The sequence below is a fragment of the Phoenix dactylifera genome, unplaced genomic scaffold (assembly GCF_009389715.1).
Source record: "Phoenix dactylifera cultivar Barhee BC4 unplaced genomic scaffold, palm_55x_up_171113_PBpolish2nd_filt_p 000076F, whole genome shotgun sequence".
NCBI classification, from domain to species: domain Eukaryota; kingdom Viridiplantae; phylum Streptophyta; class Magnoliopsida; order Arecales; family Arecaceae; genus Phoenix; species Phoenix dactylifera.
Genome location: NW_024067675.1, coordinates 373,650 through 426,006, shown reverse-complemented (window position 1 = coordinate 426,006; position 52,357 = coordinate 373,650). Strand labels below are relative to the sequence as shown.

General features: G+C 38.8%; 2 protein-coding genes across 2 annotated transcripts; both read right to left on the bottom strand.

The window, feature by feature from the left end:
* Window positions 1–20,768: 20,768 nt before the first annotated feature.
* LOC103716478 (cytochrome b-c1 complex subunit 7-2, mitochondrial-like) lies at window positions 20,769–26,797 on the bottom strand. Its single transcript, XM_008804485.4, has 4 exons — window positions 26,558–26,797; window positions 26,297–26,454; window positions 22,890–22,937; window positions 20,769–21,096 (listed from the first exon to the last, which is right to left on the bottom strand). The coding sequence occupies exons 1-4, from the start codon at window positions 26,661–26,663 to the stop codon at window positions 21,028–21,030; spliced, it is 381 nt and encodes a 126-aa protein (XP_008802707.4). The 5' UTR covers window positions 26,664–26,797; the 3' UTR covers window positions 20,769–21,027.
* Window positions 26,798–28,470: 1,673 nt separating this feature from the next.
* On the bottom strand, window positions 28,471–37,798 carry LOC103716471 (adenylyl-sulfate kinase 3). The gene is made up of 7 exons (XM_008804481.4): window positions 37,641–37,798; window positions 37,386–37,527; window positions 35,703–35,852; window positions 35,381–35,499; window positions 35,209–35,293; window positions 32,904–32,950; window positions 28,471–28,908 (listed from the first exon to the last, which is right to left on the bottom strand). Exons 2-7 carry the CDS (start codon window positions 37,507–37,509, stop codon window positions 28,810–28,812), a joined length of 624 nt encoding a protein of 207 aa, XP_008802703.1. The 5' UTR covers window positions 37,510–37,527; window positions 37,641–37,798; the 3' UTR covers window positions 28,471–28,809.
* Window positions 37,799–52,357: the final 14,559 nt, after the last annotated feature.

The following is a 52,357-nucleotide window of genomic DNA, read 5'->3' as shown; positions in this document are numbered from 1 at the left end:
CACCTATCAGAGACTGGTCAGCCAAATTTTCAAAGACCAGATCGGCCGAAATATGGAAGTCTACGTGGACGACATGCTGGTGAAAAGCCGAGCGGCGGAACACCACATAGCCGATCTCGACAAGACATTCGCCAAGCTCAGAAGATACAAAATGAAGCTCAACCCGGCGAAATGTGCGTTCGGGGTCACCTCGGGCAAGTTCCTGGGTTTCATAGTGACCCAGCGCGGAATTGAAGCCAACCCGGAGAAAATCCGGGCACTGCAAGAGATGTCGCCTCCGAAGACAGTTAAGGAGGTGCAGCGGCTCGCAGGGCGAGTTGCCGCCTTGGGAAGGTTCGTCTCTCGATTAGCCGAGCGCTGCCTTCCTTTCTTCAAGAGCCTCAAACGGCCGCAAGACTTCCGGTGGTCAGAAGAATGCCAGCGAGCCTTTGAAGAGCTCCGGAGCCTTCTGGCCTCTCCCCCGCTGCTCACCAAGCCCCAGAAGGGCGAGGTCCTTTATTTATACTTGTCCGTCTCCCCAGCTGCAGTGAGCTCAGTCCTCGTCCGGGAAGAGGACAAGCTCCAAAAGCCGGTCTATTACACCAGCCGGGTTCTCAGGGATGCTGAGACCCGATATTATAAACTTGAGAAGACCATCTTCGCTCTCATCATCTCGGCTCGGAGACTCAGGCCTTACTTCCAAGCCCACACAATAGCTATATTGACCGACCAGCCTATGAAGCAAATATTGCAAAGGTCGGATCGTGCGGGGAGGATCGCCAAATGGGCGGTTGAGCTCGGGGAATTTGACCTCGAGTATCGGCCCAGGCCGGCTATCAAGGCCCAAATACTCGCCGACTTCATCGTGGAGTGTACTCTACCGGACGACCCCGAGTTGCCACCCGTATCCGCGGAGGAAGCCCCGAGGCAGCCATGGGTCCTGCACTCGGACGGGTCTTCAACCTCGGGGGGTAGCGGAGCTGGACTCATCCTCACCAGTCCAGACGGAGTAGTGGCCGAGCAAGCCTTGCGCCTCGAATTCCCGGCCTCGAACAATGAGGCCAAGTATGAGGCTCTCATCGCCGGGCTCAAGCTGGCGAAAGAACTGAAAGTGGAAGACCTGACGGCCTTCAGCGACTCCCAGCTGGTAGTGAACCAGATCCAAGGAGACTTTGAAGCTAAAGAGCCATCCATGCAAAAGTATCTCCAAAAGGTGCGGGAACTTACGTCTGCCCTGAATTCTTTCAATATTCAGTACATTCTCAGGGCGGAAGACTTCAGGGCAGACCAGCTGTCCAAATTGGCAACCTCCCGCATGAGCGAGCTTCCCAAGGGAACAACGCTCGAGTATCTTCAGATCCCCAGCACGGAGGAACCCGAGCCCACCATGTGCATCGACTCCGAGCCAAGCTGGATCGATAGGCTCGTCTGCTACCTCCAAGACGGGACCCTACCTCATGACGAGACGGAGGCTCGCCGAATCAAGCGCCAAGCCCCCCGGTATGTCCTGTACGAGAATAGACTTTATCGTCGATCATTCACTTCTCCCCTTCTCAGATGCCTCCGCCCCTCCGAGGCGGACTATGCCCTCCGAGAGGTCCATGAAGGGATCTGCGGAAATCACATGGGGAGTCGGGCACTGGTCCACAAGATCCTGCGGCAAGGATATTACTGGCCCACACTCCAGAAGGATGCGACGGATTTCGTCCGGAAATGCGATCGGTGCCAGCGAAACGCCAATATCCAGCGCCGACCTTCGGCCCTGCTGACTTCTATCATCGCCCCCTGGCCATTTGCCCAATGGGGGATCGACATCCTGGGGCCCTTTCCCCAAGCCTCCGGACAAAGAAAGTTCCTGGTCGTCTCCATCGACTACTTCACCAAATGGGTCGAGGCCGAACCCGTCGCCCGGATCACCGAGCAAAAGATGCGGGACTTCGTGTGGAAGTCCATAATCTGCAGATTCGGACTACCCCGTATCCTTATATCCGACAATGGTCGACAATTTGACAATGTTCATTTCAGGAAATTTTGCTCCGAGCTCGGCATTGATCACCACTTCACCTCGGTTGCTCACCCCCAGACAAACGGAGAAACTGAGGTAACTAACCGCACTATTTTGCAGGGACTCAAGGCTAGGCTTGATCGGTCCAAAGGACAGTGGGTCGAGGACTTGTACAATGTCCTTTGGGCGTACCGGACCACGTTCCGACTGCCCACGGGAGAGACTCCCTTCAACCTAGCATACGGCACTGAGGCCGTCATCCCGTTGGAGATCGGCCTGCCTTCTCCAAGGGTGGAGCATTATGACCCCGACACCAATTCCTCCCAGCTTAGGAGCAACTTGGACCTCGTCGAAGAGACACGAGAGGTCGCCCGGGTCCGCATGGCAAGATACCAACAGCGAACGGCCCAATACTACAACTCCAGAGTCAAGCCCAAGCTCTTCAAAGTAGGGGACCTCGTCCTCAGGAGAGCCGAGGCTTCTCAACCGACCGAGCAAGGAAAGCTCGCCCCGAATTGGGAAGGGCCGTATAGAATCGCCCGGGTACAACGACCAGGGGCGTACAAATTGAAGTCCCTGGAGGGGACTCTGATCCCGCGAAGCTGGAACTCCGAGAATCTACGAATGTACCACCAATGAAACCCCTAGGGGTTCAAGACAATTAGGACAATGGATTCAGCTTCCTTTTTGCAAATAATTCTCTCATTTTGATGACTGTAATTATCTTCTAATGTTGGGTCGTCTGTGATCCTCAGATTCTCCGGCCAAAATCGGGATGCCCCGAGACTCGACCGTAGAGTCCCAAACTCCCTCGACCTCGAGAAGTATCGCAGGACGACGAAACGTCGACCGGCGCAAGATTCCCTCGACTAAGGTCGGGATGCCCCGAGGGTCGACCGTAGAGTCCCAAACTCCCTCGACCTCGGGATGAAGCCATGAGGGGTGGAAAGGGTGGTTCCACCCGGGGCGCCACAAAGTGGACCCCCGGGAGCGGTCGACGATCCCCGATCCCCTGACAAACGATTCCTCGACTAAGGTCGGGATGCCCCGAGTGTCGACCGTAGAGAACCAGACTCCCTCGACCTCGGAAAGCGTCGCAGGTTGGTAGAGCGTGCCCAGACCCACCGACCTGACGAACGATCCCTCGACTAAGGTCGGGATGCCCCGAGGGTCGACCGTAGAGTCTCAAACTCCCTCGACCTCGGGACGAAGCCGTGAGGGGTGGAAAGGGTGGTTCCACCCGGGGCGCCACAAAGTGGACCCCCGGGAGCGGTCGACGATCCCCGATCCCCTGACAAACGATTCCTCGACTAAGGTCGGGATGCCCCGAGTGTCGACCGTAGAGAACCAGACTCCCTCGACCTCGGGAAGCGTCGCAGGTCGGTAGAGCGTGCCCAGACCCACCGACCTGACGAACGATCCCTCGACTAAGGTCGGGATGCCCCGAGGGTCGACCGCTGAGTTCCAAACTCCCTCTACCTCGGGACGAAGCCGTGAGGGGTGGAAAGGGTGGTTCCACCCGGGGCGCCACAAAGTGGACCCCCGGGAGCGGTCGACGATCCCCGATTCCCTGACAAACGATTCCTCGACTAAGGTCGGGATGCCCCGAGTGTCGACCATAGAGAACCAGACTCCCTCGACCTCGGAAAGCGTCGCAGGTCGGTAGAGCGTGCCCAGACCCACCGACCTGACGAACGATCCCTCGACTAAGGTCGGGATGCCCCGAGGGTTGACCGCTGAGTTCCAAACTCCCTCGACCTCGGAACGAAGCCGTGAGGGGTAGAAAGGGTGGTTCCACCCGGGGCGCCACAAAGTGGACCCCCGGGAGCGGTCGACGATCCCCGATCCCCGAAGCGGACAATACTTTCTGAAGCAGAGCTCTGCCATTGAACTAGCGCGCACCCTACTTCGGTAGAGCGCCCACAGGCCCGCCGACCTGACACAAGACTCCTCGACTAAGGTTGGGGCGCCCCGGGGTCCGACCAGAGGGTCTCAAGCTCCCTTGACCTCGAAAAGAACTGTAGATCAATAAAGCCTCCCCAGATCCTCTCAACTTCGGTGGGTGTCGTCGGGTCCGTGAGAAGCCCGAGCCCCCTTACAAGTCAAAAATGACTCCGGAGGACGACGAGGAAGGGAAGCAACCTACTCCGCCATGTGAAACACAACTCCGAGAATGCAAGAGGTACATCTAACTCGATGCCCTCCTTGTCAAATTTTATCTACATACCGCTAATCATCTAACGTTGGAGTCCTATCTCGCTCCAAAGTCGGGCTACTCCAATGGGTCGGCTTAAGACCGATCTCCTAACTACATTATGCATGCTCCGTTCGACAAGTCTCCACTCGTCAAGTCTCAACTTGAACAAAGTCTTCGTAAGTTAGGGCCCAACTCGGCCCCCATACGTAGACTCCGATGTCTAGCTGAGAAAGCGGTCCCGGCCGCGAGTGCACCAGCCGAACACAGATACTAAGGCGATCTTCAGAGATTCCAGCCTTACTCACTGAAATCTCGGCAGAGTCCGAGAACAATAACTATGAAAACCTTCGGCGATAATTCGACTATTAGCCCGCGCTCCCTACAAAGGACCCGGAAGTCAAGTTCGGAAACCCGACTAGACTCCCCCGAATAGCGGCACGAACAGACCTAGCCCGGTCCTACTCGAAGGGCTAAGGCCCGACCTCAATGCCTTGGGATTTTCCTAAAGGCCGAACGTGACGACTTTCGCGATTCTAAGATCCGAGTTATAGGACTTAGGAAAATTTTCTGGAAACCTAAGCTCGGAGCTCCCTTTGCTCGGAATGACTAAGATCCGAGAAGGCTAAGATATAACTCAGGAAAATGGCAACTTCGTTAAGTAGCCCGAGAACTAAAATACAGAGTTAGAGGTCGTCGAGGCGGTTAGCTAAAACTCTAGCCTCATTCACGACAAGAAAGAGAAAGACGAGCACAAAATGACAAAAGTATTTTTCATTGACAAAGGGCCGGAAGGCCAATTACAAAATTGGAGGTCGGCCATTCAAGAGCCGACCTCGGATACAATGAAAAAGAAAAAATGCGCCAAGCCTTAAGCGGCGGCAGCAACATCCGGGGGGTCGTCTGGCACTGTGATGACCTCGGGATCTTCAGCCGGCACAGGCTCGGGGTCGGGGGCAGGGGCCTCAGGTGCCGCCTCCAGGACGCCGTCCGTCTCGGCCGCCGGTGCCGCCTCCGGGACGCCGTCCGCCTCGGCCCCCCTCGTCGAAGGCTCGGTGGGGTCTTGTTCGTACAATCCCACCTCGGATGTCAAAATGGCAGGAATGTCTTCCGTGTCGGACCCGTAGCCCAGGTTCATCTTCGGACGGATCGTCGAAAAGTCGTACTGGGGGCAGTACCGGATCACCTGCAGCCGGAAGTTCTCGAAACCCCGGAGAAACCCGTCGACCGTCTCCTCCTCTAACATGTCGCGGAACTCCTGCGACCCCTTAAAGAGCTCCACGGCATGATCAGCTCGCTCGAGTGCCCTCCTCTCTCGGGCCTCGAGCTGCTCGATTCGGAGGCGGGAAACCCCGTCCTCATACTTGAGGCCCGCAACCTCGGATTGGACCTCCCCCAAGCGCGCCTCCGAGGCGCGCAAGGCCGACCTGGTTAGGGCATGAGCAGCCTTCTCCTCCTTGAGCCCCTCCGCCATAGCGAGGCGCTCGGCCTCGGTGGCCGCCCTCCGAGCCTCGGCCTCGGCCAACGCCGCCTCCAGCTCGGCGATCCTTTTCTTAGCCGGCTCCAATTGCCGGCTGACCCGCCGGGTCTCTTCCTGACATCCCCGGGCGATGAACACCAGAGAATCGAGCTCGTGAATATGCTGTAAAGAAAGAGACAAAATGATCGTGAGTTAAAAACATCTGGACTCGCTAATAACTTTAAGGAAATCAAGAAAAGGACTTACCCGGGCAGTGTTGCAGTAGGCACTGTCAACAATATCCTCCAACGGAATGTTCCGGAACTCGGCCCGGTCCGCCGGAAGCATCGCACGCCGAAACATGACGCGTGCGACCTCAGCATCATGAATAGCCGAACTCCCCACAGGGATAGGGGAGTCCGGCTCATCCGACTCCTCTTCAAAGTACCTTGAGGAGCTCGGCGCGTCCGGCCTCGGGACCCTGGGGCCGCTTGCCTCAGGGCCCCTGGTCGGCTCGGGCCCCGGGCGCTGTGAGGAACCCGAAGCCGGGCCCTCCCGCTGGGAAACGGGGGCAGGGCAAGGAGGGGCCGACGGGCCCGCGTCGTCGACGACCCGCGCCCGCCTCGGGTCGGCTGAGGAGGCCCCCGCCTCGGGGCCGCTCGTCTCGGCCGACGTAGAAACGCCGGCCAGCCTCGCCTTCTTCCGAGGCTGGGGCATAGCTCCCCCGGCCTCGGCCTCCCGCCTCCTCAGGCGAGAAAAAAGCGACGTGTTGCTGGTCGGCATATGGGAAATATCTGAAATCAAAAATATCATCAAGTGTTAGACCATTAGCAGTAAAAACAAAGGACAAGAAAAAAAAAAGTAATGTAACTACCCTTACCCTCGGGGCGCGCCGAGCTCAGACCCACGCTCGCCAGGGCGTCCTCCCGTAGGAGCTCGATCAGGTCGTAGCCCTTCCCGAGGGCTCGGAGAGAATCCAGGGTCCTCTGCTCCCTCCCCGAGGGCTCGGAGAGCTTGTTAAGGGCCTTCAACCGAGGGTGTCCCCACCTCGGATTAAACCCCCACGGCGCCTCAGACGCCAGAAAGAAAAATTTTCCCTTCCACTCGTGTATAGAGGAAGGAGCCCCGCAGAAGAGCGACATACCGCCTCGGAAGGCAAAGTATAGCCACTCCGCGTCCGCCGGGTTCTTCTTCAACAGAAAACACCGGCGGAAAATACTCACTGAAATCGGGACCCCATGCCCAAGGCACAGAGACAGGAACCCGATGATGGTTCTCCACGAGTTCGGAGCGAGCTGTGCTGGGACAAGTTGGTACTCGACCAGCAAGTCGTTCACAAACCTGTGGACAGGGAACCGCAGGCCGGCCCAGAGGGTCTCGCGGTGAATCGCGATCCGACCTGGGGGCGGCCGCGTCACCCTGTCTTCCGGCCCCGCAGTTTCGAGACGAAACCCGGGCTGGAAGAAAAATCGGGAGCGGATTAACTCCAACTCCTCCCCTGACAGGCTGGACCCTACCTCCTCCGGACCAAGACCCATTTTACAGGAGCGAAGTGAAATCGAAAGCAGAGAATGAAAACTGGGGAAGGAAAAGGAAGGGGAACCCTAGCAGTTGCAGGGTAGGAACCTACTAGACATCGCCGGAAATCGCTCCGGGCACCGACGGCGAGGTTCGGTTGAGGAAGGAAGCGAGGGAGAAAGACAACAAAAATAAGAAGCAGCCAAGTAAAACCTTTAGGGCAAACTCGAGGGGTTTATATAGACCCCCTCGGCGGTCCAGATCGGCAGGGTCGGTTCCCATCCCCCGATCGGATTGCGCCACGTGTTGACCTCGGAGACCGAGGCACCGTATTCACTCCGGATCAATAAATCGGGTACGAAATCGAAGCCCTGTCCCATCGGATCTCGGGGCCTCATTATGGGTCCGCAGAATCGAATCGCCTTGAAGAACGAACGGACGGCACCTCCGCTCCCCTCATTTAATAAGGCCCTAGGGCACGTGGAGCCCCGACGTAGCCTTCACCTCGCCGGATCCATGATCCAGTAATACAAGATCGGAAGCGTCCGATCCTAGGTCATGCCGCGTGTCCGTTTTGAACCCCGTAACGGCACGCTCATTGATGAGCGGGGAATTCCGATTACGGGATCGAGGCGTCGCCTCGTTGAGCCCGAGGACCCTCATCATGGGTCCGCCGCACGAAGCGGTCTTGGCGATCCAAGAGACGCCACCCCCGTTACATCCGCTCCGAGAAACGTAAGGATACGGGCTCCACCATAAGTTCGCTGAATAAAGCAACCTCGAAACGCCCAAGGGCGCGGGTCTCGCCATAAACACTCCGAGAAACACGAGGGCGCGGACGAGATTCGCCCCCTAACTCTAATGACAGACTTTACTTCCCACGTCCGAGCCCGCAAGCCGCTCGAACTCGGAAGTCGGGGGGTAGTGTTGGGGGAATAAGATTTTTCCCCCAAGTGACACGAATGCCCCCAAGAAGCCGCACAATCGCCGACCCTGAACAGCCGAAGTCGGCGTCCGACCTCGGAACGCCCGACCTCAAGACATCCGACCTAGGAAAATCTTGATGCTCAAGGTCTACCCTTGTCAGCCACCTACTACGGCCGTACTCCTCCGAGGTCCAACTGAAGACCATACCCTGCCACTGCTTCAGCATTTATTGCGCATGGCCGCTGTAACCCTCCGGTTCACTCTACAATTAATGTGGATCTCCGGCTTACTCCACCATTAATGCGGATCTCTGGCTTACTCGACAATTAATGCGGATCTCCGGCTTACTCCACAATTAATGCGCATGGCTCCTGACATCTACGGATCCTCGGCTCTCCACGGCAAGTTAGCCCAGCAGAGTCTAGTCAACCATGATAAGTCCCCGATCTCGGCCATACCTCCGACATCGATGCAATAATTCGCCTGGCAGCGCCCCAATTCAGGTCGTACGACGACCTCACCGCCGACATCGATGTAATAATTCGCCTGACCGTGCGCCGACCTGGACAACATGCCAAGCCGTACTACGGCCTCGCCCCGTTACATCACAGGTACACCGACCCCCGACCCCGCCTATAAAAGGGAACCTTGGCTTCTCAGACGGGGGGGGGGGGAATTACACGCTCTACAAACACTTTATCTCCTCTTCAACACTATTTGCCCCCTCCCTGACTTGAGCGTCGGAGGGCCGGCGCCGGAAGACCCGGCCACCGGCTTGTTTGCAGGCACATCAAACGGAGGACGCCGCTCCCCGACGGATCGCCGCCCCGCCGTGAGGACCCCCAGCTCCCTCTCTCCGGCCACCCCAAGCGGAGGACGCCGCCCGCCGACTGGTCGCCGCCCCGCCGTGGTGACCCGCTGCTCCCTCTCACTCGACCGAAGATTGCCCCCGGGTCCAATTTCCAGCAACAGAAAAGAATCGCAATTCTTCCATTCTGAAGTTGGAGTATAGAACTTAAGGGGGGGCATATGTTTGTGTAACATTCTAATAATTAAAAATTAGAAAATGGTCGAGCATCCAAGTGGCAGAGAATGGTCATAAGCTAATGAAGCATAATAAGACAGCATACTCAAGGGTGAAGACTGGGAGAAGATAGAACTTCCCCATTCAGTTTATTGGGGTGAATCAAATTGGGATCTAAACAAGGCGAATTGCAGCTACTGCAATTTCACCAAAATGCATTAATTTGTGTCCCACTTTCTTGCAAATATTTTCAGCATGCAAATAAAAGGTATAGGAAGATTTGACAGGAATAGATACATGCTCCTGCAGGACAATGATAACAAAAACCGAAGGATTAATATCAGTCCTTAGATTAACCATCAAAACCTTGCTCATTTATCTCGGAGTTGGTTTTGTGGAATAAAGGAGTAAGCTCAAAGAGATTTTTCATTCATAGCATTTTCCTCATCAGATATGATATAAAAGATGACAGTTCGAAAATTCCACCCATGGGTTCGCTTGCTTACCGTCGAGCTAGTAGGTAGAAGGATGCGAAAGATCCCCAACCTATCGCAACCAGATAACAAGCTCAAAACATTCTGAACGATATCCGTGCCGAGGACAAAACTTTGTAATTAAACGTCAGATCTCAAGCTTTGAACGAAAACAGAGTTTGCCAACTTACCATGACAAATAATTGCAACTTATAAACGCCTTTGCACAAACAGAGCACAGAGAAACAAGAAGCGACAAAAATATAAAAAAATTGAGGGCATCTTTGGTCAGTGGTTCAGGCTCTAGTTTTATCAACTTGGTAAATTAATTTATTAAAAACCAAGGCAAAAGATTCTGCTACAATGGCTTCAATTGTTTCCTGAATGCATCAATCAAAAAATTGTTTTAAAATAAATATATAATGTTAAAAACCTATATATCTACGAGTTTTGAATTTTCAGGTTGCCAAACCTATTGCCAATTTTTTCCCATCTAAATCTCTTTTCAACTTGGCGCTGCAATGCTTTCAAACCTTTTGAAATATTGTAAAATCTATGTTTAATTTCAATTAGATGTTTCCTACCTTAGTATCAGAATTCCATAAAAAATGAAACTTTCACGATTCAGTTTCGGAGCTTAGCTTCTAACTTCAGACAATGTATTACATACACACATAGCTATTTGAGATTGGCCTCTAGCTCTTTCACCAAGCATTGACATTATAGGCATAGCACATACAAAAGTATGTCTATGTATAATGTATAGGTGTATGCATCCATGCATATATATATGAATGTATATAGGCACAAAAAGAGAAAAATAGGACCACAAGGTGGAAAAGAGAGCATAAGGCGCCAAATAGACAGAAGAAACAAGACAACATTTGAAAAACAAAAAAGCTCATTCCATTACTTAATATTACTTAATAAAGAGATTCAGAACCCCAGGAATGTAATGGAAGACGCAAAAGGAGGTAACTAGGCCTAAGAGTAATGTTATCCAAAAATTCAAAGCAAGTAGATAAATTGTATAAAAGAAGGAAAATGAACGAGAAAAAGATAATAGATTCGAGATATAAGAGAAACTCCACGAAAAGAGTGGAAAGCTTAACAGGAAGCAACTAGAGACAAGGCAGAGAAAGGGAGGAAGCACAACCTGCTCAGGTTGCTCGAAGCAAAAATTAGAGAAATCAGAACTTAGAGGCCAACTTGTACTCGAACAGGACAGCAGATATTGGTTCAAGTAAATGAAAATACGCACTACTAGTAGTGTGTTCCAGCAAGAAAACGTGGTCGAATGTTGGAACCCTTCAACAAACAATCCAGTGGGCATTGTTCCTAGCTGTAAGGATCAAGGCACAACAACAACAGCAAATGGTAGCCAAATCAGGTTTAGACAGCACTGCTGCAGCACTTATACATGCCTACAGCCTTAAAAAAAGGGCCCCAAGTAAGTTCATTCCTCACCAACCTTTTCGTCATAAGCCAATATGAGGGTTACCATATTAAAACAATAAATAGGATGAAATCAAGAGAACACCACAATGATCAGGTTGATGTCGATTTAGACTAACATCAGATATATCCTACCCATAGCGAAGTATTTGAAGATTCATGATGATATTGAAATCCAAACTCTAATACCACTTTAACTTGAGGGATAATATTGAGTGCCAAAGCCTGATCTCATCAGGGCATTAACCCAAGCATATATTCATTAGATCAATGGGTGCAATCACCAATACAGTGAGAACATCATACAGGTATAAGGCAAATTCAGTACAATATTTTGTACAATATGCAGTACCTTATTCAAACCTACTCACCTCCTTCATAAGCACAAAATCTGGTAAAATCACATGAGTATCTTGTTGACCAATTCAGATTAATAAAGATAATTATTACAAATTGAACGTATCATACAAATTGGTTGCAAACCAGTTTACCTATTATTCAATTTGCCAGTGGTAAGATTTCAGTTATCTTTACTGATCACCTCACTTTTTTCTATGCATGAAGTTGCTTAAGATGATATCTCTCCTTTTATAAGCTTATCAAAAGCTTTGCTTACACATAATCCTTTCTAAATTTATTTTATAGAAGAAAATTACTACAAAGGTTGGCAAATGTATGCTTTCATAAACTTCTGCTGAACAAGGATGAGACCGTAATTTGAACATAGAGTAAGCTAATAGAATATAAGAAGTCATAATCTCATTCATCTTGCTCATAAGTTGACTGAGACAAATACAGGTACCACTTCCTTATCTAGAAGTTATTAGTACTTACCACCTAAGGAACCTATAAATCAACTCATACTCAGAATTCAACCAAACTGTAGAGACAAAACTATTAACAAGAATACTAGCATGCTAAAATAGGTTTGTGCACATAGAGGTATGCCTTCAGAATATAGCTACTTACCACATTTAAAACATCGATTCCTAAATCATATAAAAACTAGAACCAACAAATGAAAAGAACAAAAAAAAAAGTCCTACCTTTAGACTTTTTTGGGGGGGGGGGGCTGAGACTACCTTTGACTTTAATAACATCATTGCTTCAATAAGCCATCTGGTCTTGCTTCTAGATCAATGCATACAAGCTTGGAAGATTTGAGAGGTGAAATCTTCAATGTTGGCGATACATATATCCATATGACGAGGGTGAATAGTGAACAGGTATATGGTTGAGACTGGAAGGAAAGAAGCTAGGCTGAAAGACCATAGCTGAAACATAATTCTTTTGTTGCAATCACATAGCACATATTGTTGAAACATTGAAGGACCATAGCATTAGAATGCGATGGTGCCAAAGGGAGGCTTAGGCAAACAGCCACCTGAGCTGTATGAGATTTTATGCATGTGAAGGACAAATAGATCAAGACCAAAATCAACTCCTTCAACAAGCTACACTTGTATGGACAATATGGCTGGCCAAGACATGTGATGTCTGGTGAGGATCAAAAACCACAGGCATCATTAACTTTCTAGATTATCCTTTATAAATCTATAATATCATCAAAGCTTAGGGAAAACCGAAACCAAAAGTTTTAGTTTTTACCCAAATATCAAACTAGGGTTGGTTTTGAAGTTTCGTCAAAACTAAATTATAGGATCAATCTTAAAGTACATATAGGTTGCTTATTTTTTGTAACTTGGATTGAATCTTAATGTCTCATAATCCGAATTTATTAGAGCGTAGGAGTGGAATTTCATGTCTAGATCAAGGAAAGTCAAAATTATGCATGTCCAATGAAATGGTTGTTGCTATTTGCTACAATAATGAATCATCGGTATAAAAATACTCTATAAAATAAAAATAAAAAACTATAATAACAAAAATCATTTAAAAATATAATTAAAATAGAAATATAATATTAAAAATTCAAAACTAAAAAATATCAATAATCATATGGGGTAAAATGTCTAGGGATTTCTACCATATTCTTTTCGTATGGATAGAGAAAAAATCCTATTCTTAATAAGAACCCAGTATACAGAAAACTCTTATAAGAATTCCCAACATATCATAAGATTCTTGTTCTTGAAAATCAGCACTTTTCTAAATCCAGAAAACATGCAAGAAATGACAAGCTCAGCATTAAATTATTAATTTTTTAATATTAAATATTGATTTTTTGAACATTCCTTTCATGCGGACACAATTCGAAGTTAAAAGAAATATTCAAGAATATTTTGCAAGTGTTATCAAAGAACAATCCTTGTTTCGACTCTAACTCTTCCACTTCAGTCATTCCTTTTCTTTATACTACTTTGAAAGTAGCGGCTTCCGCTTTTTTAGGAAAAGAATGGGCCAAGATTAATTGCAATCAATTAGAAGAACAAGCAGGAATTACTGAATTATGCATGCTTGCTTTGTCTTTTCATCCAGCTTATCTATTGAGTTTGAAATCTAATTTAATCTCCTTCCATACTTCACAAGTGGCAGCTAGTTCAAGGCTCCATTTGCTAGCTCCACAGATGATTTCATTACCTCCACAAGCAAGATCACACCCCTCATTACGAGCTTATACACACACTTTTAAAGGCACCCAATTAGCTAGTGCACTGGAGCATTTCCCTAAAGGTGTCCTACAGTTTCTCCACCAAATTGTAGTACGGAATCATCCCCAAAGATTTTGGTCTAGTTATAAAGCAAAAAAATGAAGGAACTTAAAAAAAGTAAACCCCATTTTCTTATTCGCATTATGTCTCAATATAATTTCTTTCAAATCTAGCAAAAAAATTTCATGTACTGATTCTTCAATACCTACTATCGTCGAATATTCATATGCTACTTTCTCAAAAAGGTGTATGAAGTCTCATATTCGATCTTGCAATATAGCAACAGAGACTCCATCTAACTTAGGTTGATCTACTATAATTATACACATAATACATACCCTATTTTGACCATATTGCACCATGTATCATTTGATAACCCATGCGAATTTATCTTGGGAATCAAGAAATTGCATTAGAAAAAGAGGAAAAAGGAGGTTTGTGATGATTTTTAAATCTTTTCTACTAAGTAATCTATTATCTTTACCCATGATGAAAAGGGCTGGGGAAAGCTTAAACCAATCCCTACAGTGATAGATATAAGCACAATTATAATTCCTAGAGTTTATCTGTTTCATTATTTAAAAATATTTAAAAAGTTAAATAAGAGGTGCTAAGCTTTTTATCATTCTTGTGTCGAGCTATACGGTCAAACTACCAATTGGTCTAGAAATCCAAGTCTATCTTAAGTAAAGTAATTTGTTGATTGAAAAACTAGAACTTTCTAGTTCTTATGAACATAACTCATTGAAATTCCATCCAATAATGATACAAGTCTTGGATAAGAATCTACAAAATACTAGAATGCCCTATTAATTGAAAGGTCCAAAATCAACTCTGCAATTAGTTGTTAGAATCAATATATGTTCAAATGGTTCATTTGAATAAATTGAAGCCCATATCCACATATGTTCATTAAAAAGAATAATCTTCTCTTTTGATCATAAATGGAAAGTGTTCAATGTGATTGAATTGGTCTATTTACCTTATCAAGTATCAAATCAATGCCAGGTGCTATTTGATTTGGCACTTGAATCAGACCCGAACCCAATATATCATATACTCAAATGGTGGATGCAAAGCAGATGATTTCCAAATAGACTCCTCACTCATTAAATAGAGAAGATTGCCAAGATTTCATGATCTGCTGAAAGGAAAAAGAATTTCATGTTCTTCTTTTTAAGAAGGGAGGATTAGGGAAATCCTATTGGTTGTTGCTTTCTCCAAACCTCCGAAAAAATATTAAAAAATATATTAGTCAAAATAAAAGCATCAACATAAATCAAAAATAAAAAAATCTTCAGATATCATTTAATCAAAAAGAATGTCTTAAATTAGAAAATTCATTTTCTAGCTTCAACTTTGTTCGTGTTCCTCAATGACTAATTGAAAACAATCTATCTATTCTCATGCAAATTGGGTACAAAATATCACGAGTTCAAATTGTGTCAATCCTACCTATTACTTCTCCTATGCCAGTAACAAGGGATTAATTAAGATCGATTGAAATTGGAGATAATCTTTCACTTTTGTATATAGAAAAATGCAAAAATGTTAGAAAGCATTTTTCATATAGATTAAATTTGAATTTTGCAAGTTGTAAGGATATTCAGTATCAGAAGCATTGTGATGTTAGATTCCACAAATATTCCAAGGAAAAGTGAAATTTTTTATGTGATTTTGGCTATCCTAGAGCTCAAAATTCATTAAAATTTCTATTATCTCATGTCAAAAGCCAATGATTTGGTATGTTTAAACATGTCTCTTCAAATATCTATTTCAAAAGAACATCTTTTTTTTATTGTTTCAGTAAAAAAAATTACCAAATCAGTGCATCTAAAGGTCCTAAAACAAAATTTGAAGTATCATTTTATTATAATTTATTTTCTCATTCTTTTTTTTTGTTTCTTTTAATTTTAATCAATTTATTGGTATTTCTTTATAACATTTACTTGAAGGTGCCAAAGTTAGAGCAAAACCAAACAAAACTCAAAACCAACTTTCAAACATCAAAGCCTTGTTAAGATCTATGTAATGCTTCTTCCCATACAATAAACAAGATTTCTGGAATATGCACATGGAGACTCATTTTCTGGCTTTAGATATTATATTATCTTTATCGATGACTATCTTCGTGTCACTTAAGCATATTTTATTAGAATGAGAAAGCAAAACTTTCTTGCTTTTAGGACCTATTTCTAGCAAGTTTGTTGTCAAAACATGTAAAGAATAGTTAGATACACATTATTGCATTTCAAAAAAAAAGAAAAGAAAGAAGACCCAATAATGAAACTGAGTTTGAACAAAAGCTCCACTACTTGTGTGAAAAAGGTAATTTACATCAAACCACTAAACCAACTTGGCTACAACCAAGGTTCGCCGTATCGGCACCATCCTATTACAGTGTCAATACGTCCAATATATCACCCGGTTCGGCGTACCGAGTGTCGTTACACCCTTCGTACCTTGTACCACTTCGGTATTGGTGCGGTATGGTATGGTCAGTACACACCAGTACCAACCGATACGGCAAACCTTGACTACAACAAAGTGGAATCATTAAAACCTAACAACAATACCATTTCAATAAAGTATAGTCAATGCCCCTTCAATTAAATGAACTAGATATTTTTTTATTTTTGTTGTGATTTACCGATTTAGCTTAAACTCTAGATCATAAAAAGGATGCTAATATTTGTTTTCCTAGATTTTCCCAAAAGCGTTTAGTTTAATTTTCAGCAACACCCTCAACCAGCTTTTCTTCCAACTATAATTTTGAGTGACACTACATCTTTTTGATGGTATCAATATATAAAAGCTTATTGACAATGTTAATGAGACACTTCTCTATTTTGAAAGAATTTCTAACTCTCTAATCGCAAAAGTTTCATGAACTCAATGGAAGAGCTCGTGAAAACTTTTTGCTCGAACAGTATCTACACTTGAACATGCCCCTTCTTCTTCTTTGCAAATGCATACAATCAATCTTCATGATTCTTGAACTTACACATGTTCTTTCTCTTCTAGGTTAAAGGACCCTTCCATGTGTTGGCCAAGCTACAAAACTTGAAAAAGTATCCAATCTAGAACACAACGTTCAGCTTTCCAAATTTTCAATCATTTTGGCGTTATGCAACAATTGGTATTCCCCTTTATTCTGAAATTCCCAAAACATCCTTTTTCCTTCTATCTTCAACTAATTTTTCACTTTTTATTTTATCACTTCTCCCCTCTTTGACTTATCCATTTTGCCAGTTTCGATTGTCTAACTTTTCAATCTTCTTCGTCAACCCTTCAAAATTCTTCCCTCATTTTTACGAGGTGGAGGAAAGGATAGTTGGAGAGAAATATAAGTCCAGTATCACTTCATTCCACCTTTTCTGTAACAAAATATTTCTTTAATAAATATTTCTAGCATCACGTTGGGCCTCAACAAGATTGCTAATTCTCAATACCCTCAATCATTTAAGGCATTGGTTCAAACTTATGATCGTATACCCTGATTGTTGGACTATCTTAAGATCTAATCCCTATCATGGCTCACGATTGCTCGAACCGCCACAGTAAAAGGACTACCATATTCTCTTTGTTTTGTAGTGTAGTATCTAAGCCAGGTCACATCCATGAACACATGGACAAGCAAACATGGCTTTGGTACTAGATAGTGGGAACCACAGTCTGGGAGAAGAGACAGAACTTAGAAGCAAAACTCTCATACCAAATGGCACAAGCAAAAAGTGCAAGTATAGGGGATCATACTAAGGGTTTCATGCAATCCACCATGAGAAGACAATTTTGTTCAAAGATCATAAAAAAGACATACCATTAATTGCTACATATGATTTCCTTTGCATACAAGACCATCAAAACAACCGTCAAACAATTAGAGTACATGTCAAACTAGTTGCCAACGATGCAATTTCACCCAGTACACTTAATTCCTTTCGACAATCACTTAAAACCTTTCATAGAACAACCCTAGCTCCATTCTGATCACATTCTGAAACTGTAGAACAAAACTGGACCATCATAAAAACCAATCATATTGACCGAGTTGAATCCAAGGAATAAAGTTTGTGGCATATGAAGTTGGTACTTAAATGAGTACGTGCATCAAATTAACTAGTATATCTCAAGACTTGCCTCTGGAAGGCAGCTAACTAGTAACTCATGTGATGACAAAAACCTGATTGCAATAGGAGTCTCAATTTTTACATACAGAAAAATGCAATGCCCCTTTGAAGCATAAAAGGTGAGATAGAGCAACTTAAAGCATTACTCTAAAGCATGGATTCTGCTGGGCATCATCCTATCAAGATGAGATATGACAAACCAAGATACGCATGTAGTTCTTCAAACCACATGTTAATTGGAAGACCACAAATACAAAGATATAATAAAAGTTTGTATATAAAAGGTGCAAACCAAGATGTCACAGCTACCATTTCAATTGCCATGAAGTACCTATCTGAGGATGAACTCTACTAGACCAATGAAAAGAAAGGACACATCAACTATAACCATCATAAAGAATATAAATTTTCTATTCAATCCAAAAGCCTTGTATAAGGATCCAAAAAGGCAACACAAACATTGTCAAGCAGTTAAGTTGGTTATGACAATTTGTGTAAATCTAATGATAATTTGATAGATTTCAAAAGTGGAAGCAAGCATATCCACAGAACACATTGAAATCAACCTACTACGCGTGTCACATCCCAAGCATTACCTTGAAAAAAAAATCTCACTAAAACCATCATTCTAAGATAATAATAAAACAAGAAAGAGAAAAAAAAATCATGCAGTAACTATTTAATCTAACATCAAAGACAAGGCTAATTGCGTGAAAAGGGCAATCCAGAATCCAACAATTACAGAGCTAGCTACAATATTCAGAACCAGCAGGCAGAACAACTATGAATACAATAATGATGCTCGTCATCCAAACCCCATCCAAATAATAATGCGTCGAAGAAAAACAAGAACAAGTTGCCCCCGTGCCGAATGAAGAAAACTAATTAGAAGGGCAGGAGGAAAAGAAGAAGACGAAGAAGAAGAAGATACTATCTGTACAGCGGGAGGGGAGGAGAGGGTCGTTTTCAGTCGGAATGGGAGTCGTAGCCGGCGGATTCGTAGGCGTCGGAGGAGGAGGATGAAGAGGAGGAGGAGGAGGAGGAGGAGGAGCGGCGATAGGCGTAGAAGGTGCGGCGTGGCGGGGGCTCGGCGATGGGGAAGCAGAAGAAGGAGAAGAGGCAGAAGGCGAGGCGGCGGAGTTGGTGAAGGGGGAGGCAGCAGAGGAGTTCCAGCACCTGCTCGCTGCTCAACCGCTCTGGGTTGCACGCTACGTATTGACACGCATCCGCCGACACCGTCGCCACCGCCGAAACCCACCGGCTGTTGAACACCATCCTCCTCCTCTCCTCTCTCTCTCTCGCTCGCTCTCGCTCTCGCTATCCCTCTTTCGTGTCTTGGCTTCTTCTCTCCTATTTTTCGCCTTTTCTATCAAGTTTCCCAATTTCACGCGGAAACCCAGAAGGGAAGAAGACAGATGAAAACAGAGGGGGAAGGAACCCCCGGGGTGCCCTTTCTAATTTAACGGTGGATTTAGGAATGCCTGGTTTCGAGGGCATGCCGGCGAACGCCGAAGGCAGACCCTTGACACCGTGGATCCCATATCGTACTATATTTTTATAGTGGCGTCATAGGTGCTCTTATTTTTATTCTTTTTTAAGGTAGCCGTATCAACTCGTCTAAATGATGAGCTGCATAAACCTTTCTACAAGCATAAATACCTGATTCAACGAGATTAAAATATATTAGTAATTTAAAATAATTTATTTATGGAAAAAATCCACTGTATTATATTAAAGCTACGTGTTTAGATAAAATGATCCACCTAACACGAACAATAATTAATTCTGGCGACCTCGAGAACATCACAATAACTTGAAGCTAGATTGGACCAGCTTTTAAAATGAAAAAAATGTAAAATTAGACGTATGAAAAGACGTTCTTAACTGCTTCAACAAGGTACCCTAACATTTTTTGGAAACTGGGAAACGAAAACTCACGAGCTTCACAGTAACCACCACACCATGATGGCAACCGAGACCAAAGCATATGAGTTTCCTGAGCGCATCATATTCCGAACACCATGATTAAAATAGAATCTTTTTTTTGCTGCAATGCTAAAATAGAAGCTTGAACAGCCATTCGACAGTATGAAAACGGGTAGTGGCAAGGTCTACCATCCATTCCGTTAATCTAATTCTATTATTTTTCTCCCTATAGTTGGGATTCACAGTTACAAACCAATCCAACAAAATCTTTAAAGAAAAAAAATACATAAATACACTTCTAAATATCAAATTTTATATTAATACTCTTCCAAAATTAATATTTACATATATATATTCTCGTAAAATACTTATTTTACTATTCTATCCTATTTTTATTTTAAATTAAAATAATAAAAATATTTTTAATAGATAAACATGCAAATAGATCGCAATCCTGGTAGTAAAAAAAAAGACAGAAACAATAACAGAATTTTAAAATTTTATTTTATTTTTAATTAATATAAATATAGTTTTTCTTAACATCATTAGAACAACCATTATATTAGGAACATTTATACAATAATAAAAGTTTACAAAGGTATATATGCAAATATCAATTTTGAAAAAATATTCATACAAAATCTGATATTTAAAAATGTATCTATAAAAAAAACTCAAAAAAAAAAAAAAACCCAGGCACAGATTTTTTACATATGCATATCAAGCTTATCCAGGACAACCCATCATGTGTGAAGCAATCAAGGCCATCAAATCTTGGCCACTTCATTGCCATAAACCGCCAACACATCACAAATCAAATAAGAGCATTGAACAAGCTAAACGGACAAAGTTGTGAATAGCGCGAAGATGATGATGATGATGATGATAAGATCTACTAAGCTCTTTAAAAATCCCCACCCATTCCTTTCAAGTCGATGGTCCAAAGAGTGGCTGCAACAAAGAATACAGAGAACTCCCTGGGATGTCAGTCATGAGATGCGCCATATGATCAAAAGATCTATCTTAAATAGGTATTAACACTACCACCAGTTGTGATTCAAGAAGATATTCATAACTAATAACCATTACTTATTCTCTATTAACCTCCAATAATCAGATAGTCTGTCCATGACGGCCAGGTTTGCCTCCTAATATCTGAAAAATACTTGCGAACGCATATTTCAGTGATGATTACCAAAACAAACACATAAAAGACAGCATCGTACAAAGAGGTTTACATAGACCAAAATCAGCATCCAACGACAGTTTTTTTATTTTATTTGTCGCAATTAATATCAGACAAACTAGCATCCTTGAAAGATATCTCATGGAATGGTGCGCTGATAGAGGGGTAGAGCTCCCAATGCCTCTCGTTCTGCCCTCTCCTTCTTCACCTGCAATGAATACAAAATTGCCAGTTACATAAAATGAACTTACATAATAAGCCAGCCGGTTCCATAGCATGAACTTACATAAGCTGGAAAAGAAAATTTATAGAATCAGCGGCTCAACTTGTCATTCATCAGATACTCTGTTTATCAGTCAAGTGCATTGCATGTGCTGATTGCTAGAAGTACCATAATCAGAAGGCGAATTACAGTTGTCCAGTCTGTTACGATCACATTATGGCAACAATTTCAGATATAATGCTAGGTTGATCAGCGGTTGGGTCTTCCTGATGTCAGAGAGACAAAAAAAGAGAGGCAAAGTTTTAAGTTCTGGCAGGAGAGGGGGCATCCTGGCCATCCCCCCATTAATGTGAGAAAATAGGGCCGGGACAGGGTGGGGGGGTAGAGTAGGGACTCCAAAACTTATACTCACGAAAAGAGTGAAAAAAAGAGGAAAGAAAGTAAGGAAAGTAGGATGAAGAAAAGGAAAAAAAATGAAAAGAAAGAATGAAAGAAAGAGAGAAGAAAAAGAACGAAAGAAAGGAAGGAAAAAAAAGAAAGAAAGGAAAGAAAAAGAAGGAAAAGAAAAAAATAAATAAAGAAAGAGGAGAACCAAAGAAAAAAGATAAGGAAAGAAAGAAATGTGGAAGAAAAAGAAAGGAAGGAAAGCAAGAAGAAAAAGAGAGAAAAAAAAAGAGAGAGGAAAGAAGAAGAGGAGAGAGATGGAGGATATCTACGGAGATGCATAATCGGGACCGTTGCCGGGACACAGCTCGACAGAAAGGCATTCCGTTCCATGGAGAAACAAGAACATCTCCATCCCATGGGATTTAAAACCATGGAGAGATGTAGTAGTGATTGCAACTGTTGAAGATAATAAGACTTAAGGGAAGAAAGAGATAGAGGACTAGAGATAGGGATGAAAGAGGCAGACACCATTTAATTGGTAGTTGGAGGACAGAGGCTTTTGTTCACCATGAATCCAGTATGCGCAAGCAAATGTGGACTATCTAATGGTTGCCCGAGATTCCATCAATTAGTGAGATGAATGAAATTTAATTATTCAAATGGCTACATTTCTTATTTCTTCCTTAAAAAGAATGAGCATAACGAGTGCAAATCACCAAATGAAGCATGCATTAAACTCATTTTCCTTTTATCAGACTGAACGGAAAGGTGTGGCAGGCACACCCTCAACCTGTGTATTGGCTTTTAATAGCAGAGCCACCAAAGCATTTTGCTTACATGAAACAGAAAGTAATACCAGTTTCAAGTGAATATATGAAAAACAGAAAGGCTTGCAACATAGGTGTACTTAAATGTAGCATATTATAGTACATGCAATATCTTCAGAAAAGGACAAGTAAATTAAAAATACAATCTGTTTGTTAAACCATATCAATTAGTATAATTATCAATTAGTATATTATACATTATATATTAATATAATCACATATACAGAACATTAAGCACACTGAGTTTTCAAATTGACTAGCCATATGTTCATCTAAAAGCTTCAGCAGATTAAAAGGCAATGCTGATAAGCAAATGTTAGCAGACTTCAAACAGCTAATCATTAAAAATAGAATTTATTATTAAAAAGGCATATAAAATATTGCCTTAGATTGCATTATGATGCAACTCCAATCAATCAGCAGAGAAGAGAAAAAGGTTGTCCACCTAAAAGGTTTGAAGAGGCAAATTGCAGAAGGACATCACCATATAAACATAAATTCTAAGTAATCATAGAAGCTGACTGACAAAAACTCAAGGCAGAATTTGCTCATAGAAACACTTACAAGAGCCAACATATCTTTAAGATAGCTTCTAAATGGCGTCTGTAATGCCTGCAAAGAAGAAGAAAATAAAAAATGGTTGGTATTGGTGATTCATATAAATGTGAAAAGCAAAACTATATGATTGAGTTGACACTATATACATGATTACACGGATTTTTTTTTAGCAATTGATGCAGGGAAAAAAAGAGAAGGATTCTAATCTATTAGTGGGAGGACCATTTTAAAGTATGGTTGTTACTTATCTGGAGAACAAAGGAGGAACCATAAAAAAACATGCAGCTACATTGTCAAAATACCTATGGATATTATTACACGAGTTGGATTATTCATAGAAAACAAAAGGATTTTATGCTACAAACTTGGATGTCCTATGCAAGTACACGAACATACATTATTAAGTTATATCTATGTTTGAAAAATGATAGTATAGCGTACAATAAAGAAAGGTCGAGAACAAGGGCTGATTCACATATAATCTTTAAATAATTTTATGGATAAAGCCAGAGTAGTTAGCCTATAAAGGAAAATGCCATGCAGACATATGACAGGATCAACTGATTTCTCAACATGAATCCTAAGACCATCTTAGGATAGTTATGCTCTTCAGTTTCCTATGTAGTAAGTCTCTTGAAAAAGTGTTATTAAACAAATAGATTGAGTTGATGAAACAAACAAGGACAACACCAAGTTCTCTGAAGTTTGCTTTGCAGGTTTCAGAATTCTTTTCTGTAAAAAGTAATTATTTTTCATCCAGTTGAATCAAAAGGAATCCTACAAATACTGGTACCAGCACAAGTGTCATTTACAACTTGGATGCTCAACCAGGCAGACGAATCCATGAAGCATGGACTTGTGGACATATACAATAATTTAAATGTTTCATGATTTTAATGAGTACAACAGTGAAGATGTACAATAAAAGTATATCTGGGCCAATAGGTGCGCAAGGAGTGGATAATTGCCTGCTTGTGATCAATAAAGATTTTCGCTTGAATTCATATATTGACTTGTCAACAACTAACTTAGATTAATAGCCTTGATGCACTGCAAGAAAAGATTTCTTTCTAAGTATAGGATTATCTGACAACCCACATATAGACTCAAGTTTCACATAAATGAAGTTGACAATGGTGAAGGGGTTCTCTCAAGTAGCAAAAAATCATGCTGGATCAACAAAAAATTTCAGAATTTGGAAGGATTTAGACTTTAGCATATTTTGGTCAGGTACTAAAGTTGAGTCCGTGACAAAGATTGTCCTGTTTTGTATAGTCCTAACAATACTAATAATGTGGAGTATCTTTAAGGTGGACTTGAGTCCGTGAATGCAACTTAGGACTAGGCATGCACATGTGCATGCATTGCACATCTGTGTTTGATGTAGGTCATCTATGTGCAAAGTTGGCATGGCTAAGTATTCAGAATGATCCCACTCATTTTCATAGTGATGTTTTTTTGGTGCAACCAAATTGGGAGCTGTGTTCCCTCTCATATTCTGAGCACAGACCAAGATAATCCTCAAATCATGCTTCCATATTAAAAAGATGTTAACTGCTGCCAAACAAAAGATTGGCAGGAATAGTATCCAGAAGATGGTATCTATGTCGTTCCTCCACATTAGATTCTTGCCTCAAAATCCATCGTGAAGCATTATTTATGCAAGATAACAAATAAGATCATTTAGTAAATATAATGATGCATAGTATTTTATCAAATGTGTATAGCCATGTATTTTAATTACTCATAACATCTTCATTTCTGGGCACTGATAACTAAATTCAAAAATATTATGTTTTATATTCAAAAGAGCATGCCTGCAGATTTACATAATGGGTCATTACAGTTATAATCTAATTCTTTTGAATTTATTAATATTTACAATATTCCTAACTTCTGGGAAGTTGATAAAGGCTAGGATGTTTGTAATTTAGATATAATCATGATATATCAAAACTTGAGCTGGAACCAATTTGAATGAACGTGCCTCTAGTTATGTCAAAATTCCTATTTTTTCTTGAAAAATACGGAAGGCCTTTTCAAAATTAAATGAAAATAACACGCTGACAGGTTTGTTTATGACTGTGGAAGAACAATTATGGTACAATACTGAAAAATGTAATCCTCAAAATATATACAAAGGCATAAAGAACTCTTAAAAATGGGGTTTACATATTGAAAAATAACTTCTCCCACCTCAAACCCACAGTCCACAAACTTCAGATCAAGTAAAAGTGTTCGTAAGTTGGAGATAATAGGGATGTTGGAGAATGAATCATGTAAAATCAACAGAACTTCATAAGTTCAAGCAGCTTCAGGCATTTCAAAGCGCAACAACAGCACAACACTGCAACAATGGTTAGTCAAAGATGGTACATGATTCACACCGTGTGTATCATACTGAATTCTTGGTGACCACACAACTTGATCCAGCATGAACTTAATTAAGAGGATCTCAAAAAATAATAGTTACTTAATAATTACTTCTAGACACATTCCTTTTATTCTTTCCTTTGTTACAAAAGACTTATATTCTGCTCTCCAAAACCACTGACATGTGCCGTGACAATCCATCCTTCGCCCCCTGATCAGTGCAATGGAATGTGTCTCTTTATCTATCTCTTGAATCGAAATGGGAGCAGGTTTGAAAAAGAATTTTAGAGTGCCTAAGGTTGGGCCAGGAGTGTCTCTTAATGCCTTCTTTTTTCTTCCCTTCAGAGTTATTTCACAAAGACTTGCCATAATAAGGGAGAAGGAGAAACAGGCACACTTGAAGAGTAAAGTACAATGGAAGAGTATTTTATGAGGTACTTACCACATTTTGTCAAGAGCACCATGCATAACTTGGCCAAAACTAAAAGTTCCATCAGCAATAGCCATATACTTAAGGAGGGCCTAGAACACTACTACTAGGCCCTTCTTTGGACATAACTGGTTCTCATAGAAAACTCAAAGGGCAAGTTTTTCAATGCCGTCAATATAACTGCATCTAATATTACATCCTGATTTTTTTTTTTTTTTTGCAGATCCCTCTAGAGAAACATTCTACATCAATAAAAAAAAAAATCTTTTTTTTTTTTGCTATCGCATTTCACATAAACAAAAGAAGAATCCAATTCTACAGAAGGAATCAAAGCAGACCCATAAAAACAAGAATCAGGTGCCACATGACCGATCGATCTTCTTTAGATTTCCACACATCGTTCATAATCACTAAAAGCCTATATTTCGGATATTATCTCATCTAAATCAAAGAAGCATCGAATTATAAAAGAGCACGCTAGCGAATCAATCATTTTATCAAATAATACCAATATTAACACAAATCAGGAACCACGTAAGATCTCTATCTTCTTAGATTGCCCCCAAGAAAACGAGTTAAGGCAAAACGAGAACATCGAAAAAGAACGGACCTGCAAGTCCTCCGGCAAGTACTCGTGCTTCATGGAGAGGTCCATGGCGCGCTTGAGGCGCTGGTTCCTGGCGTCCACCACCTCGCGCGGGAGCCGGGCCAGCGCCTCCTTGATGTCCAGCTCGTACATCGGATCGTAGAGATCATCGTAACGCAACCCTAGATCGAAAGGGAAAAATAACCATAAAACAAATCAAAATCCATCTCCAGACCAGAAACCCTAAGAGAGAGAAAGAGAGAGAGAGAAGAGGGCAGATCGGACCGTATTTCTTGAGGCGCTTGGAGACGGCCTTGTAGTGCTGGGCGGCGAACCAGTTTCGGCGGGGGTTGAGAAAAAACGATTGCAGCCACGACGACGACGACGCCATTCCAACACGACCTCCACCAAACCCCTCTCTCTAGCTCTTCTTCCCTTCGGCGGCTGCGGTGGCTGTTCCTCCTCCCGTCCTTCCTTGTGCCTTTTATGTAACCGTTCGATGTATCAGGCGTGAAAATAGAAAGTCGCAAGCAATCGAGAAACGAACGGTGCTCGACGGCTGTGTGGCTTTTTTATTATTTATTTTTGAGAAAAAAATTAATAATTTATCCCTTACCCTCTCTCTTTTCTAAAGATTCAGATCTACTAAGAGGGACTCAAGAGACCATCTATGTATGGAAAATGTGGAGTTGTCTACTGCCTTCCGTGATATATTATCTGTTGTATCCTACATATTATATATAGTACTTTCGTTCTTACAAAAAAAATTTAAAAAGAAAAAAAAAAAGATGGACCAATTGTCAAAACAAATATAAGAATTCACCTATTGTCCTCCCATACACATGTCCCAATTGTCACTCGCCATGTTACCCTTTTTTTTAATTTAAACTATTCAAAAATAAAGATGAGAATTCATCCATCATCCATTGTACACATGTCTTCGAATTTAGACTAGTCCCTCAAACCTGATCCACCTAATAATTTCTTCCTAAACAAATCAAAATGGTCGGGTACTAATTAAGAGAATTGTATCTATCAAAATTGAGCCTCCGTCTTTTGCCTAAAGTGAGAAGGGATTATATATCGCAACCAAAATTTTAGCTAGATCTCGTGGATTGTACCGAAAATCGTCTTTAGTAAATAGGGCTAGATGGAGATTGAGTCGTGCTAAGAAGATAAGATCTTTAGCTACTGAGATAGTTGATTTTTGAAACTTGAACTATTTGTTATAGACATGTATGACTAGCATCTACTTTATATAGGAAGATTTTGTTTACGGATGGAATGTGCATAAGCTTTATTTAATTAGGGTATTGCAACTATGTTGATTGAATGTGGAAATATTGCATAATGCATGTATAGATACATATAACATCACTGTTTGGTCCATGTAGAACTGCGCTTGGTTGCTAAAATAGGCTCAGCTATAAACTCTATATTATTTAGAACATCAAATTAAAATAGTTAATTGGTGTAATTCATGATTACATAATCCTATACTGAACTTTTATTTTTTTTGTTATTTTTAGATGTCTGGACAATGCCAAATTAACACATGACCAGCTTGAAACAATCAACAGTCTTTTTTTTTCTTCCTATGGGATTTGGACCGGCTCACTTCAAAGTTACTTCTAGATATTTATGAATATATGCCCAGTCCAACCTCTAATTCTATAATTTTGCTGGTTGTACCAGTCCAATCCACAATCTTATAGAATTTTTAGTCTAATCATCCAAACAAATTCTAGGGTGAAAGCTTCAATTTGCATATGGTTTATGCTTAATGGTTTGGTGCAATTTTCTAATCTGAATTATAATTTATAGTAGGCATCTTTGCCAGCTGATTGTTTTTTGGGTGATGTGCCCTGAGATGTTTCCACCAAAAGCAATGATTTGATTCATAACAATAAGGCAAAGTTCTATTTTATTTTGTATATAGAGGCATTGTTCCTGTATGATTACAGGCCTATGTAGATAATCGTGGTTCTTTTGATGTTTCTTTTTTTTCTTTTTTTTTTTCTCCTTCCTCCTTCCTCCTTCCTCCTTCCTTCCAGTCAATTCACATGCTTTGCGTTGACTCCTGCTTCACGACACAAGGGCAATGCTTTCCTTTTCCCTTGCGATGATCGTGGTGCCATTGGTGCATACAACGCTTTCACCAATTAGAAAGATCTCATCTCTTCTAGCTATTACTTTGTTCAATAGAAATATTATTTTTTACATTGAAAGGAAAAAACATGATTTAGTCTGAACTCTGAAATGGTAAATTCAGCAGTATAATTGCGACACACGAATCTTCGGCAAGCCAAACATCAGGCATCACTATTTTAACAAAGTAGCATCCATCTAGATATAGTTTTTCTGGCCAAATAATTATTTTGACCAATGAGCGAATAGAGATATTATAATAGCTCAAATGTATGTGTGGAATGGTTTCATGTTCATGGTGCGACAATTACAAAGAATAATCTCCATCATTGAGGACTGCAAGATAATGTGAGTTTGCTGCTCAGCAATAAAGTCTACACATATCTTTGCTACTCTTGCAGAAACCCTTTGTCCTCTAAATAAGTTAGAACTTGTCTTGCCATGTCAGAGGGAGGAGGGCAAAATCCATTTTCTGGTTTTATCTCTATCTGCAAGAAAATAATGAATATTATTAGATTAGGCATATAGCTGCTAAATAAACTTGTATACATGAATTATAACTCTCAAGTACAAGCATGTGAAAGACAAAAAATACACGATACGGTAGCTTCGTTGCATAACCATGATCCAAAGGAAAAGCTCCAATCCCTTCTTGTTTAGTTATTTTGCAGGTAACTGTAAACTTTCTTATGAAGTAATGGTGTACATGCACTGACATTATAGGCACACAAGTAACAATGCAACTAACTTTCTTATAAGAGTTTTTTTTTAAAAAAAAAAAACTAATGCAACTAAGATCATAAAACCATGGCTTAAGAAAATTTGAATAGCAATGTATGTAGATGGATCTGATTTTGTTTTCCTATGTTTCGTTCCTGATCTTAATCTTTTTGGGACAAAATCTCGAACAAAATTTATTGATCTTCAACGTGAACCATTTTAATCTAGTATCTAGGCACCATGTTTCAGATGAACAGAAACCATTCACCTAACTGGCCTACCATACAGTACTGGATGTCAAAACCATTATGTACCATCACAGGATATTTAATACCACTAGTATCTGGAACACACGATATGCTTGACGGATAGTCGCTTGTAATCCCATCAACTGATAGATTGTTTGAGATTTTTTTTGTAATTTCTGTAACACATTCCTTTTTTAATAATTTACAATTATGTAACTGATAAAAACACTTGTATTTTTTGTAGACATACCAAATCCCCCCACCCCACAAGCAAGTGCATACAAGAATGCACGCATGCAATGCATGCGTGCAAACAGGCACGTGCGCAAACACACGCATAAAAACAAGAGAAAAAATTGGAACAGGACTAGGGGAGAGGTGGAAAGAGAAGAACAGTATTTACTGAAAAAGGGATACTATTTATGAAGCATGTTGTTGCCTTCCCACAGGTCTGATGTTATATATAGTAGAGATTAGATATTAATGTTAAACCGTTCCTTCAAATTCTCTCTTTTTTTTTAAGCTTTTTATCATGCATGCATTGTTTGCAACCTGAATATATCATATCATTTTCTAGAACAGCTTTCTTTGAGTTTAAAATACATGGAAGAACATAAAACACTTGATATATTGTTGGATAAGACATGCTCTGGCTGAAAACAAAATCTGTATAATATCTACAGTTTCATCATTGCAAAAAAGGAGAAAAAAGGAGCAATCAGATTCAGAAGATCATGAGTTTTGACAAAGTAATAATTGATCAATACAACATAATTATAGCAGATAATTTTAGTAAATAATTAATGAACACAGTCAACCTTGGAGAGTTCTTATTTATTTGTAACAATTTTACTCCATGAGAGACAACAATTTTACTCCACAAGAGAAGTATTTGTCAGAAAATCAGATGGTGTGTAAGAATATTTGTGTCAGCAAAGTATAATCTTATGGTAGCAACCAATGGCTGGAGATGGAGAAAAATACCAATTATTTGAAGTATACAATCTTTTTCTCCTTGAAGAGATGAATATAAATCAAACTTATAGAAAACAACCACACTGCAAAATGATGTCACTGAATTCCTTGAAACAAAGTTCGTCGCCTCATTACTGGACCCTGTACTAGTACCATACTGGTATATTGCCAGTATGCCCGGTACAAGGGTCAGTTCGGAGTACCGACTACAGAGACTCGGTATACCCTCGTACCAAGTCTGGTTTAGTACCGGCACGGTATGACATGTCCATTACAAGGTGACATGCCCCAGTGCGGCATACCTTACCTTGAAATGCGGTAATTGAAGATTTTCTTTTAAAAATTATATGAGTTAACTTCATTTGTTTCTTATTATTCTAGAATAGAATATTTTTAGACATAATCACTGCACAAAGAAGCATCCTGCTTTATTATCATCTTTCCCCATGATAATCAAATGCATAAAAGCCTGAGAAGTGAGGAGAATAGACAACATTAATATCAATTAAGGGAAAACATCAAGGTATCAAGTTTGCATTGATCCCTTGGTTACCTGGTCTTTTTGTCTTTCCAGAATAGATTACGTTGGTTTGAATAATTTATTCAAAAATACTCCATGTTTACATGTATTGTACAAACTTCAGCTAAGTAGGATACTTTGGAATGCTGACACTAAATATTCAAAGTCTAGAACTTTGATGTAATTTGGCAAAAATGCTGATAATATGTGACAGATATAATAAATGCAGTTTGCTAGATATCCTATTCATCAGATATATCTAAGAAACATATTGTCATATTCAAGATTCACCGTCTCGGTACCGGACCCCATACTGGTGCCACACTAGCATAGTGTTCGTACGGTACAGAATTTTTTTGGCGTATCGAGTGTCGGTATGCCACCCGTACCGGATACCGATACAGAATCGGTACAGTACGGTATGCCCCGTACTGCCCAGTTCGGGTCGGTACGGCGTACCATGGTCCTCCATGCACATGTTAAACCTAAAGAGATGTATATGGCCATTTACATATGATGTAAGGGCTAAAAAGTGAAAATCAAGTATAAAGCCCTTTGACTACTAATTCTATAATATCTGCACTAAATGCATTGTAATCCATTAATTCTTTCTCCTTTTCTTCTACTTATCTCGGTCACTTTGATTCAGACCATGCCAAGCAAGATATTTTCACAGATGAGACTCCCTGATAAAGGTTTAAATCCCAAAACTGTGTTTTGAAAATTGATGATCAAATTAATTTTTACCGGTAAATACTCATGGGAATATCAGAACTACATGGCCCAAAACATTGTTGGCTTGATCTGCTTTTGTTGCTCTACTCAAAACAACATGAACTTGTTCAGATGTATATAGCCATGCATAGTTGATTGAAAGGGATCGAAGCAAGTCAAAACCATTTGTTTGTGCCTACTTTAGCATATGACAGTCCACGCTTGCCTCTTCAGAGCATCCAATTCAATTCGAACCCAAACAAGACATTTTTTTTAAACTCAAAAGAAACTTATGCTAATCTGATAGTACTCTCTAACCTTTTATTCTGCTTGTCAACAATGTAATTTGTAATCATTTGCATTCAGAATTCTTGTTGCATACATTTCAACTTGACATCTAGCCTATTACTAGTGTCTCAAAGAGGAAAGCAATTCCATATACTAAATCTTGTCATCTTCACACTTTGTCTTCCTTCTTTCCAAGACTATGAGAACTCCCAAGCATTGGTCTGCAGCTGCCCAAACTTAATCTGTAACCAGTAATATATTACTTCCTACCTATATGTAGTATTCACCCAAATGATTACTAGTCCTGGTGGATTATTAGAAAGAAAAATTATCATCATCTTTTGAGTGTTAGTGTCAGGTTGGTAGATGGAAGATTCTCTTTGGTTGCAGAGCCTTCTTGACTTGTGTGTATTTCATAGCTTATCTCATGCTGATAAGTTTTGGATGGTGAAGATAATAAGAAGTCTGGACACAACAATTTTTCATTACACTTGGAACTTCTCAAACCTTGTTATGTTACAGGTTCTGCAAGAAAAAGCAAAAACAGTATCAGAGATATTATTATTTTCTTTTACTTTTAAGGCTTTTTACGGTTTTAACATATTTCTTTTGTCTTTCAAATTTCAAGTTGTCAGAACATGGACTGTGTCCAAACTATTTTGATCCGAAACTGATCTACTCAAGCCAAAATCTCCACCTAGATCGCATTTTCAAGCCTTCCCCAAGAAATTTCTATAAAGAGTTTCTAATGCAAATATAAAAGAATATTAGACATGCACATCATGAGTGACCAGTTCTGTAAAAATTATTTTTTCAATCTTTAACACCATAAAGGAAAAGTAATTCAATTCACAACATGCATAACTTCATATAATTAATTCATGGGTGTGTTATAATGGATAATAAACTATATCCCGAGTTTTGCCTTGTATTATGTGGGCAAACAACAAAAAGTATTTCCTGATGTATGCTGCATATATGGAATGGCAATATATATTAATAAAAAATGAAGATGTACCTCACAATTTAAAGGTCGCTCATATGGATCATCTATTCCGGTAAAACCTGCAATGCAAATTAAACTTTAGAAGATACGACATAATTATGCAAAATATGTAGGAAACATATCCTTCACTAAAAGAAAATGACACAGACAAGCAATGTTCATTAACTTCTGAAGGTTTCACCAGTTAAGCTCCTATATGCAAGAACAAATGAAAAATGTAACAACTGAAATTGACTCATTGGCAATATTGAGTGGTTCGTACTCTATGGCTTACTTGAGGCAATACTTAAAATTAAAAATAAAGCAGTATATCTTAGACTTTCAAGAAACCAATTTGAGTTTATAAGAAATGACAAGTTGGATTTGATACTTTACCAGCTGTTTTTTTGCTTTTCTGGAAAGGGGTCAGGGATTTTAAGAAAAGAAAGTATAAGTTGTGACAACATAGAGCTGGAAATATATTTATGTTTCACACCTTAAAATGTAAAATTGGTGAAGGATTCTTAAATCCGATCCAAAACAGATAATTAAGGCTTTTTAAGGGACTAAATTAGTATAGCATAGAATATTATCAACCCTAGCATGCAAAAAATGAAGAAAAAGATGAAAACTTTTCCAATGGCACTCCTTGCAATAGTCAACATAATGTAATGGTGGCCTCATCATGAGAAAGCGAATGACATGCTTCCCACAACAACCAACAAGTACCTAAGCTTAACAACTTCTTTGATGAATAGAATAAAAATTAAAAAGAAAGAAGTCTGTTATGATTTTAAAAGAATCTGTTGTATTAAGTTGCAAAAACTGAAAGCACATTGTCACGTGGTTGGGTTGCACGCAAGGCCAAGCAATGTTATTTTTTCTATTTATGCTTTGCAAAAAAAACTTCCAAATCAGTTTCTACATTCCCATAATACTGAAGCGTGACCTTTCTTGCATTCTTCGGGGCACCTACAAATTGTCACAACTTGATGAGGATTTCTGCTGGCCCAAAGGTAGGTAATGTTGTAAGTTGTAACATTTTTTCAATCAAATGAGAATCATAACAAACAACTTTCTGAATGTACATCAAAGGCCTCTTACTCTAATGCTACAACAAGATCAACATTTGCGGCTCCTGTTCTACTACCTTCATCCTCGGGTGAAGCCATTGTTGGGGTTGGCTCACCAAACAAGAGGCGTACTGCAAGATAACAATTAGGGGAAAATAGATGGTCTGTAAGCTCAACTCATGGCCTCCCAATGCTTGAGGGTGGAGAAGGCTGCAGATTGAAAATATTGCTGGATGGATGTATTGAAGAAAAAAATATTTCTGTTAAAAAGATGAATAAAACCTGCTACTGTTTGTGAAGATGTTGAAGGTATCAAAGATAGACTCATGAGAGATCCTGGTTAATCATGAGATCTAAAATCATGATGATGAGGCTCTTTCATATAAGAAAACACCACTTTTAATAAGAAAATCATCATTTGCACTTGCCATAACAAGCTTATATCCAACAAAGCCATGAATATCAACATGGGTATTTCTTTTACTTAACAGTCCAGATAGTTTTAAAGTTTTCAACAGAGTAGTCTGATGCAGGTATTCTGAGCTACCAAGCATTCTCATGAAACACATCAAGCACTAAGATGTGGAAAATGCTTAGAACATTAGAGAAATGCACAGGATGCATATTGAAAGTGACCTAAAAATGTTGTTAATATATAATATAATTGAAAGGGTGTTTTCCACAACAGACAGATGTTCTTCCAATATGGTGATCTAAGTTCTCATCAACTTGTTATATAAAAATGAAACCCTGTTAGGGACAACACACAACAAATTTCAATAGAGATACAAGTATGGGCCTGGGGAGCCCCCTGTCCAGAAATGGTGACAGAGCCAGGGATGTGATTATGACCAGTTCATGGGAATGTGTTATAAGCATGATATCACCTTTTGGTAGAATTTCACAGGAATCACAATGTTATTGATTTGTATGCTTTATTTTTTAATGCAATCGACATAATACTGCATGCATCATAAGCAAGAATAAGGAGCTAATAAGATATCAATAAACATGCTCATGCATACTCAGAAAGAAAACTGGAAAAATCAATATAACCATGATGCATTACTGATACGGAAAAGAAATAAGCACATTAAAATTTTGGTTTTGTGTGCTCTTATGCTGAGAGGCAAAGTAACTCTGCAGACTCAAGTATTCTATACAGGGCAGAACCTAAATAGTTGGAAAAAGGCCAAATGGTTGGGGTAAGTATTATATACAGGCATACATGTTCCATTCTAGGTCTGGTAAAACGAAAAATTCACCTTTTATCTTTCCTGCACGGGCAAGCTTGTAAAGGCCTTTAGGATCCCTTGCTTCACACAGTTCTAAAGGCATATTCATGAAAACCTACAAAAAATTACAATAAGTTTAAATCGTTATTGAAATAAGTTTGATTTTGGTTTAAATAAACACACTATGATGGAAAACACTGACTTCGATGAAACTAGCATCTGGCAATAATGCACGACAAGAGTCCCGGTCTCTCCTATAGGGAGAGATCAAACTTGCAATACAGATTAAACCCGCATCAGCGAAGAGCTTAGCCACTTCACCTAAAAGAAGAGAAGTATCTTAAAATCATTGAAAAGGTAAAAAGGAGCATGAAAAATGCATCCTAATACCCAAAAGAAAGTTCACTAAGTGATAAAATTAATTATTGTTTCAAACTACTTATTTTTCCTTTTGCTTCTTTTCCATAGAAAAAAATAAATGTAACTCATTGTCATGATTAGTTATATTACAAATATATACTGACCAACCCTGCGTATATTTTCTGCACGGTCTTCAGCTGTAAATCCAAGGTTCTTGTTTAATCCATGCCTAAGGTTGTCACCATCAAGGACGTAAGAAAGCTTTTCTCTAGAGTGCAACTCTCGACCCAATGTACATGCCAAGGTGCTTTTCCCTGGATAAACCAAAAATTAAATTCAGAAGTAGCTTTAGATTTGTTTGGATTGACTACAACCATCATTACTAAACAATTTAGCATGCCTTAGGCAGAATCAAGTCATAAATTTATTAAAAAGGGTGTACAATATCAAAAGTTTTGAGAAAATGGAAATGGACAGATTTGTTGAATAGAATTGCTATAGTTCACAAACTATTCCATCTCCAATTTATAGTCTCCTCTTTAAAACCATTTACATCTAGCAACCAAACATCTCCAAGAAAATCTAGTTTTTCCAAAACTATGGATTTTTAAGTTTTCACAGATTCAAAAGTTCAAGCACTGCACTTGAGATTTCTAGGAGAGAGGTTGCAGCGCCCAAGAATTAAAGAATTCAAGAGGAGGAGGGAACAACAGGAAGAATTAAGAAAACCATAGCACGTTTAGAATTCAATTATGGAGACATTCCCAATTTCATGTCGTTAAAAATATTTATGGATTCCATTCAATATACTTCTAGGGGACTTACACAGGTGTCTATTGAACTTCAGTAAGTAATGTTTTCTAAATGGTAAACATAATGTAAGCAAGAATGGGTAGCATGCAGATTTAAAAACAGCCAGCAAAAGATCCAAAGAAATTATGCATTTGATAATTAGGGACAAAGGAACTAAAATTTATTATAATTGCATGCAAAAATAACCAGCCTTAGTACAACTAAGAAACTAAATATAGAGGTATCTCACATTCCCATCACTCAAGTCTCTTTGTCCCGGAAGTAAGTTAATAAGTTATATTTCATTTGTCAAACAACAGAAAACAGATAAAGTTATATTAACCAAGAATTACACAGGAGTTGTGATGCAATTCATGTTGCAAAGAGATCATCACATTCACCAACCTAAGATAATAAAGAAAAGATGTAGCATCCCAAGGAAAATTATTTCTATATGAATTCTAAAAATAGTGTATAAGATACAAAATCACAACACTAGTTGCAGATAAATATGTGAGAAAATTGGTCGAATTTGGGAATCTACAGCAACAATTTCAAAAAACTTGCATTTCATTCACCACAAAAAATAAAAGAAAATGCATTTTTGAATAACAACATGTTTCTGTCAGTGGCTTAGCAGACGATCCATAAGACCATAACCAGCCAGGCAGCCATCATGTGGAAAAATGAAAGCTGCCGAATCACATTGCTTGCTAATTCTAGATATCGTTCCATGAATTCAGAATAAATTGGACCTACATTTAATTGCGACAATTGGTGCCACAACAATCTAGTCTCAAAGAACACAGATTAGCAAGAACATATGGAAACCAACAGCCATTAACTTTTATCATTAGTGTATATCTGTAATTTTAGAAAAAAATTTCTTCAGCAATCGTTGTTTCAATAAGCGCATATCCACCGTATCCCACAGCGTTAGCGACATGACATCCTAATTCCCTGATTTTACTGGATCATAATCAAAATTCAAGATTCTTTTTTTATTCATATTTCTGATTAAAGAACCGTTCTTTTTAAGTTTTTTTTTGACAAACCTGAACCGCTGAGACCCGTGATCCAAACAACACAACCTTTTTGCTTCAGCAATTTCTGCCTATCGAGCTTCCCGACCGAGCATTCTTGCCAGAAGATGTTCGTCGACTTCCCAACAGAAGCCATTGCTAATTCCTCGCCAACCTGAACCGATCGGGGAAAAAATAAAAAAGAAACATCAAATCAAGAAAAATCGCACCAATGTGAAGAAAGATCGAGAATCGAAGCTTATAGCAAGAAGGGGAGATGGGAAATACCTTGGGAGCACGCAATTCGTTCCGCTTCTCTTGGAGTTTAAACGAGCACAGTGACACGAGAGGGGCAGAGGCCGACGGATCCGTATCTATAAATAAAGGAAGTGGTTGCGCGATGAAATCCGTGGGATTCGGAATCTCGAATTGGGCGTGCAAACTGCGATACACGCTCGAACGGGAACCGGTTGGGAAGTCATCAGCGTATCAGACGGTCAGGGTAAAAAATAGAGAGTATCGTAGCATGGCCCCTTCCAAGAAAATATTATTTATAATTTGCTATTTTTAAAATAAATTTTGTAAACAATGAATATATTTAATGGATACACATGTCTTACGTGCCAAGACGCGGTTCTTGTCGCAGCATTATGATGTATAAGATATCAACTGTTGTGGGATGGGGTTCCGAACTTTAGTCCCACATCGGCTAATCAGCGGAAAGGTCTGTGCCTTAAATGGGAGGCTCAATAACCTCTTCTCTTTCCCTGCTCGGCTGGTGTGCGGACTGTTGCCGGGGTGAAAACCCCGCAACAGATGGCGCTAGAAGGAGGGCCCCGGCCACGCACAGACCTTCCCACTTGGGGGGGCTGTGTTGTAGGATGGGGTTCCGAATTTTAGTCCCACATCGGCTAATCAGCGGAAAGGTCTGTGCCTTAAATGGGGGGCTCAATATTCTCTTCTCACCGAGGCGCCTTTTGGGGGCAAAATCGTGAGGGGTGGAAAGGGTGGTCCCACCCGAGCGCCACCAGAGGGTGGACCCCCGGGAGCGGTCGACGATCCCCGATCCCCAGAGCGGACAATACCTCGGTGAGGACGCAGTCGCTTTCCCTACTTGACTGGTGTGCGGACTGTTGCCGGGGTGAAAACCCCGCAACATCAACCATCAGCAGCATGATAGATATAAATTAATATGTCAATATCTTGTTTTATATTGGTAGATATATTGGTAGATATATGTAATTTCTGTTTCTATAATTTTTTTTAGATGCTATTAAATATATAGGTAAATTTTATTGTATGATGCAATAGCAAGGCACTCTTCATAGGATATATCCATCGATGCAGTAAAATATCTTAGTCATTTAGAAACTCTCAGTTGAGATAAATATATATTTTGATTTCAGAGACATTCTGTTTAGCATTGGAATATGTAGGACATATTAGCAACTAAATTCACATAAAAATATCATTGGAATATGTAGGACATATTGGCAACTAAATTCACATAAAAATATCAATTTATGTAAATTAGAGAAAAGTTTGTCAAGTTATGGGTTGTTAAAGGATTGATCCAGTAAATTTATGAGGATGAAGATACATGTGTTTACTAAGCTTAAAAAATATATATTTGACTTGTATGCGTACATGCTTAAATCGTAAGCCTACAAAATATTTTGGTTCTTGTCTTCTTTTATTCTATGTTGACGATTGTTACCTCCTATATTTTGTATGATTCATGCGAATAATAAGTTTGTAGTTGGGTTGAAAAAAAAATCAAAGATAAATAGAACTCTTCAATCTCTTTATATCACTTCCTATACTTCTGAACAACCTAGATCTAATACCATAAGCCCGTGATAGCATGTTATGAATGTTTAGAATCACATCCTAGTTCTTCCATAACATTCATTGTCATGAGAAAATCTCTAAAACAATAACAATTCAATTGCTTCTACACACACTTTCTTAAAGTGCTTTGATTTATAATGTCATTAGGATTTTGTGTGTTAAATAATTTAAAAACAAAAGGGACACATGGTATCTGTTATAACATCATGATAATGTTATTATATGCTGACAATGTTAAATCATATTATTTACAACCATGGAGGTTTTATGAAAACCATTGACTATGTTACACTATCTTGCATTGCATTTTAATCGAGCCATTTTATAATACTTGCTTTGATGCATTTTTACCCAAAAATTGCAAGTGTCTTTGCAGGTGTTCTATAGAATTAATAAATCGGGAACTTGTCTATAATTTGAAGGCCCACTTAGGTGTCTATATACAATCATTGGTTTGATATTCAAGAAATCTTTAGATCACTCTTCATATAGAAATTATAAACAATCTACAATTTTTATATGGAATAATAATCTAGAAACCTGTAATATAGTTAAAAGCACTCTTAGAGATCTATATCTGATTTTTGTGTAGACATTTTGAATATAAAGATTACAAGTGCATGTGTTCTTTTTTAATATAAACCATTATGTTGTCGCTGTATAAAATTTTAGAAAAGAGGAGGCTTATAAGCAATTATTATCCATACTATATATAAAAATAATAGTTTTGAAATTAAGGAATATCTCCTTTTGATGATTATGTATATCACTTTTTATACCAAGAATACCTCTATTTATCTTAAAAACCATTTTTTTTTTTTTTAATCAAATCGTACTCATTTATAAAACTTGTAAAGAGATTGGTCTCCTTCTCTTTTTCTAATTTGACTAAATAAAAATTGAACTATTTGTTTCAACTCTTAAAGTAGTTGAACTCTATCACTTTCTCTTATATCTTCCCTCTAACATATATTGCATGTATATAGTTACTTATATTGGTACAAATTAGAAATTAAATAATATTTTTTTTTCAATAAATGATTGAAATCGGGCTTCACATCTCCCACCCTCCATATTTTCATACCCATCTTCTCAAGATACCTCTCTCCCCAAAACTAAAATTCTTATTCTCCTCTCTTTGATCATGCGGTCACTATATAAACATATCAAATCAACTTGATGATAGGTCCCTCTATAGTCCATTTATTTATCTCGATTTCATGTTGTCATATAACAACCCTATAATGAAAAGTGTTGAATAAATTAGTGATCTGCATGTTCTGTGTTGTCCTAGTAGTCCGTGTTGTCCTATTCTTTAGAATCTTTAGTTATTTTGTTTTTGGTTTCTGAAGAACATGGTTTATGTTTACCTAGTCTGTAGGAGTTTGTTTTTACATGTTGAGTAGTGCCTATTTTCATGCTATTATCTGCTGTGTATTAGCCTCTGTAAAGGCTGTTTGTTTGATGAATAAAACAATGCAGAAAAGTACTTCCTCCTGCCTTCTTTTGTCATTTAGTTTTATTATGTGAAAGTCTTTTATCTTTTTTTATTTGTAACAGTGGTATCAGAGCCTGGTTGGTGAGAATAGCGGGTTAAAATAAAAGTGTTGCTAAGAAAGCCAAAAGAGAGAGAGTCAGTAAAGGAAAGAGAGTTCGTGAGATAGAGAGTGGTATAGCAGTAGCTTTATTTCTATTTCATCTGTCTTCCTTTTTGCAGCAGCAGAGTGAATGATGGCCTCTAAAAATTTTGTGCAACCTGCAATTCCATGCTTTGACGGTCACTATGATCATTGGAGCATGCTAATGGAGAATTTCTTGAGATTTAAAAAGCATTGGCAGATCGTTGAAGTTGGAGTAGCCGAACCAGCAGCAGGCACGGTGCTAACGGACCAGCAAAGAACTGATCTTGAAGGGCAGCGGTTGAAGGATCTCAAGGCAAAGAATTATCTCTTCCAAGCTATTGATCGCTCAAACTTAGAAACCATTCTTTGCAAGGACACCTTCAAGCAGATTTGGGATTCCATGAAGAAGAAGTACTAGGGATCAGCAAGGGCGAAGAGGCAGCAGCTTCAAGCACTTTGTTCGGAGTTCGAAACACTCCGAATGAAATCAGGAGAGTCTGTTTCGTATTATATCTCCAGAACAATGACAATTGTCAATAAGAAGCGGATTCATGGCGAAAAGCTGGAAGATATCACTATCATTGAGAAGATTCTTCATTCGATGACGACAAAATTCAATTATGTTGTTTGTTCGATTGAGGAATATACCGACAAACTTTCCATTGATGAATTATAGAGTTCCTTGCTGGTTCATGAGTAGAAAATGAATCGGCAAGACAAGGAGGAGCAAGCATTACAAGCCTCATCTAATAATCATTTTTTGGCATCAAAAAGAGGAGGTCAAGGAAGAGGAAGGGGCAAAGACAACAATGATGGTAGATACTCACATCAGAAATTTGAAGATAATCAATTTTTTAATTCTCAAAGAAGAGGAAGAGGGCATGACAACAATCATTCAACTTCTTTTAAGCCAAAGTCAGCAGACAAATCAAAAGTTGAATGCTTCAGGTGTCACAGGTATGGCCATTACAAATCAGAATGTTGAACTAATTTAAATAGAGATGGTGGGGAAAAATCTAATTTTGCAGAAAGGAAAAAGAAGTGTCTTTATTGATGGCTTGTCATGTGAAGGAGGAAACCCACAAGAATTTGTGGTACTTAGACACGGGCTGCAGAAACCATATGTGTGGAGAAAAGTCTGCATTTTCTGATCTGGATGAATCTTTTCACGATTTTGTGAAGTTTGGTGGCGATTCTAAAGTCTCTGTTATGGTAAAAGAAAAGGTAGCAATTCAAACCAAGAGAAATTATGTACAAACTATCTCTAATATTCTCTTTGTTCCAGATTTGACAACAAATTTACTCAGTGTTAGTCAGTTTCAAGAAAAGGGATATGGAATCTCTATCAAAGACGAGTCTGCAGAATTGAAGATGAAAAATTGGGCTTAGTTGCTCAAGTCAACGTAACAGCCAACCGAATGTTTCCATTGTATCTCCACAATACTATTTATTCATGCTTCTCTGCAAGATTGAAGGAGGCGGCATGGCTATGGCAATTTTGCTACAGCATCTTACTTTTGGTGGATTAAAGACTCTACAACAGAAGAATATGGTGACAGGTCTTCCTCAAATTACAGCTCCTTCTCAAGTTTGCGAAGAATGTGCTATTAGCAAACAACACCGTAATCAATTTCCACAAGAAAAATCATGGGGAGCGAAGAGGGCATTGGAGCTTGTTCATTCCAACATTTGCGGGCCAATAACTCCATATTCTAATGGAGGTAAAAGATACAAAATTACCTTCATTGATGATTATAGTCGGAAATCTGGATCTATTTTTTGCAGAAAAAATCTGAAGCCTTTGTAGCTTTTAAAAGCATTAAAGCGCTTGTTGAGAAAGAGATTGGCAACCCAATAAAAGTTTTTTGCACGGATCGTGGTGGAGAATATAACTCACATGAATTTGCAAATTTTTGTGAGACCTACGGAATCAAGAGGCAACTTACATTAGCTTATATGCTCCAACAAAATGGTGTTTGCGAGAGAAAGAATCGCACTATTCTAAATATAGTGCGGAGCCTTTTGACAAAAAGTGGTATTTCGAAGAATTTCTGGCCCGAAGCAGTTAATTGGAGCATTCATATTTTGAATAGAAGTCCCACACTTGTTGTTCAAAACATGACACTAGGGGAAGCATAGAGCGAACGAAGACCAACGGCAGATCATTTCGGAATTTTTGGGTGTGTTGCATATGCCCATATTCCAGATTAGAAGAGAAAAAAAAGCTAGATGACAAGGGAGAGAAATGCATTTTTCTTGGTGTTAATGATCAATCAAAAGCTTATAAGCTTTGGAGAGAAATGCATTTTTCTTGGTGTTAATGATCAATCAAAAGCTTATAAGCTTTACAATCCTAGCACCAAGAAAATTCTTATCAGTCGAAATGTTTTTGATGAAGATCAAACCTGGCCGTGGAACAAAAATGCTGTTGGAGAACAAATTCCAACAAGTTTTGATGGAGAAAATGATGAGAAAGCAAAATAGCCCCAACAACAGCTTGTTCCAGCAGCTGCTGCTCTTGTAAAATTACACCAACAACATCAGAATTTGACGAACAGGTTGAAGCAGGAGCTGGTTCACGTTCCCATCATGTTTGAAGGAGGCCAGCATGGATGTCGGACTATGAGGTAATCGGATTCGATCGATCTGAAGATCCACTCACTCACTTTGCTTTATTTTCAGACTGTGACCCTACAATTTTCGAAAGTGCTGTCAAAGAATCAAAACGGGAGAAGGCTATGGATGCTGAAATTGCAGCCATCGAAAGAAATGATACTCGGGTGCTATCTGATCTTCCAAAAGGGTACAAAATAATTGGTGTAAAATGGGTTTACAAGACAAAACTGAAAGTACAAGTACAAGGCACGTTTAGTGGCTTAGGGCTATAAGCAAGAGTTTGGTGTTGATTACAAAGAAGTCTTTACTCCGGTTGCAAGGCATGACACAATCAGATTGATGATTGCATTGGCAGCTCAAAACTCATGGCCTATCTTCCAGTTGGATGTGAAATTAGCATTCTTATATGGAGACTTGGAAGAACAGGTATTTATTGATCAACCTCCTGGTTATGCTAAATTTGGAAATGAGCATAAGGTGTATAAATTAAAAAAGGCTATATATGGACTAAAACAAGCTCCATGGGCTTGGTGTAATCGTATAGAAACTTATTTTTTGAAGGAAGGATTTCAAAAATGTCCTTATGAATATACATTGATGACCCAAAGATTGAGTTAAAGATTGATTTTGATGATCACAAAACCTTGAAGTATAATTACTAATGTTTGTGTTGCAAGAAGAAAGATAATTTATTTTGCAAGGAACATAGCAAGTTGGAAAAATACAAGAAGGCCTCAAAAGCTCTCAAAAAAAGTTGGAAGAAAGCTTCACTTCATTGGCCCAAGTTTCAAGTTCAAAGGATTCAAGTTGAAGGAGCAAATTCAAAGAAAGATTCAAAAGAATAGTCCTCGAGTCGACTCCGGAAAGTTTAGAGTCGACTCTGGCACTCTAGAGTTTCAAGAAACAGTGCTTGAGTCGACTCCGATACTCTACGAGTCGACTCCGACTGAGAACAAACAAAAAAACAGAAAGTTGATTTTCAGCGCTACAGTGATCTCGAGTCGACTCCAACTTCAGTGCTACAGTGCGGAGCCGACTCCCAGCTACAGTGCCGACAGACTACTATTCACAAGTGACTCCTGTTTCAGCCGAGTCGACTCCTACTTCAGCCGAGTCGACTCCAGCACGCTGGGAGGCATAACGGCTAGTTTTTTCTTGGTTCCAACGGCTCTATTTTTGTCTCTAACGGCTAGATTTTTGTTGGCACTCCCTCTAAAGCTATAAAATCAAGAGGAGAGCTAGGGGAGAAGGTATGGAAGTGGGAGAGAACATTTAGGAAAAAGATTTCAAAGAGATTACACGGAAAATCTCCCATAAGCACAAAAGGGCCATTCAAAGTAAAATAGAGAGAAGAAGAGCATCCAAGTGAATCCCAAAGCTTCCTCTCCATCCGTGTGCTGCCTCGGTGATCCTCTACTTCGTGCAAAATCAGAAGAGGGTCAAGTAAAGAAGAAGCCGAGTTCCTCCATCTACAAATTTGTTTGAGGGCTTCTTCTCTTTACTTTACTTGTTTATATTTGCTATATTCGCTTATTTGAGAAGCTTGTACTTGATTTAAACTCTTGCTCTAAATATCTTGTAACTTGATTCAATCAAGGGATTGAATTAAGGGGTTAAGGTTTGTTGGTGAGCCAAAGGGAAAAACCAACGTTGAAAGGTTGTGGTTGGTGAGCCTTTGGGAAAACCAACTGGGTTGATTGTGAACCCGAAAAAAATCGTTGTAAGGTTGTGGTTGGTGAGCCTTTGGGAAAACCAACTGGGTTGGATTGTGAGCCCGTGAAAACAATCGGTTGGTTCTAGTCGGTGAGCCTGTGAAAACCGACCGAGTTCATTGTGATCTTGCAAAACAACAAGTTGGGTTGTGAGCTTGTAAAACAACCGACTGTAATCTGAGGGATTATAGTGAAATTCCCAAGAGGTCTTGGGGAGTGGATGTAGGTGCTGGGGTGCACCGAACCACTATATATCTTTGTGTTTGTGATGCCTTATTTCTTGCATTTCATACCTTACATACATACTTGACTGTGTAATATCTCTAGCTTTATTTCCTAATTGAGTATAAGAGATTGTTTAGAACTTTCTTAGCTTTCACTCTATTCTTACAATTTACATAGATTAAATTGATCATACAACTATAAGTTAATTTAGGATCAATTGCGTTCTAAAGCCATAGTATAATTGCTCTAGCTTAGTTTGTCACTGCATTACTTATAATTACCTAGAGCTTAAGTAAGTAACATCTTATCATTCCGCTACATTCAATTTAAAGTAAAAAATTAGAAAACATAATTTTTAGAAAACCCAATTCACCCCCCTCTTGGGTTGTCATCTTGGGCAACAAGTGGTATCAGAGCAGGTACTCAAGATTAATTGTTGATCTCACGATCAAGAGCCAAAGATCATGACAACTCAAATAGATAGTTTTCTAGGAGAGAGACAGTTAATTGATAGACCTCCACTGTTTAATGGCATAAATTACACATATTGGAAAGCACGCATGCGCATTTTTATTCAATCACAAAACTATTATTTATGGAAAATCATAATAAATGACCTTCACACACTCTCTCAAACTATTAATGAAAAGGACTTAGCACAATTGAATGCTAATGCTATGAACATATTATATTGTGCTATTCATGAAACGAAGTTTAATGAAATTTCTGCATGCTTATCTGCTAAGGAGATCTGGGATACTTTAGAAAATATTTATGATAAATCTCAGATTAGCTCACATGTGCTTCAATTACATACTAACAATGAGACTGCAGAAAAAGGTGTTGAATCTCCCACCTCAGCCGAGTCGACTCCCAAGTTGTCCGAGTCGACTCCTAGAGAAAAACAGAGACTTAGTTTTGGAGATCCTGTGAACGAGTCGACTCCAAGTATTTCAGAGTCGACCCTTAAGTTAACCGAGTCGACTCCGACAAGGCCCGAGTCGACTCCGAGGCAGAACAGTTCAAAAGACAGAGAATCATCTTTTAGGCCTCTGAGAACGAGACGTCTTCCGAAGATCTCGAGTCGACTCTCAAGTCAGTCGAGTCGACTCCAAGTAAACCCGAGTCGACTCGAGGAAGAAAGAACAACAAAAAAATTCAAAAGCTTCCTAAAGACAAAGAAGAAGAGGAAGCAAGAAGAAAGAAAGAAAGAGATAAAAAGGAAGAAAGTTTTGACCAAGGAAGAGTCAAGTAAGGAAATGAAAGCTAGGAGCAACAATGATGATATTAGCTCCAAAGAACTACAAGAGGTAACTAACTTTTGCTTTATGGCACAAGAAGATAAGGTAAAATCTGAATCTACTTTTACATCAAATAATTTTCAAGAAGAATTTTCTTTTGATGAACTTTTAAATGCTTTTCATGATTTGTATGGTGAATGTAGAAAATTAGCTATGAAAAATAAAAATCTTAAAAAGCTAAATTTGCAAATTTCAAAAGAAAGAAATTCTATTGCTGAAATACAAGACAAACTAAATTCTGAAAATAAAAGCTTAAGGTTAAATTCAGAAGAATTGATTCAGAAAAATCATAGCTTAATCAAAACAAACCAAAACTTGAGTGAAGAAGTTGACCAACTGAAATCTCTTATTAACAAGTTCACTATAAGTTCAGAAAGATTAAAAATGATGTTTGAAAGCCAACATGCTGATTTTGATAAATCAAAATTTGGCTTAACTCCTTCACTTAGCAATGAATCCCAAAAAAAAAAGGTTTTAAATTTGTCAAGCAAATTATCAAAAAGGATAACGTATTTCAAATATCAAAAGAATGGACATAACAACCTTACCTATAGTTCTAGTACAATTAAATCAAATGAAAAAGTTATTACTATTAAACAGATTTGGGTTCCATAAGGAACCATGTGTCCTAACTCTCAAGGACCCAAGCAAGCTTGGGTACCCAAAATGAAATTATGAGGATGTAGACATAGGTGTGCCAAGATACCCATGGAACAAATAGAACTTTCATACAAATGGGTGCTCTAGACACACGTCAAAAATAAAACTTAAAATATACTTATGAAAAGTAATTTTAAATAAAAAATAATAATAATGAAATCAGTAATCCTTGCATCTCATCATTATTTTTGCTTTAGTATTTGATTAAAATTTGAATTGCAAGTATTGATCAATTTTGTGATATAAAAAATACTTTTGGAAATATAATCAAATCACTTCATTTTATTGTATGCTTTACTCACTATTGGATAAGTTGCTAAGTGATTAATCAATTTATTAAGAATAACTCTATGAATTCTCTATATGCTTGATTGAGAGTTTTTATCCATGGCATTATTGTTTATTGATCATAGATATGATAATGTGTACTTGGTATGCTTTTGAATATATGCACTATGAATACCAAGATTAAAAAAACCATCTTTGGCATATAAAATCAGCTCATGCTAGTATGTACTTAATCTCAAAAGACCTTGCCATTGCCTTAGATTATCTTCTGAAAGGTCAAAGTTTGCTATGCATGTTAACTAAGGAAACAAACAAGAATCAATTTCTAAATCTAAAGATGTTGTTTCCATCACTAAGTTTTCAAAAGCTTACATTGGATTTGTTCTTGGCAAATAAAATTGAAATATTTTTTGTATTTGCTAAATCTTGTAAAAGTGTTTCAAATGATAAAGGTTTCCAAACTGTGAAGGTATCATAGCACAGTGTTGAAAACCAAAATCCTGATAAAGTTTATACAGAAATTAATTATTTCAGCACCAAGGACACCTTAAGTAAAATAGGATTAATAGAATTCTTGAAGAAATGAAAAAGACAATTGTGTATGATAGTCATCTACTTAAATAATTTTTAAAAGCTATCATCACTGCTTGTCATACATATGATTTCTATTAGATCTAGTTTTTGATGAAAACTCCTTTTGATCTTCTGAAAAATGGAAAATGAACCATTGCATATCTTTCATATTTTTCAGTCATACACGTTATGCTTGATATGTTCTTTTGAAAATAATGCCAAATCTGATAAAGATACTTCTATCTTTGGATATCATTCATCAAGCAATGCATATAGAATATTCAATGAAAAGATCCTAGTTGTAGAAATATCAATTCATTTTATTCTTTATGAGACTAATGATCTTTCATCAAGTCACTAAAATCAGATTATATGTGTATATGTTAATCTTTTTGCTTGCATATAACAATCTAAAACTAAAACACCTTAAGAAGAATGAGCAAGATTATAATTGGTCAAGTTAAACTAAATCATTTTTTAAAAGAGAGAGAATTTGAAATCTTGCCGATAAAATTGGAAAACTTGTCAATAATTAGAACCAAATTGAGTTTTCAGAAATGCACTTAATGAAGAAAAATTGGTGACTACTAAAAGATTCAATCAAGAAAAGATGAATTAGATCTTGATGAAATCCTTGCATGATTAGAAGTAAAGATCACCATTATCATTTGCTTGCTTCATGAGCTTTATATTCTGTCAAATGAATGTGTAGAATGCACTCCTATGTGGTTATTTCATTAAAAAGGAGATCTATGTTAAATAACCACCATATTTGAAAACACTCATTACAAATATGTTAAAGCAATATATAATTTGAAACAAGCATCAAAAGCATGATATAAAAGCTTAAGTAACCTTTTTGATAGAAAGTAATAGTGATAAATCTATACATCAAAAAGAAGAATTTGTGATATCTTATTTGCTCAAAGTATGCATTGATGACATCATTTTTGGTTCTACTAATGAAGAGTTATATGAAGATTTTACTTAGCTCATGTAAGGTGAGTTTGAAATATGTATGATGAATGAATTAACATCTTCTCTCAAACTTCAAATTAAGACAAACAAGAAAGGGGATCTTCATTGACCAAAGTTAGTCCACAAGAAAACTCTTATAGAAGATTGGCATGAAGAAGGTATGTCTATGACCTCATCTTGTAGAATTTGAAAAGGATGAGCAAAGTAGATCTATTGTTTTAAAGCTGTATTGAAGCATGATAGAATAATTATTTTATCATGCAGCTAGTAGACCAGATTGTATGCTCATTATGTGACCTTGTGCAAGACTTCAATCTAACTTTAATGAATCATATTTTATTGATAACAAATAAATCATAATCAGAATTTTGATAGAAACAACTGTTTAAGATAAAGTTGATTAAAACTTAGCTAACATGTTTTATTAATAATTATCTTAAGCAAATAGAATCTAAGCTCAATTGATTCTGAAAATAAAAAATTGATTTGACCTTGATAAATCTTCCTATTGCTTCACATGCTTGTCTTTGAACCTTCTTGGTTAATGAAACTATCTCTTAAGTTCAAGTGACATGTGTTTGCTTATATTTGGAAATCTCTTGAGTAAAATGACTCAACATTCAATTGTTGTCATATCTTACGATTGAGTCACCTAGTTAAGAAATATGCTATATGAATGTTTTGTATCTTGAAGAAACTAATGACTTTCCTTCAAGAAAGAAAAGATTTTTGTTAATAATGCAGGATCCTTGAGCAAGAAAATGAGAGATTTCAACTTGAAGGATATCTCCATGTAAGATACAATAAACATTCACCTGCAAACAAGAGAGAGGACCTTCTTCAGCCAAAAGTTCATACATAAGAAATCTAGTAGGTATCTGACTTGAAGAATGCAGAATGAATCGGTAATTTTAGAGACCTCTCTCATAAATTAGCTAAGCAAAGTCAATAACTTAAATCTTATTGTGGCATGATTAAAATCTTTAAATATTAATTTCTAGATATCATGTCTATATATGCATTAATTGACTTATGCTTTTAGAAATTGTTTCATGGTTTGCTCAAACTAAAATATTTCTTTGCCTATATCATAACCATGAAATACACAAGTATATGCATAAAATTTTGATTTAAAATAACTTGTGAGAAGTTATGAATCCTTGAGCACAATAAAAATGTTGTTTGCATGATATACATCTATATGATACATAAGATTATTTCTTTATTCTGCTCTTTCATGTAAATTACTTGAGAATAACAAAAAGAGAGAGAGATAAAGAAAAGAAAATGGATATTATTCAAGAGATGAAAAATCTAAGCAAAGGCAAGTACTCCAATCTTAAGGAAAAGCAAAACAAGCATAATATATTCGGCACATTTGGAAGGGATAAAATCCATAATTAATTACACTTAAACAGGAAGAGTTTGAAGTGAACATTTTAACCTTTCTATATTGCTCATCATAGGGATGGTGCCAATGGGGAGGCTAGTGGTAGTACCCGGCACTATTTGACCCAACTATTCGGTGTAGGGCATATTAGGGACGGCACAAGAGGGAGGCTAGTGGTAGTACCTCGTGCCCCTTCCCAACTCCACCGGATAGGGAGCAAATAGAGTATAGAGCATAAGAAAGTAAAAATGAAAGACAAAGTTAATGAAAGTATATAAGAAGAATCAAGTCATTTTTTTTAAATCACTTGAAAACACAATTTAAGGATGACATCAATGCAAGATTATATTTAAATAGGGGGAGTTTATTTGAAAAGAATTGGTTTTGATCCTTGACATGCTTGTTCTTATTATTTTAATGCATGACTTAACACATAATATATTTTGCATGTGGCATGATGTATTGAATTATGGGTTCTCAATATTTTGTAATGCTTCATGCTTGGATAATTTGATTGAATGTTTGGAATACTACATAAAATTTTTTTTTGGTATTATTGAAAAGAAATTTCAGATTTGTCGTTCACAATCATTGTTAAAATCTGAAAGGTGAATAAATTTGTAAAAAGAAGAAGAGAAGGATATCTCTATTTAGGCAAAATGAATTGAGTTTGTTTTATCCTTCAACTTGCTTAACTTTGGTATATAATGTTCTAATTCATACCAAAACTCAACATAAATACAAATATTCTGAATATGCTCTTATATGTTTGAAATATGTGTTTTCAATCGTAATAATTTAAGATGAGCTACAATGTGAAAGATACATATCTCAAATTATGACTTTGAAAGCCTCTATTAAAAATCTTTATGAAATTCAGAATTTGATTTTGTATAAAAGCTTAAACTCAATATGATTTCTAAATAAAATCTTAACTTAAGAAAAATAGAATAATTCGATGATCTTTAAAGTGTACTAAAGATCTGAAACATATCATTATAAAGTGTACCCAATATAATGCCTTGATTGCTTGCCCCGATACGCATCTAAAACATATCATTTCTTATCTTTAAAGTGCACTAATATTGGTCCAAATGATGTGTCTTTCGATGATCTTGATTGCAAACAAATATTTTTTTAAATATATGATTTCATTTTGATATTAAAAAATTTATTGGGCTTCATGTATACATTGCTGAAAAACTATGATTAAGAAATTGAGATCTATAACTATATATATATATATATTATTAAAAGAGTGAATGATCTTAAGTCTAGAAATATTTCAGCTCACTCAAATGACTCTTAAAAGAAAGAAAATGTAAGTGCTTTTGAAAGAATTTGAGCTTCAAATGAATCATTTTCTGATTAATATTTCAGTACATTTTCTCAAAGATTAAGAGGAAGCATAACTTGTTCTTGAAAGATTAAAAAGAGTGATTGCTATAAATTTTGAATAGTTCTAGATTACTCTACATTCTCGATATCATAGAATTTCAGTTTTATTCACGCTTGTCATTAAAATCTGAAATTCAACAAAAGAAAATGTTGCTGGTGGTCCAAACCGAGAACGATTGGCACAGCGGTGTGAACGGGGTTCCCTTTGAGTTGCTTTGGTTGCGCTCCGCCCTCCGCCGTGAAACCTGCAAGCAAGCCTCGCACCACCACCGGGGTAGTGGGGGCCCTCCGACGATCAAGTCAGAGGAGATCGAAGGAGAAGGAGAAGGAGAAGGTAGCAGGTGAGATGATACTCTGAAAGATATATCTTACCCTCCCCCTTCCCCCCCAG

Bases quoted from the DNA above. Each gene is read 5' to 3' on its own strand.
- LOC103716478 (XM_008804485.4), bottom strand. From the start codon at position 26,663: ATGGCGTCGTCGTCGTCGTGGCTGCAATCGTTTTTTCTCAACCCCCGC. The intron at 26,455-26,557 runs GTCCGATCTGCC...CTTTCGATCTAG, and splicing joins CAAGCGCCTCAAGAAATACG to GGTTGCGTTACGATGATCTC. The intron at 22,938-26,296 runs GTCCGTTCTTTT...TCTTCTTTGCAG, and splicing joins ACTTGCCGGAGGACTTGCAG to GCATTACAGACGCCATTTAG.
- LOC103716471 (XM_008804481.4), bottom strand. From the start codon at position 37,509: ATGGCTTCTGTTGGGAAGTCGACGAACATCTTCTGGCAAGAATGCTCG. The intron at 35,853-37,385 runs GTTTGTCAAAAA...TGGTTTATCCAG, and splicing joins CACGGGTCTCAGCGGTTCAG to GGAAAAGCACCTTGGCATGT. The intron at 35,294-35,380 runs GTCAGTGTTTTC...AATTTTTTGTAG, and splicing joins CAGATGCTAGTTTCATCGAA to GTTTTCATGAATATGCCTTT.